General features: G+C 49.3%; 1 pseudogene; it reads right to left on the bottom strand.

Moving 5' to 3' along the window:
* Window positions 1-16747: 16747 nt before the first annotated feature.
* LOC112414397 (cytochrome c-like) lies at window positions 16748-30561 on the bottom strand (annotated as a pseudogene).
* Window positions 30562-64532: the final 33971 nt, after the last annotated feature.

Below are 64532 nucleotides of genomic sequence, written 5' to 3'. Positions count from 1 at the left end.
GCAAGGCCTCAAACTAGGTGTCCTCCATGATTGGCTATTGAATTACATGCACAAGCTACCCCTCTGATGCTGCTCCAGTAGGGCCAGGGATGGGGGCAGCAGTGACTGGAGGCATTGGTCTAACCATTGAGAAGAAGGGACAGTGATGATCAAGTCCCTCCCCCCCACCCCACCCCCACTGTGGAGACTGTCAGAGTCCTGGTAAAGGTGGCCCTAAGTGACACAAAGCATCTGGGTTGGCAAATCAAAGCCAGAGCCCTTTAACCACAGAGGCCATAATTCAGGGCAGAACAGCCACCCAGGCTGCAGCCAGCACAGGAGCTCAGCCCATCCATCCTCAAAACAGCCTGAAGGTGACATAGAGCTTTGGGTTCCTGGTTTCTGGCCACCAGAACCGAGGACAAGTTTGTTCTTGCTCCTCTGTTTTCCCCTTACAGAAGTCAGACTCAGAGGACTCCCCCTGCTCAGGAGTTCAGAACAAGGGCTCTAGAGTCAGTTGTTGACGCCAGGCGCTGCCTAGCTGTGTGACCTTGGACAAGTCCCTTTGCGTCTCTGAGTTACATTGCTCTCAGCTGGAAAACAGAGATAACTAAACTGGCCTCTTGGAGTTGGGGGCAGTTAGGAGGACTAGAGGAGATCTTTGTAGAGGGCTTAGTATAGGGCCAGCACAGGGAAGCATTCAGTACCTGGGAGTCACAGCTGAATAGATGCCATCCTCTGTGCTCAGGGAGGCCAGGAACAAGGAAGGATATGACAGTCCAGCTTCTTAAATAGTTATTTATTTTTTTTACATGTTGGAATGGTTTAGTAGAAAAGTTCAGAGAATAATGAGTACCACAAAAGAGGCAGCCGGTGATACAGCACCACTGTTAAAGCACAGATCTGGGACATGGGAATGACGTCAAACCTTGGTCATGGGAATGCTGTGAGGGTGACATGAGGGGTGACATGCACAGTGCGAGAAGAGGGGCTGGCTCACGGTAAGAGCGCACAGACATCAGTTTTGTAGAACTGCAGTTATTAAATCTTACCTATTTTTATCGATGACCTGGAGGGTGACTAGAGGCATAATGAGGACTGAGGATGGGAAGGGTTGCAGCACCCTGTCTTTAAACCTGAGAAGAGAGGCATCCATGGGCGGAGCCAAGGCCACTTGCAGGTGTCTCTGGCTGTCCCGGAGAGACACACAAATACATCCTGTCCTATGGGGCTCAGGAGAAAAGCTAAAACAAAAGAGGGCAAGCTGGGACAAAGTAAGAGAGTGGCACGGACATATATACACTACCAAATGTAAAATAGATAGCTAACGGGAAGCAGCCGCATAGCACAGGGAGATCAGCTCGGTGCTTTGTGACAGCCTGGAGGGGTGGGATAGGGAGGGTGGGAGGGAGGGAGACGAAAGAGGGAAGAGATATGGGAACATATGTATATGTATAACTGATTCACTGTGTTATAAAGCAGAAACTAACACACAATTGTAAAGCAATTATACTCCAATAAAGATGTTAAAATGTTTTAATTTAATTTAATTTTTAAAATAAATAAATAAATAAAATAAAACAAAAGAGTGGGGCTGAAGGGGGCCAGGTTCAGCCCACCACATGGAAGAGCTTTCTGAAATCCACAAGTTCTCTGACTGCTGAGCCCAAGCTTCCTGGCTTTGCATCCAAGGCCCCGCAGGATCAGGCCTCCTCTCCAGCATCCTCTCCCAGCCAGCCCTTTGCCTCCAGCCCCAGGGACCCACCTGCAAGTCCCTCCCCTCGCCTGCCTTTGCCCCTGCTGTTCACCCAACTGGAACCCCCTCTCCCTTCATGCCTGCCTGGTGAACAGCGCTCAGGGCTCTCCAGGGCCCAGCTCAGAGAGCCCCTCCTCTCCAAGTCCACCTCCCCAGGCACTGGAGGGGCTCCGTAAATGCTCCGTGTTATTATTTTTAATCTGTTAGCTCCAGGCTCTGCCACTTCCTGGCTGTGCATTCTCACGTAAGTGACTCAGCCCCCCTGAAATGCTACTTCATGGGGATGCTGCGGAGAGAGTCAAGTCCACATGTGGAGCTCTTGGGCCAGCGCTTGGAGACACTGGGGTCCACTGAAAGGAAACCTCTCCGCAGCCTCCCAGGGCCTGAGGGGCCTGCAGGGCACGAGGCATTTATTTGCAAGAGAGATGGTTGGTTATTCCAGAAAGGAAGTGGGGGAGGGAAAAAGAAATTACATCCCTCCCGCCCAACTTTGTAAGCATTATTGATTGGAGGCAGAAGTCACCAGCGTTGCAGGTTCATTGATTGACTGGGCTGGGCTGGGCTCTTCAGGGTAATGGGAGCTGCTTACACAATCAGTTCTGTCCCTGCCCTCCTGGCACATTGATTATGGATTAAAGGTGCTGCGCCCCACCCCCTTTTCCAGGAGGGATGCAGGGGCAGAGGCCAGGGGACCCACAGAGGAGGGAGCAGCAGTAAAGAAAAGGAACTCCCTGCCCCCGTAGCTTCCATTCTCTCCATTACAGTGACGTTTTCATATTTCATGAGTGAATTTCCTCTCTCTAGATCTGTTCTTTGAGGCCAAGAAATGGATCCGCTTCCTTGGGACACAGCCTTGTGCCTGGCACAGAGTAGGCCCATATATGTTTCGTAAATAAAGTCTTTGAGCTCCCCTTTGCCTGGAACCTCACACTCCTGGAACATTCAGACTCTAAATACCAGAGTTGATGAAGGAGATGCTGAGACCCAGAGAGAGGGAACAACTCTCCCAAAGCTGCACAAGCTCTCAGCGCATCCAGGACTGATTCTCCGCGCAGGGCCTCTTCCAGCTCCTGTTCACATCCGCTGGGCATGTCTGAGGCTGCAGAACGGTCACTTTACGAGAGTGTAAAGAATTTATTTTCCCCGAAAAACAAGTGACTGAAGAAGATACCCAAATGCTTATAAATGTGCTAAAACCACCTTATCAGCACATCAACTGCAGAAGCATACAGGGGAAGAAGGCCCCCGCCCGCCAGGCAACAACAGGCCCATTCAGTGTGCCCTTGATGGCACCAGCTCTATAGGCACCCACTAAAACCCAGCGGGAAATTCTGTGCACAAGGGCAGCCGGACCCCCAGAAAGTGAGTTTCAGATGGCTTCACTATTCCAACTTCACAGCAGAAAGAGCAGAAGACAAAATCTACATTGTCATATAAAAGTACCAACCAACCTAGCATCTTGCACAGAAAATCACAAACTACTTTTACTTGTCTAAGGGGGAAAGCTGGCTACTTCTCATGGAGAATTCGATGGGTTCTGACAAAGAAAAGAAAATGTGGTATAGAACAAGAAGGAGAAAAAGCATATCATTTATTGCGGTCCTACTGTGTGTGACACAGAGACGGGCACTTTTAACTCATTTTCTAAATTCACCCACAAACCCTGTGGAACGGGTATTATTATTCCCAAAGCCCAGATCTGCACCTGCTCCACAAATATCTGCTGACATCAAACACCCACTGTTGGACCTGTTCAATTCACCTGATGGCAGAACAGAGCCACTCTACCCAGTGGCACCCATCAGCCAAGCATGACAGTGTCTGTTTCAGCAGCTACCTGCTTTCTCAGCTCTGTATCCCAGCATCTGGGGGCAGGCACTGAGGTTTCTCTCTCTCTCTCTCTCTCTCTCTCTCTCTCTCTCTCTCTCTCTCTCTCTCTCCCCCCCTCACTCAGTCTGGACATCTCTTCTCTGCCTCTCACCCTGGCCCTCCTTCACCTCTACGCCCTCCTTTCTCTCCCCCTTCCCTCCTTCCCTTCCTTGCCAATGTTTATTTTCAGAACCTCAAAATCCTTCCCAAGCCTCTGACATTTACTCTTTAGAATTAGAAAAGTTTCCAGTTCTCCTTCCCAGAGCAAAACTGGTGGATAAGGTTTCCCCAGGGATCTTGCCTGCCCTTCTGGAGGTGAAGTTCTGGAGGCAGAGCTGGCTTATGTCAGCCCAGCACCGATTGTGTCAACCAGCAGTTATTAGGCACCCACTGTGCACCAAGCCCTTCTCGTGAACATTCAATCCATTCAATCCATTTAAGAAGCCTGTGGGGCTGGCATTACCATCTGCACGTGCAGGATAAATGAACCGAGGCTTAGAGCAGTTAGATAACAAGTCTAAGGGGCAGGGAGAGGAAGGAGGAGGAAGAAGAAGGGGGGGGAGGGGGAGTAACAGATCACCAGAATGAGCCGGTGGTGAGGGCTCTACACACACTAACTCATTTATCCTCAAAACAACGGCATGAGATACATATTATCATGATCTCCAGTTTATAGATGAAGAAACCGAGGTGCTAAGAAATTAAGTAACTCGTTCAGGGCCACGGCCACGCCAAGATTTTGACCAGGGTAGCCTGGCTTCAAAGTTGGGGTCTTAACCACTGCACGGCACAGCCTCCCTGCAGGACTGTTAATGGGCTCAATCAAGGTCAGCCTCACCTGCAGAGCTGAGTGGCTTCCTTTGGTAGGAGAGGAAGAACCCTGGAATATTCCTAAGCAGGGAGGGGGCTGGCATGGTCAGGGCTGTGCCTGAGACACAGCACATGGCAACTGGGTGACGGTAGGTCTGGGGCAGGGCAGTGGGGAGGACTGGGTAGTGTCCAGGCAGGGCCGGTGAAGACCTGATACAGGCAGGGCAGTGTGGAATGGGGGGAGGGGGGCGGGGCTCTGAGATGCCCATTCATCTCCTCTTGGCCATTTGCCTTTGTGCCTGCGAGCATGGGGTGGGGCCTTGTTGACGGTATACAGCCCGGATCTGAAAGTGTGCCTGCCTGGGTAGGCGTCCTTTCACAGTGCTCCTTGCCTCACAAAGGAAGCAGCCAGTGCCAGACTCTGCAAACCCTCCCCGTTGTTGGGCCACAGGAACAGGCCTGGCTACACGGAAGGCGTCTCAGCCAGCTCTGCTCAAGATGGATGAAAGCACCTCAGCTGCGGCCCTGCCACAATGGGATTCCGTGGGGATCCAGCAGGAGTCAGGGACACAGCCTGTCTCCATTGGGTTGTGTTCTGGGCATTTGGCAGAAAAGCTGGTTGACTCCAGGTAAGATGGATGGAACCATGCCTCACAGGGTAACTGACTTTGCCAGAGAAGGAAACAGGCAAGGAGACAAACCATCCATCACCTGCCTTTCCATTTGAGGGATGGAGGGAAGCAGAGAGCAGAGCCGGGCTCTGGAGAGAGCAGAGGTTACTCTGCTCCGCGGCCAGTGTGGAGGGCGGCAGTGCACTGGCATCCTTCCTCATTGGCACCCACTGGGGAACACCAGGGAGGCTCTGATTTGCTAAGACCAATAGGGACCATCAGACCAGTGATATCCCTTTCCTCGGCCCCCATATGGCCCACTTAGCTGTCTTTCTTTTCAGGCCTTGCCTCAACTCTAAACCCATCATCAAAGGAATGAAAAATAAACCACCCCGGCACTCGAGATCTCCATTCCACGGTCCCAAGAGTCCCGACCTGTCCTCTGGGCTGCAGCCAAATCAGAGACTTTGTTTGTTGATTTTTCCATTCATTCATGACCATTAATTGAGTATCTGCTATGTCCTGGGCTCCGGCTGTTGGTGTTAGGGGTGCAGAAGTGACAAGACAGGCACGGCTGCCCCTGCCTGTGGAGGATACAGATGTTATACAAGTAAAAACTGTCCCCTACTATAAACTTCCCGCCTCTGAGCATTTGCACTTGCTGTGCCCTTTGACTAATTCATCCAGCTATTGATCCATCACCTACGTCTGTAATTCTGGACACAGGACTGCAATTGGGAAAACTGAGGCCAGGGCCAGAACAGAGACACTGTCCAAGTCCTGGATCCCCATATCTCAGCGATGGCACCACCATCCCCAGGCGTGAAACCTACACTCCATCCTTTATCCCTCCCTTTCCCTCACCCTCCCTCGAAATCCATCACCAAGGCCTGTTGACTCTAAATCCTGAATTCCCCTAAAAGCCACTCCCATGTCCTCTGCCTCAGTTCTGCCCCTGCGCTTTCTCCCAGTGCACTGGGCCAGCCTCCCTCCCGGTCTTGCCGCCTTCCATCTTTCCTTCTCCAATCCAGCCCACACTGGGAGCCAGAGGGCCCTTTCAAATGCATGAGTGTGACCATGTGGTCACATGGTCCTTCTGCTAAAAAGCATTCAGTAGCCACCCTGCAGGGACTCAGCAGGCTTCCCAAAGTCCCCCACGTGGCACTGAGCCTACCCAGGACCCAGCTCCCATTCACCTCTCTGCCTTGGGGTCTCCTCTCTCCCCATCACAGGATATACCCTAACCACACAAACTACTGGAGGTCCCCAGGGCTCAGCTTCTCTCCCCTGGGCCTCTGCACATGCTGTCTCCTCTGCCTGGTGCACTTTGCCCCTTCCCACTGGTCATTTACTTTTTCAAGGCCGTGCACATGTATCACCTCCTCTGGGTTAAATCTGCCCCACGTTCTCAGAGCTCTGACACTGCCAGCCAGCAGGCGGCTTTCCTCCCTGCGGTGATTTAGGGCCCAGGCTCCTTCCACCTCATGGTTCCGCCTTCCTCCAAGGCCTCAAATTGCTCTGCTTCCAGCTTGCAGAGGGGAAAGAGAGAGTGGAGAAGACACACCTGCTTCTTAATCACCTCAGCCAGAAGTGACAATCACATCACTTCTTCCAACCCACTGGTGAGAGCTGATCCTATGGCTCCACCTACATGCAGGGGGTGCTGGGAAAGGTAGTCCCAGGCAGCCCCTTCCCAGCAATGTCTCTACACAGCCCCTCACATGCATCGCCACCTTGTCATCATCTCTGCATTAGTTTACTAGGGCTGCTGTAACAAGATACAACAAACTGGGTGGCTTAGAACAACAGAAATTTACTTCTCACAGTTCTGGAGGCCAGAACTCTGTATCAAGGTGTCAGCAGGGCCCTGCTGCCTCAGAAGGCTCTGGAGGAGGACCTGGTCCTGAGGCCTCCGCAGGCTCGGGCGTTCCTTGGCTCACAGCCATCTTCTCCCTGTGCCTCCTGACATCGTCTCCTGTGTCTGTCTCTGTGTCCAAATTTCCCCTTTTTATAAGGACACCAGTCATACTGGACAAGGACCCACCCTAACAATTCCATTTAACTTGATTACCTCTGGCAAGATCCAGTTTCCAAGCAAGGTTACATTCTGAGGAATTGGGGGTAGGACTTGCATGTATCTTTTTGGAGAAACACAATTCAACTTACAGCAATCATCAGCTCGCTTCATCTGCAACACCTGGACCATTTTTACCACCATCATCGTCTACATCTGGGGGCCTGCAGGAGGGTGGAGTAGGCTGTCAAGAGGCTTTGAGGCAGACAGAAGTGGATTCAAGCCCTTCTTTCCAAGGGAGCAACAATCAGCAGGAGACCAGCCCACTGAGGGGCGGGGCGGAGAAGCAGGAAAGTGCTGGGAATGGACCGCTCCAAACGGCATCCCAGCTGGTCTTTAAGGCTGCAGGTTCTGAAACGTGATGCACAGAAAGAAAACAGACTCAACTGAAATGGAAATGCCTTATGATGGGCAAGAGGGGGAGGAAATGGAAACTGTGCTTCCTTTCAGGAAATGTTTTATGTCACTCCTGAAAGGAGATCTCCTAATAAAAGCAGCCCTGATGCTAATTGAGACAATGGAGATGAGAGAGCATGGAGCCCCCGGGGAAAGATGCCAACAGTAACTGTGGTCACAGTAAAGCTTGTCTGCTCTGGACACAGCCCAGAGAAGAGGGTCTGGCGCTGACGATGGGGAGCCTGGAAGGAGCTGGGAGCCCCAGTGGCACTGACTTGCCGAGTGACCCTGGGGAGGTCACATAAGGACTCCTCCCTCCCCACCCACCTCCAGCAGCCACAATGGCCTGCAACCTCCTTCGGGGTCAGAAGGTCAAAGGCCATGGGCAGGCCAAGTACTGTGCAGGGGAAGAAGAGGCTCTGGGTTTAGCTACGCCGCGCGGGAGCCTGGGAGGCATTCAGATACTCCATCTGCACAGGCATGAGTTACAGATTCACCACTTTCCTGCAGGAGCCGGGCCAGAGGGGGGCCCCAGGGCCCAGTGCTCACCCCTGACCTTGCCACCTGGCAGGCAGCTTTCATTCCTCCTGGGCAGAGGTTCAGGGCCCAGGGATGAGGGCAGCCCCCTCCTGCCTCTCAGGAGCTGACCATCCCTGTGCAGGACAGACGGTGGCAAGTCTGTGGGGTCATTCAGAGGTGGATTGGGGGAAGGTGAGGACAGGAGACTCACAGCCCTGCAGGAATCACCCTGGGCTATTTCTTCATGTAGGGCAGCCCATCTAAGCCTCATAGCAAACCACAGTGGCCCCATTTTGCAGATGAGGAAACTGAGGTCGGAGGGATATGCCCAAGTCACACAGCAGGAGAGTGGTAGAGCTGAGGCTTGAACCCAGGCCTCCTGGCTCCAGAGCTGGTGGCTTGCCCAGCCTCACACTGAAGCTCTTTACAAGTGGGCATCTCCCCTCTAGCCCCTGTGCCCCATCACTCATCTCTACGTCCCTGTTGTGCTGATTCCCATACCCCAGACTAAGGAACCCCTTCATCAGCCTCCTCTGGGAAGCTCATTAAAGATGCAGGTTCCTGGACCCCATCCACAGCTGCTGTATCAGCATCTCTGGCGCTAGGGGGCCTGAACCTGCAGTTTCGTAAAAACTTCCCTGGGGAGTTATGTCCAAGGAGTACTGCCCCAAGCCCTAAGTGCCACTCTCTCTGTGCCTTTGGGCCTGGAGGGCAGACACCGTGTTAAATGCTTTACATCTAGTGATTCAGCCAAACCTCACTGCAACCTATGAGGTCTCCACCATTATGTCCCCATTCTATGTCCCTAGAGAGTTGACCTCAGTGCCTGGCATATAGGTGTCACTCAAAACACACCTGTTGACGAACTCGCTTCATATATGTGAACTCATTTAAGGCCCAACAGGAGTATGAAGTGGATTTAGTTCCCATTTCACAGAAAGGGAGACTGAGGCTCAGAGAGGTTAAGCGATTGGAAGAGATAGGGTCAGGATTCAACAGGGCCAGAGCTGGCTGGTTTGCAGAGCACTGTCCAGGGCAAACTGGGCTCTCTCCCTCCCCCCGCGCACTGAGTGGCAGCAAGGGCTGGGCGAAGGGAGAATTGATCCTATGGCCCAGTGGCTTTGCTGAGGCCTGAGGCCAGGAGCCACAGGGTGCCAGCTGGGCAAGGAGTCCAGTTGAACCCAGAGAGGCTATTTTCATGTCTCGTGTGTGCTCAGAAGCTGTAACTGCGCTGTCTGCTTCCATCACTGGTTTATCCCCCAGAACGCCCCCAACCCAAGCTAGAAGCACTGGAGGCAGGGCGGCCTGAGTCCCTGCCACAGGGTCTCCCTCCAGGCCTGACCTGGTTGTGCCTGACCTCTGGGGAGGGGCGCTGTCCACTGCCCTGTGCTGAGCGGCTCACCTGATCAGAACTCCGCCGCCTGGTGACTCCCCTTGAAGATCCCAGCTCCACATCCAGGGACGACACAGAACAAGCGGAATCACCCACCCGACAGCCTTCACACAGCATCAACCACGGCAATAGCGCCGGCAACGAGAGCTATTTACTGAGTGCTCACCACCTACCAGGCGCCACACAAAGGGATTCACTCGGATCATCTCATGACAACCTGTGAGGTGGGGGCAGTTACTGGCCAACTGTGCACATGGGGACTGAGGCTCATTGAGGCAGAAGATCCTGCAACATGAGTGCTCGAGAAATGGTTCGCTCGCCCCCTTTCCCCTCCCTTGCATCCTGCTGAAACCTTGCTGGTGTCCCTTTCTGAACTCTCCTAAAATTCTAGAATAGCCCTCAGGCTGTCAATTCAACCAAATCTGTAACCTCATCCACCCCTGGATTCTCTTCACGTGAAATAATGTATGTCATTATGATGCGAGCCACTTTGATTGGGGTTTTATTGATTTGGAGTCTGAGCAATATTATAGACACAAGTTTCACGATAATGCAAAGGGCTGACATGACTGTTAGAAGAGATTATCAATGAAGTAGACACAGAGCCAGGAGACAGAGACACCGGGGTAATTCTGACCTCTTGCGCCAATGCCCCCTGCTGTCTGCATTCCCTTTCACAGATCTCCGAGCACATTTTGCTCTGGACAACCCCACTCACCCTTTACAGGTGATGCTCAGAGAGGTGAGGTCACCTAAGGTGACTCAGCTAGTGAGGGGCAGAGCCTGGGAGTGGACCCACTTTGGTGACAAATAGGGAGCATTTCCCTGCACCATGGTCCTCAACTGGGCCCATATTGCTGGTCCAATTAGATCGGTTCAGTCTAATTGTGTGGATTACAGAATGACAATGCCAGTTGAATGCACTCATCAGACAAGCCCCTGCTTCTCCCTTAAATAAGAGAAAGTGAGAGGTGGAAACTGAGGCAAATGCTTTTGGACAAGAGGGCAGTGGCTCCTACTTTAAGAGTCAGTAGGAAAATTGGAAGGGGGAGATGGTGATGCCTTCATTACCCCAACTATTAATATTACATCATTCGTGGTCACTGACCACAGGCCATGGTACAGGTGAGGTGGACTAAACTTCTACCCAAGCCCCTAGCCAGCTGTAAGCCCACCCCTTCCCTCTATTCGAGAGAGCATGGGAACACAAGGGAACAGGCAAGGGAGACAGAGTTAATGCTGCTCCCAAGATCACCCACTCAGACCTTCCTGGAATGGGTTGAGCGGTTTCCCCAAATAGGAAGTGCTTTGGCTCTCTGTGTCCTGAAAGGATTGATCTTTCCCCGTTTATGCTGAGGCTCAAAGGGCCAAGTTTAATCCAGAGAAGCCTTTACACTTGGTTATTAGACAAGAGTGAGGTCAACAAGGGCTAATGGGGACTCTTTCCATCCAGGCACATGGTCACTGCAGCCGCCAAGAAAAGGGTGTTCGCAGCCAAGGTCTGTCCGGGACTCGGGCCTCAACACCAGCGGCGGGAACCAGGGGCGTCACCGCAGCCAGTGTTCTGCTCTGGATTCTTTCTTTCCCCCACAGACTGCAGTGAATCTGGCTCTGACATAAGCGAATCCAGATGTGTGGGAACGCAGTTGGTTGAAGACAGCAAAAGAATCGCAGTGGCCTCAGCTCTCTCCGGAAGTGGAGGATGTTTTAGGAGACTGCCTGACTAGGGCTCACACTTCCCTGTTCAAATGCCTCCAAAGGCTTCCTGCAGCCCTGACTGGAGAGACAGCCTGGGCCAGTGTTGCCCCAGCCCCACCTTACCCCGCTCCCCTCACTTTTTCTGCTCCAGCCACATTTGCCTCCTGGTCATGCTAACCTGCCCACCCCAGAGCCTTTGCACATGCTGTTCTTTTTGCCTAGAATGATTTTTTCTTCCCACTTACCTGAGAAACTCGCATTCATCACTTGCTCAAGACAGCCTTCCCTGACCCTTTACTAGAGCTATAACTGTACATAGATGATTTACTTTTTATACTGTCTGCTCCCACTGTAGTCTAAGCTCCAGGAGGGCAGGAACCATATCTGATTCTTCTCTCTCTTGTATCCCCAACCCCTAGCACAGATCCTGTCACAGAGCAAGTAGCCAGTAAATACTGAGTGAGTGAGTGAGTGAGTGTGTGAATAAACAAGGAGTTTCAGCAGTGGTCACCATAGCTGTATAAGGCTCTGTCAATGTAAACGTTACCTAATTATCCAAATGTTCAGGGGGGTCTCCCTAGTTTGAGGGATCCCAGAGCTAAGCGATGATCCAGAAGGCGCTTTGAGAGATCCAAATTAAGGCAACAAAAGAACCACGCGTCAGTGTCAAGTTTGAGAAACATGGAGTGGAAAGCAGGTCTTGGGGGAGGGAAAGAAGGTGGAGAGGACAGAATGGACCCAGCTCCTTCCTCTCCCACTACCAGCTCCACCCCAACTCCCAGAAACACCCCTCACGACATGCCTGAGTGGGACGGGTCTGCCAGTGCCCCCCAGCATATTCTCCCATCTTCCTTTAATAACTGAACCTCAAATTTCGGCTTTGTCCCTGGCTGCTCAGACTACATCCCCCAAGGCTAAGAAAACCTTTGCCTCAGCCCATTACTGCCGCCTTGACTCGGACACAGTCAGCCCACAGAACAAGGGAAAGGGAAGGAAGGAAAATGTATGGCACCACTGATGGGGATGATGGTTATGAATGGGTGGATGTCCAGCCACACACCCATCGCACCCGCCGATTGAAGCCTCGGGCAGGCAGGCTCAGGGGCCGAGTGTCCTCACTGCAGGGCTCGCTCTGGCCCCCACCACCAGGCCTAGTGGAGTCATCAAATAAATCCAACATTAAGAAAAGGGGGGACTCAGCAGACACTTTCCTGAAATTCAATGGTAATAAAAGAGAAAAATGAACCCGCTCGCTCTAGACAACCAGTGCCAGAAAAGTAATTATCCCACTTTCTGGTCTTCTGCGAGGATGCCGGTGGCAGAGGCACCTGCCCAGGTAATTCATCAGCCTCAGGTTTATGGACTCCCCGGGAGCCTAATGTACAAAGACTCCTCTCCAGCTCACTTGAAACCATGCTATGTACATTTTGTCAAGATTATTGCTCTTCTCTGCCATCCCTGAGTGGGGAGGCAGGCACCATAATGGGTGGCACAAGTGAATATCGATTTGCCAGCACCAACCCTGAAGAAAAATCACTACAAATGAGCCAGTTGTTGCCAACTGCCCAAGCCCTCCGCCGTGGAGGGCCGTGGTTTCCCCGTGAGTCACTAAGCTGCCGCTGTCACACCAGGCAGACAGAGAGCCCAGCTGCGTGATCATAGGGGAATAAGGTGTTGTATAGAAAGTACCTCAGTTTCCTCATCTGTGGAATGGGAATCACAGCACGTGCTGATGAGGGCTCTCATCTTCTTTATTGCTTAAAAGAGTTTTTAAGATGAGCATATATTTCTTTTGTATGGAGAAAACTAAGCACAACGAAACATAGATAAAATGAGGGTGTAGTACATACCCCACCGATGTGCAGTGAGAGCTGAATTAGATGATACTCACGGCGCCCACCGCACAGGGCTGGGCAGGTGCTGAGCGCACAATGCCTGGGGCTGCCAGGCCGCTCTGATGACTGTGGCGGATGCTGGATGTGCCTGTCGCAAATCAAGGCTATTGGCAGGGTGCTGCCTTTGACACTGGACAGGGAGGGTGACTTCTCTGATTCATCCATCAAATAAGAAAGACACTGGCTTCCAGCCTAGAGGCAGGGACATGGACTGCAGACCTTCTCATGCCATTTCCAGTCCCTGAAACCCCTGTCTGAGTCAACGAGGGGTTGGTGACCTTTGATGTCAACCCTTCAGGAGAACAAGACATGACCGCCGGGGTCTCTTCACTTTTCCATGGTCCAAAGCCTTCACTCACCTGATCACTCATTCATCCATTCAGGTGCCCAGAAGCACTTATTTAACACTTTATAAGCCATACCCTGGTCCTCCGGGAGCTCTAAGCCTGGTGGGTGAGGAATACAGGAGCAGGAGAGTCTGGTGCAGTCGGGAGGGCTGGCTGCAGGGATGTGTGGGACCTGGGGGAGCTCCGAGCAGGGCTTGTGTGAATCTGCCTGGGGAGGTCGGGCAAGCTTCACAGAGTGACATTGAACTAAGTGGAGGCGGGGAGTTTGTTGGGATGTCATGGTGGGAAGGGCACACCAGACAGAGGGAACAGCATGTGCAGAGGTTCAGAGGCTGGGAAGCATTTGGCCTGTTCAAGGAGGAGCACACGGTCTGGAATGGCTGGAGGATGGGCTGTAACTTTAAGGGGTGGAGCAGAGGTGAGAGATGAGGCTGGAGAGGCTGGTGCCTGGCAGACAGTTATGTCACCTCTCAGAGCCTCAGTTTCCTCATCTGTAAAATAAAGGCAATAACAGCTCCATCCTCATAGAGTTAAATGAGAAGCATAGCATTGTGCGAAGCACACAGTAGGCCCTCATAGTTGGTCCCCATCACTGGTCTGACAGGTATTGAGCTCCCCCTCAGCTCCTCTCAGGTCCTCCCTCTGGCTGCCCTGTCTCCCCATCCTGGAACCCACCCCTGCTTGTGCCCCAGGCCTGATGTCGCCCCAAGGTTCTGAGTAGTTCTAGCCCAGCTCCAGGCTAGGCCACAAGCTCAGCACCTGGCACAGGGCGGGCATTTGTGCACGTGGGTGAGCAGTCCTGTCGGGACAGCGTCCTCCTCCCGCTGCCCAGAGCTGCCCATGCCTCAGCCACTGCCCTTTTCTGTGGCCAACCCCACCCCCTGCCCTCCCACACCACACCCCTCTCCCCACCCAGGGCGCCATCCCAGCCTGCAGCCCTGCTCATGGTTCCTGGGACCCACATATGGGATCTGCTACATCCCAAAGGCCCCTATGAAGGGCACACCCATGAGATCCACTTCCTGTGGCTCTCACCTTTCTAAACTCTCTTGTCTGACAGGACAGCCTTGTCCTCTCTCTGGGGCCTCCAAGATTAACTGTACTCTGAGCTGCAATCAGCTGGTCTGGGCTTGGGGAAACCTGGGTCTTCTGAAGGCAGGCTGGGGGCACAGACATGCCAAAGTGAAGCCCTCCTGATTTCCTGATTCTGCCCGGTCTTAGAATGAGGTCATTTCCAGGAAAAAGAAACTGAGAGAAAGAATTAACAGCCAGACTGGTAAAACTGAAACATAAACATATGGCCATTCACAATAACATCGTAAATAAGAAAATACTTAGGAATGCATTTAACAAATGAAGGGCGAGATTGTGCGCTGAACACTATGAAACATGGCTGAGACCAATTAAAGAACATCTAAATAAGTGGAGAGATAGTTCATGTTCATGGGCTACAAGACTCCATATTGTCAAGTTGGCAATTCTCCCCAAGTGGACCTACATATTAAATGCAATCCTTATAAAAATCTCAGCAAGCTTTTTTTTTTATAGAAATTGACAAACTGACTCTAAAATTTATATGGAAATTCTAAGGACAGAGACTAGACCAAACTATTCGGAAAAAGAACGAAGTTGGAGGACTGATACTACTTGACCTTGAAACATATTATAAAGCCATAATAATCAAGATAGTGTGGCATTGGTGCAAGATAGGCATATAGATCAAAGAAAAGAAACTGAGTCCTAAAGTAAGCCATTAAATTTTTTTTTTTTTCAGTACGCGGGCCTCTCACTGTTGTGGCCTCTCCCACTGCGGAGCACAGGCTCCAGACGTGCAAGCTCAGCGGCCATGGCTCATGGGCCCAGCCGCTCCACAGCATGTGGGATCTTCCCAGACCGGGGCATGAACCCGTGTCCCCCCGCATCAGCAGGCGGACTCTCAACCGCTGCGCCACCAGGGAAGCCCTAGTAAGCCATTAAATTTATGGTGAATTGTTTTTTAACTAAGGTCCAAAGACAATTCAAATGTCTTGTTGAATTGTCAAGGCATGTTTGACCATTTGTTCAAACTTGTCAACTAATGATGCTGGGGCAGTTGGCTACCCACGTGAACTTAAACCCTCACCTCATTCCATACACAAAAATTAACCCCAAATGGATTAAAGACTTAAATATAAGAGCTAAAACCATAAAACTCCCAGAAGAAAACAAAGGAATACATCTTCATGACGTTGTGTTAGGCGAAGAATTTTTCGCCTTTTTGGAAGAGACCAAAAAGAAGATCCATAAAAGAAAAAAAAATCAGCAAATTTACTTTATCAAAATTTTAAAAATTTGTTTCAAAGGACACCATTCAGAAAATGAAAAGACAAGCCCACAGACTGGGAGGAAATATTTGTAAATCGCATACTGATTAAGGTATTGTATCCAAAATATATCAAGAACACTTATAATTCAATAATAATAAGACAAACAACTCAATTTAAAAATAGGCTAAAGACTTGTGTAGACATTTCACCAAAGAAAATATATGGACGGCTAATTAGCTCATAAAAACATGCTTAACATATTCAACTAGTGAGATTAGTCATTAGGTAAATGCAAACTAAAACCAGCAGTGAGATACCAATTCACACCCACTTAAAGAAGTAGAGAAATAGAAACTCTCTCATACTGCAGGTAGAAATGTAAAATAGTATAATTACTCTCGGGAAACAGTATGGCAGTTTCTTAAAAAGCTAAACATAAACTTACCATAATACCCAGCAATTCCATTCCCAGGAATCTCCCTAAAAGAAATAAAAAACCTATGTTCACAAAAAGATTCAGATGCAGACGTTCACAGCAGCATTATTCATGACAACCAAAATGCAGAACAGCCCAAACGTCCATCAAATTTGAGTGGATACATAAATGTGCGTATCCATCCAGTGGATACCACTCAGCAATAAAAAGGAAGAGCTACTGACACATATTACACATGAATGACCTCGAATATATTATGCAAAGAAGCCAGATGCAAAAGACTACATACAGTAAGACTCCCTTTATATGAAGAGTCCACAAAAGGCAAACTTACAGAGACAGAAATCAGACCTCGAATGCCTGGGACATTATGTGTGTTTGGAGGGGAGGGGAAGGTGGGGATTAACTGCAAGCAATCATATCTTTAGAAGGGGAAAACAGTGACAGCCCTTGCTGAACCAGAATTACTATCAAAATTCAAAAAGCTGATCATCGTTTAGCCACAAGCCAATCCTATTTAAATCAGGACTGTCCAACAGAAATATTCTAGCAGCCATTCATCATCTGAATTCTGGTATATGAGATCAGTTTAGATACGGTATGCATAAAAAGGCCATAGACATTTCTGTGCCGTAATAAATAGGGCAGTAGCCATCTGTTACTCATTAGTAGCTTTTCTGAGAGAAGTTACTAAGTCTACGCTTTCTGCCTTCTTAATGCCAGTGAAGATTACTTTTGTTCCAGGGATGTACTACTTAGGATTCTCCAAATAGTCCCCAGTGATGCCTTTGTTCTTTTATTTTTTTTTTGATAATTTCTTCTTTATTTGTTGGCTGTAACTCTTCTACAAGGAAGAAACCTCTGTTCAGCTGTTTGTTTACTCTGAATTACAATTTTCACAGGAAGGGCAGGAGACACACACGATTCTGCTTACTTTAGCAATGTTTAAATCAGAACCTCAACAGATTTCTCTTTTTTTTTTGGTATGCGGGCCTCTCACTGCTGTGGCCTCTCCCGTTGCGGAGCACAGGCTCCGGACGCGCAGGCTCAGCGGCCATGGCTCACGGGCCCAGCCACTCTGCGGCATGTGAGATCTTCCTGGACCGGGGCACGAACCCGCGTCCCCTGCATCGGCAGGCGGACTCTCAACCACTGCGCCACCAGGGAAGCCCCATGCCTTTGTTCTTGATGACATCTGTGTAAGAGAATCCAGGGTCCTGAACTGTTTTTCGCCCAAATAGAGCATGGAGGTTTGGTCCAGTCTTGTGCTTGCCTCCCTTTTCCACGGTAGGGCACTGGACACACTGCTGAAAAATCGTCTTGCCCCTCTCCACATCACCCACTTTGAAATTGTTCCTTTGTCATATGTGATACGAAAGTTCCAATACAAGTTGGATGTCCACTTTCTCCGCAACTCTTGAAGTTTACTAAAAATCACTGAATCATATTCTTAAAATGGGTGAATTTTATTATAACTTATATGTCAATAAAACTATTTAAAAGAAACAACTACATGAGAATGCCCCACAGAGCTGGCTAAATGAGGAAGACAATAGGTGATGAACACAGTTCTCTGCCAGCTCCCATTTCCTTCTGAGAAAAGAAGAGGGAGCTGGAGAGTGGTCTTAGTGTTTTGGACCAGTCTTAGCAGGAACAACTCCCACAACTCTTAGAATAAAGGCCCAACTCCATCCTGGCCAGGCCTTGCCCTCTCCAGCATCAGTTCCCAACACTCTTCAATGCCTTATGTCCTCCCCAAATACACTGGCCTTCTTTCAAGACTTAATATTGATGTAGTCCTTCTCACCTCAGGGCCCCTGCATGTGCTATCACCCCTACAGAAACACATTTCACTTTCTGCCTAGGTACCTTCTACTCAATCTTGAGACCTCAGCTCCATTGTCTCTTCCTTGTGGAAGCCTTCCTTGATTTCCTGAGCTTGGTCAAATTCCTCTATGAATTGGTATCATAGACCCTTTCTCCCTATATAATTTATCCCAGTAGCAACTTTTTATTTATTTGTGATATCATGACTCATGTTAGACCAGTCACCATGAAGATAGGAAACATGTCTAATTTGCTCACCATTGTATCCCAGGGCCCAGCACAGTGCCTGCCACATAGTAGATGCTCAGTTAATTGTTAATGACTTGCTGAAAGTTAAAATTCCAAACTTCTTAAGATCAGGGGGTTGTAGTATTCAAAACTTCTGTCATTTTGAGATATGACAACTCAATACATTATGCAATTATTATGTTCCTGAAACATTTCATGTGCCAGAGAGCAAAAAAATCTACAAAAAACTAGTAAAACCTGACCTTGAAGTTTATGGTTTCATCATTTAAGGAGCTTTTTTCTCTTCTCTAGCCAGGCTGAACAAGAAAACAGGAGAGAATGTACAAATTACCAATATCAGAAATGAAAAAATGGTCATCAGTACTGATCCCATGGACATCAAAAAGATACTAAGGGAATAATAAGGAAACAACTTTATGCACACAAATTTGATAACTTAGCTGAAATGGACCAGCTCCTTGAAAGACACAAACTACCAACGCTCACAGAAAGGCAAATAGATAACCTGCATAGCCCTTCAGCTATTAAAGAAATCAAATCAATAATTCTTTTAAAGTCTTCCAAAAAAGCAAACAACAGATGGTTTTGCAGGTGAATTCTACCAAACATTTAAAGAAGAAATATTGCCAATTCTCTACAAACTTTTCCAAAAAATAGAAACAGAGGGAACACATCTTAATTCATCCTATGAAGTCAATAGTATCCCAATACCTAAAAAAAAGACATTATAACAAAAGAAAAGTACAGATCAATATCTCTTACGAACAGACACAAAAATTATCAAGAAAGTATTAGCGAATCAAATCTGACAACGTATAACAAGGATGAATATGTCAAACAAGTGGATTTTATTCCAGGTTTATGGGCTGGAAGACTCTGTATTGTCAAGAACTGTTAACATTTGAAAATGCAAGGATAGTTCAACATTTGAAAATCAGTCAGTGTAATCCACCATAGCAAAAGGCTAAAGAAGAAAAATCATATCAATTGATGCAGTAAAAGCATTTAACAAAATCTAATACCTATTCATCATCATTCAAAAAAAAACAAACACAGAAACCTCTCAGCAAACTAGGAATAGAGGAAAACTTATTCAACACAATAAAGAACATCTACAAAAAACCTACAGCCAACATCATATCAATACTTAATGGTGAGATTAGGATCAAGAATAAAGTAAGGATATCTTCTTTCTTATCACTCCTATTCAACATCATACTGGAAATCCTAACTAGTGCAATGAGACATGAAAAAAAATTAAAAGCGTATATATCACTGTCTTCATTCATAGTTGGCATGGTTTTTTACAGAAAATCACCAAAATTCTGCAAAAAAAAAAACCTAAAATAAGTATAGCAAGGCCACAGGATACAAGGTTAATATACAAAAGTCTGTTGCTTTTCTACATACCAGCAATGAACAAATGGAATTTGAATTTTTTAAATATCACTTACAATAGCACCAAAAAACCAAAGAACTTAGGTATATATATAACAAAATATGTTCAGGATCTATATACTAAAAAACAGAGATAAAAGAAACTTTTGCAGGTCTAAGTAGAAGAGACAGTCCATATTCATGAACTGAGGTTCAATATTGTTAAGACATCAATTCTTTTCAACTTGACATATAGACTCAATGCAACACCAGTCAAAATCCCAGTAAGTTATTTTGTAGATATCAACAAGCTGATTTATGTGGAAACATAATACTGAAAAAGAACAAAGTTGGAAGACTCACATTATCCAATTTCAAGATTAACTATAAAGCTACAGTTTTCAAGACAATGAAAGTTAGACACTTAGATCAGTGGAACAGAATAGAGAGCCCCAAAATAGACCCACATAAAAATAGTCAACTGGTTTTTTACAAAAGGGCGTGGCAAGTCAATGGAAAAATAATAGTGTTTGCAACAAATGGTGCTGGAATAATTGTATAACTATTTGCAAAAACAAATGAACCCAGGCACAGACCTTAACATCTTTCACAAAAATTAACACAAAATTGATCATAGACCTAAATGTAAAATGCAAACTATAAAATTTCTAGAAGAAAACATAGGAGAAAATCTAGGTGACTTTGGCAGCTGTTCCCCCTGCCATCCCTCAGCTACCCTTCTGTGTATAGTTATACCCCTTCTGGCTGCCCCTCCAGCCTGAGAGATGTTGAAGATAAACACAGCCAGACATTAGTTACAGCAGTGAAAACAGAATTTATTCAATAACTACTGACACTAAGGGCAAGAGCTGAGCTCTACCCCAATCTGTGCAGAGGTGATTGAGTGTTTTAAAGGGAGAATGATGAGGAAGAGAGGCAATGGCAGGGTCTCGAGCAGAGTCAGGAAAGTGAAAAATTACAAAGAGTGGGAAGGAAGATTGGTCCACGTAAAACCCATCTGGGTTTGCTAAGTGGCACTCACTGAGTTAGGCTCCTGCCCTCCCATGAAGGTTGGGAGACAGCAGCCATATCTTCAGGTGTTGGCTGGAAGAAACAAAACTTCTTTGGGCATCCTTGAGCTTCGTCAGGCAGGCTCTTTAAGAGGGGCTAAGGACATCCTAGGGATGTGGCCTTGAGCTGTTAGAAACTGTTAGTGTTTTGTTCAATTCTTTAGAGCTAAGGTTAGGCTTAGTCAAAAGGAGAGTTCAGAGGAACCAGGTTAGTGTCCAATCAAGGAAAGAATTTTTGTCAGAAACCAGGGGCATTTATTCATTGTTTTGTTACATTTCCTGTGGCATCAGCTGCCCAGGTAAGTTCTTCTTAAAAGCCTTCTCTGTAAGAGAGTTGACAGTGTCAGTTTCCCTTGGAACATGGATCTTATTCATCTCTGTCCCCCCACAGTGCCAAGCACAGCACCCAGCTCTTAGTAAGAACATGGGAAAATACTGGTTGAATTGGACAGAACTTGAAACAGAAATTGAGAAGGTTTTTAAGGGTTGCATTGGAGCATAAAAGAAACGGGTTTATAAATCAAAATCATTTTCTGTAGCTCTCTGGAGAGTGTAGCATTTCAAGGAAGGCTCTGGAAATCTTTTTCGTAAAGCGTGGAATTGCTTTCTGTTAGAAATAGTTCTTGCTTGTAAGGGTGTTTCACACACACGCATGAGCTTGCGTGCACAAATTATAGAGATAATATATGATTTTTGGTAGAAAGAAAGAGAGGGAGAAGAAGGAGGTAGGTAGGAAGAAAGAAAGGGAAGAAGGGAGGCTGGAGGCCAGGAAGGTAGGGAGGAAGGAATGAATAGACACCTGGATGTATAAGCTTAGAGTTCAGGGAGAGGTCCAGGTTGAGATGTACATTTGGGAGCCATCAGCATATGAATGGCATGTAAAGGCCACAAGTCTGGTGAAGTCCCCAAGGGGGTGAGGGAGGATAAGGAGAAGAGAACCAACGGCAGAACTCTAGAATAACTCAAGGGTTACAGGTTGAGAAGCCAAGAAAGAACGAGCAAAGGAGATGGAGGAGGAGTAACCAGGGAAGCAGGGAAAACCAAGAGAGGGTGGGATCCCAGAGCAGAGAGGAGGGAAGGTTTGAGAGCCATGAGCAACTATTCCAAATACTGATAGGTCAAATGTCATTGAAAGTTGACCATTGGATTTATCGGTGCATAGGTAATTGATGACCTTGACAAGGGCAGTTATGGTGGAGTATGAAGGGATGAAATCCAATTCGAGTGCAGTGAAAAGAAACTAGGAGGAGGGGAATTAAAGATAGTAATAATCGTGACTTTTGTTTTATTGTAAAGGGAAACAAAAGTAGCAGAAGAGGTTGAATATTGACTTGTTTTTATTTGGGGAGGATTAGAGAATTAATGGTGTGTTTGTACACTAATTGGAATGATCCAGAAGAGATGGGGACATTACTGATGTAGGCAAAAAGGGAAGGGATCTCAGGCACAAATGGCTTGGATAAGGGACATAGAGTTCATGTAATGAGAGGGCCTCAATGCATGAGGAATTTTCCTGAGAGTCTCCCACACAGGCACATATCCTTCCAGATACTCACTTATCTGTATACAAACCAAGATGATTAGAATCTTTATAATGCTATTTGTATTTTTCATCAGTCTACTTTCTTTATTCAAAAACACATCATGGGGCTTCCCTGGTGGCGCAGTGGTTGAGAGTCCGCCTGCCGATGCAGGGGACACGGGTTCGTGTCCCGGTCCGGGAAGATCCCGCGTGCCGTGGAGCGGCTGGGCCCGTGAGCCATGGCCGCTGAGCCTGCAAGTCCGGAGCCTGTGCTCTGCAGCGGGAAAGGCCGCAACAGTGAGAGGCCCGCATACAGCAAAAAACCAAACCAAAACAAAACAAAAACACATCATGGACATTCTCCCAAGTCAGATCATAGAGACCAAATTCAATCATTTTAATGGCTGCTCCATACTCAGTGGTATGGATGTGCCATAATTTAAGTAACCAGTCTCCTACTGATAGACATTTAGATTTCTCCAATTTTGCTATTACAAATAACATTGTAGTGAAGGTCCTTACATAGCTTTGTACTCTAGCGTATTTCAGAATGATCAACTCCTAGCAGTTAAATTGCTGAGACAAAGGACATGTGCATTTTGAATTTTATTTTATTTTTTATTTATTTATTTATTTTCTTTTTTTTTTTTGCGGTACGCGGGCCTCTCACTCTTGTGGCCTCTCCCGTTGCGGAGCACAGGCTCCGGGCGTGCAGGCTCAGCAGCCATGACTCACGGGCCCAGCCGCTCCGCGGCATGTGGGATCCTCCCAGACGGGGGCACGAACCCATGTTCCCTGCATTGGCAGGCGGACTCTCAATCACTGCGCCACCAGGGAAGCCCTGCATTTTGAATTTTGATGGACACTACCCAACTGTCTTCCGCTAAGGTTACCCCAGTGAATATCCCACCAGCAGGGTGTGAGAGAGGGAGTGTAACGCCAGGGGGTTGGTCTGAGTTTGGACTTTCCACAGCAGACCTGCTCAAGGTAGTTCAGGCTGAAAGTATGTCTGTGTCAGAACCAGAAGCGATAAACAATTGGCCTCTCATCTTCAGCCTGCAGGAATGTGCTGACCCCAGCTGGTCTGGGGAGCTGGAGAAGCGGAGAATTGGGATGGCGAGAGAGGAGAGAGCAGACAACGCGGGGCCGGAGGGCAGATCTGGGGAGCTGCAGGGAGCCGCGCTCTAGCCTGTTTCCTCAGGCCACTCCTGTGGGGTCCCAGGCAAGTGGCTCAGCCTCTCACTGCCTGATCACAACAAACATGCTTGTGTGGATCCAGGGAGGTAGCAAACATGAAAATGAGTTTGTAAATGTTGGGGCAGAGACGGCAGGCTGCCCACCAATAGTCACCCTCCTCTTCTTTCCTCCTGACACGATCCCTATTTTGTCCAGGACAACAATTTCCCCTACTTAAAAACATTACATTTCCCATCCTTCTGCAGGCTGTCACGTGACACAGCTCCCGCCAATGAGACGGGGCAGAGGTGGCTGTGGGGCATTCTGGGAAATTCCCTGGAAGGGCAGGGGCCTCTGGCTTCTCCCAGAGGACCGCCAGCTGCCCAGCCTGAAAGGGGGCCCAGGTGGAGCAGCCACGCTGTGACCCCAAGGGCGTCCGCACACCCTGAGGACACTGAGGGGAGATACAGGAGGAAGCTGGCCAGATGGTATCTTGGAGCTGCTGGGCTTTCACCACCTCCCAGCCCAGTGATTCACTGAGTGAATCCCGCCTCACTGAGTGAGAAAAATAACCCCTGACTTGTCTAGAGCTCCACTGATCAGGTTCCAGTTACTCTCAGGAAGGCCAGTCCCAGCTGTACAAGTGGCAGTGTGCAGGGTGACAGGGTACCAGACTGGACTCCAGGCACACGGGCCCAACCCCCATCACCACTGACCAGCTGTGTGAGGGAGCCCAGAGGGCTGGGCCCCTCTGAGCCCCATTATTTCATCTATAACCAGGGCAACAGTTACAGGGACTCCAGCCTTGCAGGGATCAAGGAGGGTAAGTGACACAAACTCTTTAAAGGCTTCTGTCCTGAGACACAGGGGGTTGGCCCTGACCTCTGACTGCTGGCAGCTGACCTTGGACAACCCCCAACTGCTTTCTGGCCCTCATTTGTTTCATGTTTAACACACCTTGCAAAGTGTGATACTGTTTAAGGGAGAGAGGTTGTCCGTGTGTAAATACGTGGCTGGTTGATAGTCCCCATCAGAGGCCACAAGAAGGGCAGCTCAGGGCTCATGCAACCAGCAAGGCCAGCGGGGTGGTGGGAAAGCATCGGACTGGGAGCCAGGAGCCCTTCTACCCGGATCGCTCTGCCTGCCTTGGAATGCCCCTCCTCTTCTGAGCCTAAGTTTGCCTCCTATAAAATGCAGGGTTTTGGCTAGATGACCATGAAGAGTCTCACCATTTTTCATACTCTTGGAGTTAATTTTTCTGCTTTCACAGACCTGCAGGGAGGCAGGGTGAGGTGGCAGAGGTTGGGGTCAGCTACCAATCAGGAGTGTGAAACGTGAAGAGCCCCAGGATCCTCTGAGAGAGTCTCCAGCAGGGCGCAGCTGGGTGTATCTACTGAGACACCGGCCCATGCTGGGGGGTTGGGGGCAGGGAGGTGGTGAGGGACCCGTTTTTCCACTCACCCAAGGCAGGATGTACTCTAGCCCATGTAGGCTGACCTGCCTGGTTTGCGTGAGAGCCAGGCTTGCCTTGCACCGCGTGGCCTTGCACCCCTTGCACCGCGTTCACTGTAATTCAGCAGCACCTCTGAGGAGATGGGCACCGGCTGGACCGACCTGTCTGGGAAGACCTGAGTCTTCTACTAATGAACCATGTGACCCTGAGGGAGTCACTTAACGTTTCTGGGTCTGTTGCCTCATCTCTAAACACAAGGATGTCAGACCAGGTGCTTTTGAAGATCCTTCCAACACTAAAATATAGGATTCTGGATTTAGGATAATAATACTCACACTCTAATTAGACTATTGGGAAGATGAATTAAGATCAGCCATGCTTCAAGGATATTAGGCTTTTCTCCCACTATTCCTCTTGATTTTATGCATTAGCTATTCTTGCCCTCTACCCTAACCCAGTGGAGGATATCTGTAGGCTGTTGCCATCCGGTATCCTGTCACCCTTTTACTAGTAAAGCTGTAATTTCCCCCAGAATTTCCCCCTCCCCTACTCTCAGCCCATCCCAGGCTTTGGCTGGATCAACCCCACCTCCAGATTGCAGGATCTTTCTTGATTGGATTAAGCCAATCACCACATTCCTTCCCACTGACCCAGATCAGTTCAGGGATAGGTGTGTGACCCTTGGAGCCAATGGGAATCGGCCCAGGACTTTTGATTAGTTGTTGAGGAAGCTCTCTCTTCTCTGCTGGACTCCAGTCTGGATGGAAAACCATCTGGCCTCCAAGAAGTGAGATCTGAGCATGGCCTTGCATGGGGGAGAGACGCTAAAAGATGGAGAACATCCTGGTGGCATCATTTGAGCCCCTGCAACAAAGTGGAACTAAAGGTTCATCCCTGAGCTTGTCAGTGGCATAAAACCAATAAATCCCTTCTGAGCTCAAGCCAGGTTTACGCACTGAGGTTCCTGTCACAGGAGATGAAAGAGCCTAATGGCTGCCTCCCCTCCAGCATCTAAGTCTCCAAGCTGAGACCAGCATAAAACTTTGCCATGTCAGCCTCTCCCCCAGGGGTGTGAGTCAGGTTCATCTCCCGCTGCCCCTTCTCCCCGTTCTCTTCCCTCCCAAGGAGGAAGCTGCAGAAACCACCCCGTAATGGCATCTCCAAGGGCGAGGGCACATTATCCCCAGATTTTAATGAACCGAGCAGCTTTGTCACTGCCAGACCTGCATCACGCAGCGACCGTGAGGGCTGCTGACTCACCCTGTGGGTTCCTGGTGCTGACTGGCCTTCTGGCAGGAGGCAGGTTTGAGCTGGGAAGCCACGGGTCATATTTAAGGTGGGGGTTGGACGGGAGCATTCACATAGAACTCTTTAGAGTCAAGGCTCTGGGAGGGCTCTTAGAAGCGCCTTGTTCTGCAGATGTGCAGAGAGGTCATGTGACTTGCCTCAGGTCACACAGTGATCTGGAGACTGAGTTGGGCCCAGAACCCAGATCTCGCTGTTCTGAGTCCAGTTGCTCCTTTCACTCTGCCATGGCTTCTTCCCAGGATGAGATCTGTTTCCTCCCCGGGTCCTAAGCAGCCCCTCTCATAGAATCCTTGCTATCTCCCAGAGCCTACACTACACTGAACACCCCCAGTTATTCTATCAGCGGTCCCTGCGTCGGTGGGTACAGAGGGGATATGGATGGGTACCGCAGGGTCTGCTGCACTCATTCCCAGGGCCTGAGCTGAGCTCTGGGCTCAGGCACTGCCCCTCTTCTCAGATCTTATGCATGTCCTTCTTCACCCCGAGTCAGGATCTCCCCTCACCACCGGCTCCTGGGCCCCACAGCGGGTGGAGCTCCACCTGCCTGCAGGACACACCCTTGCTCTGTTTTGTTGCTGGAAGGCCTGGGCTGACCTTGCTGGCCATCTCTAACCTGCCCCAGTTTCTCTAAATGCTGTCTGGCCTCCTATCAGCCATGGCTGGGGCTGCCTCCAAAATGCTGCTGTCTCTTTGAGCAGGAAAGTCTATTGCCCACATCCCTGAGTCTCCATGTCTGGTCGGCCTCCATGTAGACCCACTCTCCCACTGCCCAGTGGTGCCCAGAGCCTCCGCAGACCATCAGTGGTGGGACGGGGAGGGCTGGAGGCCAGGGCTCCCCATCACCACTCACCCAGCTCAGCAAGTCATCTGGCACCCAATTCAAGTCAACAGCCACTTATCTGAGCAGCTACTGTGTGCAGACAGCGTGCTCAGAGCTTCCCACAGCCCCTCCTGTGACCCCCGCAAGTGCCCTGTGGAGGAGGGTTCATCAGCTCCACCTGCCAAGTGGGGAAACTGAGGACCTGCCCCAAGGTCACCTGCCTAACCCTAAGACACCCTGAAGGGGATGCACACACATTCCTTCCCTCCCACTGCCCCTGCAGGGATGTGGTTTTCTGTAACCTCCAGGTACAACCCACTCTGCAGTCTCCCTTCTTACATCCTTGGCCATTGTTTACCTGGACTCATCCCATGGATCTCGCTGGGTAAATGTCAGAGACTGTCTCCTGGAACCAGAGGCCAGGACCAAGTGACCAGCAGACCCCACAGCCCTGCTCTGGCGAGGGCCTTCTTCAACCACAGTCACCAGGGTGCTGCATCTGCCGACAGTCACAAGAGGGCTTGTCGTCAGAACTGATTTGTGAGGGTTGGAAGGCTTCAGATGAAGATCTCTGCTGTGGGACCGCTGGACTCGGGCAAAACTCCAAGGCCATCATCAGCTGTTTGGGTGAAACATGATGACTGTCGTGAAATTTTAATTAAACTCTTACTGGCATGAATAATTGAGCATGACGGTCAGGTGCACTGACTTCCTCAGGCCCGCTCTGGAAGGAGAGCAGGGGCAACCTCGGTGTCAGGTGCAGGGCTCTGGGGGAATCTGCAGATGCCCCAGGTGCTGAGGGGGCAGCGAGCGACAGGACTTTCACCCTCACCGGCCCCAGGAGCTGCCCCCATTATCTCTCACCTCAGGGGAGTCATTTTTCCCTGTTTCCTGCTCTGCTTGGCCCAGCAGGAAGCAGCAGGTGAGAGGAGCAGATGGGAGGAAGAGACGGAAAAGCCAGAGGTGTTGAGGGTTGCGGTCTGGATTGCAGCTGAACCTCAGGTATAAATCGCGATTACCCAGCTTGCTAGCTGTGCTATCTTTAGCAACTCACTGTACCTCTCTGAGCTTCAATTTCCTTATCTGAAAAATAAGGACCGTAACTCCGATCATTTTAGAAATACTGATTCTTTTCTCCTGACCCACTCCTCCCTGCTCAGCCCACAGCCCCGAAGCCCTTCTCCTGCTCCCACACCAGCAACCCTCAGCTGACTAACAGTATTGAGATGGACACCTGGTCCACACTGGCCAAGTCAGCAGATCTCCCCTCTTGGGAATCTCAATTTGGAACATGGAGACGGAGTCATTAAACTGTGGCAGCCGGCTGGAAGAGGGGTAGCTCAGGGCAGGTAGGGGCCACCATTTTGGTGTGGCCACAGTGGGTCAGAGTGGGCAGAGGAGGCCCCACCCCCGGCCGTACCACATAAACACACATACTCATGAATGAGTACAAGTGAAAAGTGGGGAAATCTGAGTAAGGTGGGTGGGTTGTATCAATGTCAGTCTCCTGATTGTGATATAGTCCTGCAGTTTTAGAGGATGTTACCATTGGGGGGAACTGGACAAAGGGTACACAAGATCTCTCTCATTCCTTTCTTTTTTTAAAATTCAGCTAAATATCAATTCCCCTATAGGATGATGAATGCTTGCCCAGCTGGGGGCTGTGGTAGGATCCATCTGGCCAGTGTCACCTGATAGTGTGGGCAGGGCTCCCGTTAGATCCAGTGAGGAAGGAGCTTACCTGGGTTGCCTTCTGTGGCCAGGTTGGGGCTAATAGAGAAACTGAGCCTGGGTCTCCTTCTTCTGTGGGTGGGTGGGATCTGAGACATCCTGCCGCCGTGTTATTCCTCCAGTCCTGGGGCCCTTAACCCGTCTGCCTTCCTCTGTCCACTTTACAGAGTGCTCCTTTGGTCCTCTTGTCATTTCCAGCAACGATAGTTATGCTTAGTGGGGAAGAACAGGGAAAGACCTCTGTATTATTTCTTATAACTTCACAGGGCTCTTCAATTACCTCTCCCCACAAAAAGGTTAACTTTGGAAACAACCTAAGCGCCCATCATCGGATGAATGGATAAAGAAGATGTGGCACATATACACAATGGAATATTACTCAGCCTTAAAAAGAAATGAAATTGAGCTATTTGTAATGAGATGGATAGACCTAGAGTCTGTCATACAGAGTGAAGTAAGTCAGAAAGAAAAAGACAAATACCGTATGCTAACACATATATATGGAATTTAAGGGAAAAAAATGTCATGAAGAACCTAGGGGTAAGACAGGAATAAAGATGCAGACCTACTGGAGAACGGACTTGAGGATATGGGGAGGGGGAAGGGTGAGTTTTGACAGGGCGAGAGAGAGATGGACATATACACACTAACAAACGTAGTAAGGTAGATAGCTGGGGGGAAGCAGCCGCAAGGCACAGGGATATTAGCTCGGGGCTTTGTGACAGCCTGGAGGGGTGGGATGGGGAGAGTGGGAGGGAGGGAGACGCAAGAGGGAAGACATATGGGAACATATGTATATGTATAGCTGATTCACTTTGTTATAAAGCAGAAACTAACACACCATTGTAAAGCAATTATACCCCAATAAAGATGTTTAAAAAAAAAAAAAAAAGAAAAGAAATTATATGCCAGAAAAAATAAATAAATAAATAAGACTAATACCACCAATCTCATTGCATCATTGTGAAAATTAAGTAAATTAGCATATGCAAAGAAGTTAGACCATGCCTGGCATGCAGGGGTGCAAGACAGATATTCATTCTTCTCCAAGAATTTAGGAATGTTATGTTTCTAAAGTTTTTTTGAAGTTCAAAATATAATTTTCCCTAAAACTCTGTTATAGACTGGGGTTGGACCAAAAGTCCTAACAGCTTCTACCACTACTAACCATGAAAACAAGGCTTCTTTGGGGAAATGTAGTGCAAACGCCAGACACCAACAACACATTCTCCCTCCCCTGGGCCATTCCCAAGAAATGGGGGAAAAAATTGTATGGGTACCCTAAGCAGAGAGAGCAAAGCAGAGTGAGACCAGGCTCTGTAGACATAAGAAGTCAGAGTCAGGGTCGACGGAGACCAGGAGCATGAATGTGCCTCCGATTCACGTCCCTTTAGAACACGAGTGATACCGCCCACGGTCGGTTGGGGGCTTACTGTGCGCCAGGCTGTGCGCGCCACCTCATTAATTCTCACCACCACTCTCCAAGGAAGGGACTGTGTTAACCTGTTTCACAGCTGAGGAAACTGACACTGAGAAGTTAAGGAATGGAACTTCCCAAGGTCATAGCTTGTATCTAAATCCCAGACGTGTGGCGACTCCACCCCTGGCCCCTGACCACTGCCCTCACTGCCCCTCTACTCCTGGGTGTCCATTTGTATGGCTTTTAGGGCTCATGTCCTCAACCCCCCTGTGAGGGAAGAGCTGTTTAAATCACTGTCCCCCATCTACAGATGAGGAAACTGAGGCCCAGAGAGGGAAGGCAACTTGCCCAAGGTCACACAGCAGGGAGTTGGGGGATCCCCATGTACCTAACTCCTCCTCTAGGGCTACCTTGCCTACCCCCCCCCGCCCTCCCCACAACAATCCTCAGAGGAAAGCATAGACTGAGGCCCCTTCTCCCTGGGACGGGGGTGTCGTGGGCTCACCGAAAAGCCTCCATTCGCGGTATCTCCTGTCCTGGTGACCAAACCCCTCTTTCTAAGTCTGCACCACATCCACCTTATCCTCCCCTCCCCCGAGCCCATGACACAATAAAGATGTTTAAAAAAATAAAACCAAAAAAAAAATTTAATGACATCAGCTTCCAGCCACTGGGAAATTGTGCCTGACCCTTTTAGTGTTCTACATGTGTTACTTCAGTTTAGTCTCGTAATACTTTAGTGAAGTATAATATAATTGACATAAACTGCATGTATTTAAAACATACAATTTGGTAAGGTTTTTTGTTTATTTTTTTTCGGTACGGGGGCCTCTCACTGTTGTGGCCTCTCCCGTTGCGGAGCACAGGCTCCGGACGCGCAGGCTCAGCGGCCATGGCTCACGGGCCCAGCCACTCCGCAGCATGTGGGATCTTCCTGGACCGGGGCACGAACCCGTGTCCCCTGCATCGGCAAGCGGACTCTCAGTCACTGCGCCACCAGGGAAGCCCAGTAAGTTTTTTTATATACATCCTTGAAACCATCACTGCAATCAAGATAATCAAAGTACCCATCACCCCCAAAAATCTCCATGTGCTCCTTTATAATCCCTCTCTCCTGTCCGTCTCTGCTCTCCCCCGCCCCCATCCCTGGACAGCCATGGATCCGCTTTTTGTCACTATCAATGAATTGGCATTTTCTAGAATTTTATGTAAATAGAATCATACAGCAATGTGATCCTTTATATCTGGCAACAGTGTAATTATTTTGAGATCCACTCATGTTGCATGTATCGATAGTTATTTTATTGCTAAGTAGTATCACATTATATAAATATGCTGAATTTGTCCATCCATTGACCTGTCAATGGACATTTGGGTTGTTTCTAGTTTGAGGCTATTACATTTAAAGTTGCTATGGACTTTCACGTTCCCCTTTGGTGAATAACTGGGAGTGGAAGAGCTAGATCATATGGTAGGTGTTTAACTTTGTAAGAAACTATCGAACTGTTCTCCAAATTGGCTGTATGATTTTACATTCCCACCAGCAATGTATGAGCATTCCAGTTCTTCCATACCCTGGGCAAAACTTGATATGGTCCATCTTTTAAATTTTAGCCATTGTGATACCCCAGGTCTATAGAGGCATTTCACTGTGGTTCTAATTCGTGCTTTCCTAATCACTAGTGATGTTTGGCATCTTTTCATGTGTTATTTATTTGCCATTCACAGATCTTCTTTGATTATGTGCTCAACTCCTTTGTCTACTGTTTATTAGTTGTTTGTTTTGAGGGTTCTTTATATACTCTGGATATAAATCTTTTATCAGATATATGCTTTGCAAATATTTTCTCTGAGTCCATGGCTTGTATTTTAATTCTCTGACTATCTTTCAAAGAGTAAATTTTTTTTTAACTTTCATTAACTTCAATTTATCAGTGTTTTCTTTTACAGATCATGCTCTTGGTGTCATCTAAGAAAGTTTGCCTAACCCAAGGTCACAAAGATTTTTTCCTCTGTTTTCTTCTAGAAGTTATACCATTTTAGGATGTATATTTAGATCTGTAATCAATTTTAAATTAAGTTTTTGTGTGATGTAAGGTATGAACTGAAGCTCACTTTTTTGCATAGGGACATCCAATAGTGCCAGGACCATTTGATGAAAAAACAATTTCTCTACTGAATTTCCTTTTCACCTTTGGCAAAATTCAGTTGTGCATATATCTATGGATCTCTTTCTGGGCCCTCTATCTTGCTCTATTGATCTTCTGACAAATATGTCAATATGACACTGTTTTGATTCCTTGAGCCTTATAAGTCTTGAAGTTAAGTAGCATTAATCCTCCAAATATATCCTTTTTCACAGTGTTTTGACTATTCTAGGTCTTTTGCATTTCCCTATGAATTTTAAAAACAGCTTGTACATTTCCAAAAAAAACAAATGCCTGTTGGACTTTCAATTGGATTGAGTTGACCAAGAGAACTGACGCATCAATATTAGGTCCCCTGACCTTGAACGGTATATGTCTCTTCATATATTCGGATCCTGTTTAATTTCTCACACCGATGCTTTTTTTTAGTCCAGAGTGTATAGGTCTCATGCATCTTTTTTCAGAGTTATCCCTGAGCATTTAAAAATTTTTGATGCTGTTGTAAATGGTAGTTTTTATTTCAATCTCTAATTGTTCGTTACTAGTAAATATACAGTTGATTTTTCTATATTGACCTTGCATCCTGAAACCTTGCTAAGCTCATTTATTAGTTCTAATAACTTAGATTCCTTTGGGTTTTCTACGTAGCTGATCACGTTGTCTGCAACTAAAGTTTTACTTATTCCCTTCCTGTGTGGATGCATTTCATTTCTTTTTCACACCTCATTGTACTGGCTAGACCCTTAAGTACAGTGTTGAACAGAGCAGATTTTGAAAAAGGACATCCTTCTCTTGTTCCCGATCTTAGCGGTAGAATATTCACTCTTTCACCATTAAGTATGTTAGCTGTTGGCTTTCACAGGTTCTCTTTATCAGTTTGCAAAAGTTCCTTTTTACTCCTAGTTTGCTGAGAATTTTCATAAGGAATATAAATGGCGAATAATGAAATGTTAAAACGTGTAAAAACAGATTGGAAAGTGGCCACCATACTTCTTCTCTGTCTGCATCTGTCTCCTGATCTTTGAAATATGACTTTGCTTCTCTTCCCATCAAGAGATGAGGTCTTTTTCCCCAGCTCTTGAATCTGGGATGACCCTGTGACTTGCTTTGGCCCATAGAATGTGGTAGAAGTGATGTGCCAGTTCCCAGCTGTCCTAAAATATGCCCAGGGTTGTTGTCTTTTTGTGTTTTTTTAAACTTTTTATTTTATACTGGAATATAGTGGATTAACTATATGTGTGTTAGTTTCAGGTGTACAGCAAAGTGATTCAGTTATACATATACACGTACCTATTCTTTTTCAAATCCTTTTCCCATTTTAGGTTGTTACATAATATTGAGCAGAGTTCCCTGTGCTACACAGTAGGTCCTTGTTGGTTATCCTGGTTTTTTTTTTTTTTTTGGAGTACAATTAGAGGATGGATGTGTGAACACAGAGGGGGAAGGGGAGGGTGGGATGAATTAGGAGATTAGATTTGACATAAATACACTACCATGGGTAAAATAGATAGCTAGTGGGAACCTGCTGTATAGCACAGGGAGATCAACTCAGTGCTCTGTGATGACACAGATGGGTGGGATGGGGGGTGGGAGGAGGGAGGTCCAAGAGGGAGGGGATATATGTATACATATAGCTGATTCACTTCACTGTACAGCAGAAGCTAACACAACATTGTAAAGGGCTGTTGTTTTTTTAACATCAGGTATGGTAAGACACGCAGACACAGAAATGATTGTCATTAAGGAAGAAGTTTATCCTCACAGATCCCTAGAAGAAGCAGGGCACACTGCACAGGGCCATCTGGGGAAGCACTAGGGTGGGTTAGGAGGCAGAAGGAGAGTAAGGGAGAGCATGGCCCAAAGTCTTTATTAGGGTTTTTGTGAGAAAGAATGGGTGGGGCAAGGTAGGTATGCTGAGTAACCTTAGAATTGGACAGTCTGAATAATTTTTGCAGACTATGGACTATTGGAGTCACCCCGAGGTGCCTGGTAACTGGCTCTGGGGTCATTTAGGGCAGGGGAAATATTGGCATGGTGTGTGAGAGTTTGATAAAGAAGAAGAGTGTGGTATGGGCTCTGGCTTGTATCTCTAGGTGAGTAACTTCTTTTCCTTTTTTTTTTTTTTCATGTCTGTCTTTGACCATAGTTTTCTTTTTTTCCTTTTTCTTTAGGGTGCTTACTAGCTGGACTCTGAGTGGTCCCCAGTGGCCTCTGCTGTGAGCGGTGGCCTCCCTTTCTAGGGCATCCCACTCAAGCTCAGAGGGGCTGGGGTTTACATCTGAGACAGCACCAGTGCTATCAGCTTTCTTTTTCAAGTTTTTTTCTTTTGAGTGTGGAATTCCCTGGTACTGACACGCAGTACTTCAGAGAGCCCTTGCACACTGATTAGATGTTTTACATTTTTTTATTAATTGAACCATATCCTCGGGGAGTGAGGGGTCTGAAGGGAACCAGGACTGGGATGTTCCTTTCCTTTCCCCCTTTTTTTTTTTGTTTTTTGTTTATTTGTTTGTTTATTTTGCGGTACGCAGACCTCTCACTGTTGTGGCGTCTCCCTTCGAGGAGCACAGGCTCCGGACGTGCAGGCCCAACGGCCATGGCTCACGGGCCCAGCCGCTCCGCGGCATGTGGGATCCTCCCGGACCAGGGCACAAACTCATGTCCCCTGCATCGGCGGCAGGTGGACTCTCAACCACTGCGCCACCAGGGAAGCCCTCCTTTCCCCTTTTTTATTAAACATTGAGCCTCTGGTGTCCGGGGTGGGGGGGGCCCTTCTATATCCCACTGGGTGGGGAAACAAATCGCAACAGCAGCAAGCAGATGACAGCAGAGAAGCTTGCAGCCTGAACCACAAGGTTTGCAGGGCATCGCACTCCCCGGAGGAGGAGAAACTCGCACTGACCCCGCAAATGGGACCCTCGACACATGGCAAAGGTTCAGGTGGCGCACTTCCCGACTACTCTACAGAACAGGCGCAAATGTGACTCCGCAAAGCTCCAAGTGGAAAGGGGAGGTGGTGACCGTCACCAGGAGTATATAACGTCCCAGGTACTAAGCACGTTCATCGAAATGACCCAGATGGCCCCAAGGCTTGTAGGTCCTGCCCAGTCAGCTGGTCAGACTTGTCCCACAGCACCAGAAGTGTAGTCATTCCTTGTCCCCTGCAGAGGGGTCTCTTGGGGAAACTGAAGTAGCTAATCACCTCCACACCCCTGGATGCTCTGTCCTGAACACCTGAAACTCTAGACCACCAACAGCTCCGGGAGGACTCAGCTTTTCGAGCTCCACAATTTGCGGTTGGGAGATCACAGCACCACCTGACAGAAACAGCACAATGCCGTCACCATCAAGCAGCATGCGCCCCAACACCTGGCTGTGCCTCTCAGGGCAGTGGCCGCTGTCTGTGGGGTCCGGTTAGTAAGCAGAGGGCAGTCTGAAGACATAGCATCTCCACCTAGTGTCAAACCACCCCGCTTTGCTGTACCAGTTGTGTTAAAATGTACCCAGTGTTGAGCATCTTTTCATTTGCCTGTTGGCTAGTAAAATAGTACAAAAGAATCTCTATACAAAACAGAAACAGACTCACAGGCATAGAAAACAAGCTTATGGTTATCAAAGGGGAAAGGGAGGGGGAGGGGATAAATTAGGGGTGTGGGATTAACAGATACAAACTACTATACATAAAATAGACAAGCAACAAGGATCGACTGTATAGCACAGGGAACTACATTCAATATATTATAACAACTTATAATGAAAAATAATCTAAATATATATATAATGGCATCTCTTTGCTGTGCACCTGAAACTAACACAATATTGTAAATCAACTATACTTCAAGTTTTAAAAATATACTCAGGGTTATTTTAACCAGGTATGGTAAGACGTGAAGACATGTTATAAGGGAGGAAGTTTAAATGCATAGATCCCTAGAAAAATGAGGCATAGCACTGCATGCAGGGCCACATGGGGAAGCACCGAGGTGGGTCAGGAAGCAGAAGGGGAAGAAGGGAAGGCATGGCCCAGAGCTTTTTTCCGGCCTTCTGTGGGAAGAAATGGGCAAGGCAAGGTAGGAATGCTGAGTAAGCTTATGATTAGATAATCTGAGTAATTTTGGCAGCTCTGGGCTATAGGGGTGGTCCCTGGTTGACAGCACCTAGCTTGGGGTGATTTAGGGCAGCAAGAATATTGACTTGGTATGTGAGAGTTAGATAGGGGTGATCAGGGCTGGAGGCTCTGGATTGGTTGGTTTGTACATCAAAGGCATTCTCACAGGGGAGTCACTTGCTATCTCTAGGAACTAACTAGCCCTTCCTGGAGAGAACCAGCCTCTAACACAGAGCATCAAGAATATGGAAAATAAGAATATGTGGTCAATCCGCCAACCCATGTCTCAAAACTACTTTGTGCGCTTTCACTCCCTCTTTTGTACCTTTATCTTCACCATGAAGATAGGAACAGGCCCACTGTCAGAGGAGGCCACATGAAAGAGAAATGAGCCATCCCAGCTGAGGCCATGCTAAACCAGGGACTGCCCCCGCCCTGAGCCAGTCCACAGCTGACTGCAGGTGCATGAGTGAACCCAACCGAGATCAAGAAGACCCACCCCATCAGCAGAAGCACCCAGCTTACGTACACACTCCTGAGCTAAATAAATGCTTATATCTTAAGCCAATAAGTTTCCGGGTAGTTTGTTATGCAGTATTAGCTAACTGATACACCACATCTCTCTCACTGCAGAGCTGCGGGACTCAATAGCTTTGCAGTGTTTCTTCCAGTGCCTTGGCTCTTCTCAATCGTCTCTTCACCATTATCTTTGTTCCTAAGATTCCACAGGTATTTCACCCTGCCTAAAGAAACTGAGCTGGTAGAACTCACATCCCCCTTTCAGCGCATCCTTTATTCAACCACCCAGCAGATACTTAAAATGTGCCTACTGTATGTGCCAGGCACCAAAGAATAGAAAATGACGAAGATAGTGATAGAACCTGCCACCAAAGAACTTACAGGAGATATGAAAATTAAATAAATAATTGCAGAAATAATTACAGTGGAGTTAAACATAGCATTTCACGCAGAATTTGTTCCATTCAGCATATAAAGTAGCCCAATGTGCAATTACGTTGCAGCCACAACACTCAGCCAGAGCTGTCAGAGCTGACCTTGCGAGAGAGCAGGTGCCCATAGTGATCGGAACTCACGCCCCTCCGTGAACAGCGGGACTCCCTCTGCGAGGGGGTACACCAGCTCCAGACCAGAGGAGTCCCGCACAGCTGTAATGAAGGAATTACAGGGTCCTGGAGAAGGAGTCTGGACGGCTTTGAAGACAGACCATCAGGAGGGAGAGGCCGGGTAGGTTGGAAGAGGAAGCCTCCACCAGGGTCAGCTAGGCTGGGTCTCGGTCTCAGATCTCCCACCCACTCACTGGTGACATTGGGCAAGCCCCTTGACTCCTCTGAGCCTCAGTTTCCCTGGGATCCTGTGAGGGTTGCATGAATACAATGCATGTGAATATGCCCAGCACAGCGCTCGGCTCCGAAAAGATGGGCTGGAATGAAATTTCGTCCACTGTGATGAGGAGACCTGGGACCAGGACCCAGTGTTCTGATGTCTGAACTCTGAGCCTTCTGCTTTCCCTCCTGTTCTAGAAGCTAAACCCAGTGTCCCTCCCTTTGGACCCAACAACGAGTCACTTTACACTTGGTGCCTCCCTTGGCCATGCGCCCCTCACAGCATTCAAAGATGCAGGGATTCATCAGGGCACCGCTCCCCGGGATGACCGCAGCTCCACACCAGCTCCTTTCCCATCTCCCTCCCTCCCTCCCTCGAGATTCCACATCCTTGGGACAATAGCTGAGTGCATTTGCAGAGGGTTTCTAATGGCCGGTTGGGTCCCTCGAGGACTACTGTGCATTCCCTATAATGACATTCATTAGTCTGTCTGACATCAGTGCTGTTCTCAGGTTAATATGTTTAACTTAATGAGGCATTATTTTCAGTTAGAAAACTCCTGAAGCAGCGTCATTTCTCCTGGTGAACGAAGCTGATGAATAGATTAATACCAGGCTTGAAAAGCTGACCAAGAAATTGAGTCTAACCAGCTCCCTTTTCTTCTTCAGGTATGAACTGAGCTTGAATTAATTTGCGGTAAACTTGTCATTTCTTAAAGTAAGAAACAGGAGGAAGATCCCCACTTTGGCTCTGTGATTTGTCTTCCATGTGCTTGCTGTTTCCCTCCTCCCATCCCCAGCCCCAGCTCTAAGACCAAGGACCAGCAAATGATGCGGGGGGGAGGGGGACATAGCATCTGAAATTGGGCAGCAGGAGGGGGCAGAGTGTGAAAGGGGAGCCCCCACGTGGCTACAGAGGCCACCAGCACAGTGCGCACAGCGGGATTCCGGCTGGCCGGTCTCTGTCATCGCCCACTTTGTGGGGTTCACTGTGCCCAGAACCTAGTAGGCACTCAATAGACATTTGCTGAATGAGTTCAGTAGATGATCAACAAACGGCTCTTATGTATTCAAGGAATCACATGATACCAAGAGAGAGAAAGTACTCAATGTCCCAGATACGTCTGGTGGGTGAGTCAGTGTTTATGACTCCTGGCCTAAGGGCCAAGTATGACCCAAAGGCCAATCTCCTTTGATTAATCGACCAGTGGATATTCCCACATCACTTTTCCCATGGGCACTTAGAGACACTGTCAGCCATAAGATGCCAGCTTCTCCCAGAAACAGGCTTCCAAGTCATACCAATTCAATGTGCTGTGTTTGCACAAAAGTCAGGTGGCAGGAAGGGACTCAGCACCCTTGCTGTACCCACCCTCCCCACTCACTCCAGACAAGTCCAGCCCTGTTTCCATTGCGTTCAGAGTCAGGGGTGGGAGTGTTTGCTCTGGAATGAATGAGGGTTTTACAGGCAGACAGAGTTTATTCCAAACGCACTTCTGTCCCCTCCCCAACCTGAGAGAGCTTGGGCAAGTCCCTCCACCACTCTGAGGCTACGTTTACTTAGTTGTAAAGTGGCAATAATGCTGTATTCTTTATTGTGTCACTAAAACGAACTAAATGAAACCACACGTGTAACACAGGGAGTGCTCGGTGAATGTAAAACTAAATTGGAAGGAGATGATTACATCAGGCACTTCCCAGGATTTTACCTTCTGGCCTCCTCAAATCTACCTTCCCTCCTGCAGTTCTCCAGCCCAACTGATTCCAAGTTGTGAGTCTGACCATGGGATCTCCTGCCCTTCCTGGCCCATCTTTTCCACATCCCTGGTCTCCCACTCTGTTGGCTGTAGCTGCTCCTACAGGGTCTTGACAGCCAGCCCATCTAAGGTCTTAGATAATAACCTGACCACAGCTTGTGCGTGTGCCCTTTAGTATATCCGAGAGTGCCCCTCCTCCATCATATGGTATCATGGCTGATGGAGAGAGCTTAGCTTTGGCGTTCTTTTTTCTGGACCACCCAAACCTAGGACAGAGTTTCAGTGTCTCATCAGTGAGAAAACAAAGCTAACATACCATTCACCACTGCTGTTTTCTCTCCAAAGGCCCCTGTCATATACGGTTTCCAAGGCTTAGCTGGGGAGGGCACCGAGAGCCTGGCACGTGGGGGAGCCATGAGATAGTAGAAATAATGATTCTAGGGTGGATGGAATGAGGTTCTGAAGCCAAGTGTGCCCTCCTCCCCTTGGCTGTGGGGGCCTGGTTGTAGGGACAGGCCCTCACTCTCCTTTAGAACCTTGGACAGTGGCCATGCTGGCCTAGGTTCTAACCCCAGCTTCCATATGTCTTTCATGACTCAAGGAACAGTAAATTAATATAGTGAGAAGGAATCTTGGAGAGAGAGTTTAACAATCTCTCTCTTCATTTTACAGGTGAAGAAATGCCAGGAGTGTTGGAGTAGTGATGTAAATTGATAAAATGGTCACTGGACTGAAAGGTCAGTGACTTGGATCAGCTTTATAGCCCCTTGGGCAAAATAAATTCCCTCCATGAGCCACAATCCTCTGATTCTAGGATGCCTGGTTTGAGGTACAATGCAGGTGCTATCTCTGAGTTCCACAGCCCTAATTCTGTCCCCATATGGGGAAAACCACCCAACAGGCTGTGAGTCTGCTGATTGCCCACCATATTTTTGTTCTCTAAGTGTTTTATCCCTTCTGTTCTCCTATACAGAAGATTCTTGACGAATGGCTAATAAATGTGGCCATATTCATCAACACCAAACTAATTCGATTTTTTAGAAGCTTCTTTAGCAGACACCTCATGAGACGTTGAAATGTTTTTCAACAGGTCAAGAAAGCAACTCCCAGATTCAGAGAATGTTCTAGCTGGAAGTGTTTTGGCAATTGTTCTATCCAAACTTCTGTATTTTATAGATGAGAAAACTGAGGCCCAGGGAGAGAAGAAGTCCTACCGAGGGTCCCTCTGTGAGTTAGTGGCAGAGCTGGAACCGGAACCAAGATCAGCTCCTGGCCCCAGACAACATCCCTGTCTACTTCCCTCTGCAAGTGCTGCAGAAATCCACCCAAAATATTTCAGTCATGTCCCTGGGCTGAAGACCCTAAAAATCAGCCCTGCTATGATGATAGCTAGCAATAGCAATGATGTCACTGCGTGCTGGCTGCTTTGCACTCATTGTTCCATTGTTCACAGGAGCTCTATGAAGTAATCCCCAATGTTAGTGGCATTTTAAAGATGAGGACATTGGGGATAAAGATACTTGGCTGGTTGGTGTGAAATAGGAGGTACGTGCTCTTAACCACATGGCTCTTTACTTCTCAAAGGCCCTCTAAGCCAACTGGAGCTTCAGCTTACTCTACCTACTCCAAGACCTCACCCTACCTCTCTACTGCCAAATCTCTGCTTCTCCAGTTGGTGGAGTCCCAGGCACAGCACCTTTTTGAATGATAAGCCAACCCTCCTAAAGCATCAATACTACTCAAAGATTTAGTGGAAGATTTTTTTTTAATTCAAGAAAATACAAATATATAATGGAATACAGTGAAAATTAACATGACTTTTTTCAAGATCAGTGCGCAGTCCTCAAAATGTTCTGTTCCGTGGTGGCTCATTTCTGTCAATGCCCTCAGATGCACAGAGAGCATTCACTACCCCCTGCCCTAAGAGGGTTTTGTAAGAAAAGTTTCAGGAGCATTGCCCTTAGTAATAACTGGCATCCTAAAGATCATCTAAGCCCTCGGTAACCTTAATCCCTAAAGGTCAACTGGATCATAAAAGGTGTGACACATGAGCGTACATGGGGAGAGCACTCCAGGCCACAGGAACCACAATTGTGAGACAGGAGGTGGGAGTGTGCCTGGCATACTCGAGGGTCATCAAGGAGGGTTGGTCCCCATGTGACTGGGGCAGAGAGGGGAGGGAGGGTTAGGGGAGGGGGGAGAGAGAGGTCCCAGGCACCTTGGGTGCCCGTGAAGGACTCTTTAATCCGAAGAAGATGGGAGCCATGGAGGGTGTAAGCAGAAAGGACCTGGTTACACTGGCACTTTCAAAGGCTCTATTCTTCTGCTCCATGGAGACAAGACCGTAGAAGGCAAAAATGGAACCAGGGAGGACGTTGAACAGCTCCCGCAATAATCCAGACAGATGTAGCTGTGATAAAGCTGGGAGCTTAAATAAACGTATTTTCCAGGTTTACAGTAAGGATCATGAATAACGAACAATAACTAAACAAACAAGCACCCAACACGGTGCATGGCACATTGTAGGCCCTCTGGAGATGGTAGCTATTATCATCAGTAAATGGAAAGGGCTGATAAATCTGAAATCAAGTCTTGTCGCTGCCTGTCTTCATCTGAGTCGAGTAGGTCCATCTGGTCTCTTGGAGGGAACTAAAGAAACAAACCCTCAGGCTGCAAAGAGAAATTGTTGATGACGCAGTGCAGCAGGGAGTCCCTGGCCTAGGTCTTCCCATCACCGGGGAAAAGCTTAGATAAGTGATAAAACACTCACATTTCACACATTCAACATGTGCTCAAGCGACGTCATCTGGGGTGTTTTCAAGGTGAAGGTAACCTTTTAAAATAATTTGCTGTCTCCTGACTTAAAAATTAAAGTAAAAGTTTGAAAGCAACTTGAGTACCCCCAAATCAAAGCCCTTCACTTGTCATAAACTTTTTTGATGGCATTTTTAATTACATCAATAGCATGCTATGTTCACATAGGCAATAGATCAAGCATGCTTGCTTTGGAGTGAACCTGACAGCCAGTTCAGATCAGAAAACGTGGTTTTGGGTGAGTCAAAAAGGAAAATAGGGCCCCAAGACAAATTAGCTTCCAGCTTTTCAAAGGCAGCGTTCATGCTTGTTGGCTTTGTTCTTTCTGAGAATATCAGTCAGAAAATTCCCAGACGAGGTTGAACATCTCCCTGGAACATAGAGTAGGAGCCACACTGAGCAAAGACATTGATCCTGAGTGGAGCTGGGAGCTGGACCACAGCTGGCTGGGTGACCTCGAGCCCGTTGCTCTACTTCTCCGGGCCTCAGTTTCCCCAAGGTGTAAAGCAAGGGGTTGGGCCAGTTGGTCTCTAACAATCTTTTTGAGTCTAAAATTAAAATAAGTCAAAGAAAAACTGATACAAAGGAAAGTAAGTGAGCAGGGAGTGGAAAGAAGGAGGGAAGTGGAATCCTGCGGGGTGCTGCATAGGACCAAAGTGAGGGAAACACCACCCTCCGAGAGAATGTGATGACCAACCCAGGATGGATTAGGCGGCAGGGTTTGTTAACCCCTTCACCTCCACCGTCTCACTCAATCTCCTGCATAGTCCCAGGAGGCCAGTCTTTTTATCCCCATTTCATGATTGTGGCACCTGAGACACAAACAGGTGAAAGGACTTTCCCAAGGTCACACTGCTGGAGAATCAGAGAAGGAAACAGAAGGAAAAGTGGGTTTGGCTGACTGCAGTCCCTAGAGAGGGTCACAGAGGTGAGACTCTCCAGATCTTCCAGCTCCAACTCCAGGGCCCTTGCCCTCAGTCTCTGGATTCCTAACAGCCCACTGGACATCTCCTCCTGGATGCACTGATGGCACCTCCACATGTTCTAATCACCAAAATTGGTGCTATCACCTTCCAGTCACACAGCTAGACATGAATGCATTGGAATTTGAGCCCAGATCGAACTCATTTTAAAGTTCAGGTACTTTCTAGCCTATGACATCCCCACCCCCACCCCACCCCCAGTAAATCAGATGCCAAGTTCTATGATTCTCTCCATGTGAAATTTCCTCTGTCAACTTCTTCCTTTCAAATCTGACTACCCATCTTTGAGTCACAACAAGAGAAACCCCGGCAATATCTCAGACACTACTCTGTGAACTGTGCAAGGGCAAGACCTACACCTGGTTTATCAAAGACCCCCAGTGCCCAGCAGAAGGCCTCAGCCATGGGCCAGTTACCCCAGGAGGTAGGTCAGGATGCCTGGGTACCTCATCCCCCAACAAAGTCCCTAGGGTGGGAAAGGCAGCCAGGCTGGGCCAGGTCCAGATGACCTGGCCTCAAGCCACTCACCCAGAGTGGCTTGAGAACGTGTGCCCAGGACCAGGGCTGGAAGGAACCAACAACAGAATGAGGGAAGAGGAAGACCTTCACTGCAGCCCCAAGGAGGGGCAAGACTGGGAAGGAGAACTGAGCCCCTGGGCCAGGTGTGGTGAGGTGAGGTGAGGTGAGGTCATGGGGAAAGCGAGTGATTCAGGGGCATGTCTGTGGGGGAAGGATGGGCTTCACACACTGCTGGTGGGAATACAAATTGCAATAACCACTTTGGAACACTGTGTGATGGTATCTTTTATGGCTGAACATACGTATAGTCATATGTACATATACTCTGTGTATATATATATATATATCTCAGTGTATGTGTAGATTGCTATACATATGTTCATGAAATAGTCCATGAAATCCAGAAATTCCACTCCGAGGTGTCCATCTAGCAGAAATTCATCCATATGTTCCCCAAAAGACACACACAAGAATTCCACAACAGCACTGTTCACAGTAGTCCCAAAGTGGACAGTACTCAATTTCACCTGGAGTTAGATGGGTAAATAAATAGTTGCATATTCAAACAATGTACACATATCAACACGAGCGAACAATGTACAATCAACGCAGAAACTTGGATAAACCACACAAACATAATGTTGAACAAAGTGGAAACAAGGCCCGCCAGAGCACAAAATAGTTCAAATCCGCTTGTGTGACGCTCTGGACCAGGCACAGGCAGTATGCAGTGTTAGACATCACGGTACCGATTACCAGTCTAGGCTCGGAAGGATAGAGACAGGCTGGGCTACCGGTAACTTTCTCTTGCTTATCCTGGTGTTTGTCCTACACGTATATTTCGTTTCAGAAAATTCTTCTAGCCATACACTTATGATTTGTGTACTTTGCTCTATGTATATTTTACATTCCATTATCCTATAATAAAAAGTTGGCTTTAAAAAAAGAGAAGCCCCAAGGCCCCTTCTACTGAAATGCCTAGAAAATGCCAGAGAGGTGGCATGGCCGCAGTCACACCAGACAGATGCAACCCTCACATTGCATATGAACAAACCGTTCACAGTCAAATGATGAATGAATGAAGGGGTGGACAACTACATGAACCGTTGAATAAATGAGTGAACCAGGGAATAACAAATAAATGAAAGAATGAAGTGACGAATGAAAGAGCACATCCTCGAGTGGTGGAGCGAATGACCCAATGAAGTGTGAAGGAATGAAGAAGTCGCTGGTTGACTGAGTGAGGAACTGGGTACATAAATAAACAAGGGAAGAAAGAGTGAATGAAAGTACAATCAATGGAAGGAGGAATGAATAGCAAGGAATAAATGAACACAGGATAAGTGTGTGAATAAATGAATGAAAGAAGCAATAAATGTATGAAAGATAAAACTAGTACTAGAGGTGAAGGAGTGCATATAAAAACAATAAGCAAATGCATAGTGGTACAAAGGTGTAAATGGAGCAATGGTTTGATGTGTTCTGGCTGGATGTGAAGGGGAAGTGTCAATAACCTTGAGGAAGCATCTCCGCTCAATTGAGACGTAATAAGAATATAATTGCAAATGTCACTGGTGCCACTGAGTACGCCGCTCGCTCCCCAGGATTAACTCTGGTTTCAGTGGGAAGAGCTAAATAGCATTCACTACATTATTTTCCCAGTTATGTTCCAGATAATTACCTATTATGTAGCAACCCCCCAGCATGATTTTAATAATCACTATTTAAATAACGTACTTTCATTGTCTCCTTGCAAGTCAAACTCTGGTTAGTATAATTACTGTCAGCGTGGGAAAGTTTGCTGTGTGGCCTGGGAATGAGGAAGGGGGTCGCGTCATCACCATGATTGTCCCATAAGCCCCCCGAAGCCAGGTGATGCTGGGAACGGAGCTCAGGTTTGGGGAAACCTGGATCCAGGACATAAGGCAAGTCCCTCCTCCATCTGGGCCATCTCTGTCAGCTCCCCTCAGAAGTGAAGATGGTCTCCAAATGCCCAAACTCCCCAGGTTATCGGGGAGCTCTCACTCTAGACCCCAGTCAGGGTCAGAGTTAGTCACCCCCCAACTGTTTCCCCACAGCTCAGGCACATCCTCATCAAGGGGTAACAGCGTCTCCATTTCTCTCCAGCTGACTGAGTGTGGGACCCATCTGGTCCTCAGCACGCGCTCAGCTCCCAGTGCAGGGCCTGCACATAGTAGGTGCTCAGCGAACGCTCGAGAAGAACACATGAATCTTGCTGCGCAGTGTGGGTTTGAGAAGCCACTTCAGTCCCTTTCAGAACCACGAGGTTTGATGAGCAGACGGCCACTCACCGCGTGCTCACGGAGCTTCTCACGGTGGCCCTGTCACTGACGCTCTCCCAGGTGTCACTCCTTCCCTGGACTCCGCCTGCATCTGCCCGTCTCGTCCACTCCCCCACTCCCTGTGCGCTGCCTCTAGTATGTATGGAAACCGGTGCGATTGTACACAGAGTATCAACAGGCTCTGATGTGGGGCCGGGGCTCCGCTCTGATCAAAGTGCATGAGGGTTAACGTGTCTCCGTGTCCCCACACTGACCCTGACCCGGCCCAGGTATTGATGAGAGGTCAGCATGGGGAACGGAGGATGGTAAAATTCTTCTAGCCATACACTTATGATTTGTGTACTTTGCTCTATGTATATTTTACATTCCATTATCCTATAATAAAAAGTTGGCTTTAAAAAAAGAGAAGCCCCAAGGCCCCTTCTACTGAAATGCCTAGAAAATGCCAGAGAGGTGGCATGGCCGCAGTCACACCAGACAGATGCAACCCTCACATTGCATATGAACAAACCGTTCACAGTCAAATGATGAATGAATGAAGGGGTGGACAACTACATGAACCGTTGAATAAATGAGTGAACCAGGGAATAACAAATAAATGAAAGAATGAAGTGACGAATGAAAGAGCACATCCTCGAGTGGTGGAGCGAATGACCCAATGAAGTGTGAAGGAATGAAGAAGTCGCTGGTTGACTGAGTGAGGAACTGGGTACATAAATAAACAAGGGAAGAAAGAGTGAATGAAAGTACAATCAATGGAAGGAGGAATGAATAGCAAGGAATAAATGAACACAGGATAAGTGTGTGAATAAATGAATGAAAGAAGCAATAAATGTATGAAAGATAAAACTAGTACTAGAGGTGAAGGAGTGCATATAAAAACAATAAGCAAATGCATAGTGGTACAAAGGTGTAAATGGAGCAATGGTTTGATGTGTTCTGGCTGGATGTGAAGGGGAAGTGTCAATAACCTTGAGGAAGCATCTCCGCTCAATTGAGACGTAATAAGAATATAATTGCAAATGTCACTGGTGCCACTGAGTACGCCGCTCGCTCCCCAGGATTAACTCTGGTTTCAGTGGGAAGAGCTAAATAGCATTCACTACATTATTTTCCCAGTTATGTTCCAGATAATTACCTATTATGTAGCAACCCCCCAGCATGATTTTAATAATCACTATTTAAATAACGTACTTTCATTGTCTCCTTGCAAGTCAAACTCTGGTTAGTATAATTACTGTCAGCGTGGGAAAGTTTGCTGTGTGGCCTGGGAATGAGGAAGGGGGTCGCGTCATCACCATGATTGTCCCATAAGCCCCCCGAAGCCAGGTGATGCTGGGAACGGAGCTCAGGTTTGGGGAAACCTGGATCCAGGACATAAGGCAAGTCCCTCCTCCATCTGGGCCATCTCTGTCAGCTCCCCTCAGAAGTGAAGATGGTCTCCAAATGCCCAAACTCCCCAGGTTATCGGGGAGCTCTCACTCTAGACCCCAGTCAGGGTCAGAGTTAGTCACCCCCCAACTGTTTCCCCACAGCTCAGGCACATCCTCATCAAGGGGTAACAGCGTCTCCATTTCTCTCCAGCTGACTGAGTGTGGGACCCATCTGGTCCTCAGCACGCGCTCAGCTCCCAGTGCAGGGCCTGCACATAGTAGGTGCTCAGCGAACGCTCGAGAAGAACACATGAATCTTGCTGCGCAGTGTGGGTTTGAGAAGCCACTTCAGTCCCTTTCAGAACCACGAGGTTTGATGAGCAGACGGCCACTCACCGCGTGCTCACGGAGCTTCTCACGGTGGCCCTGTCACTGACGCTCTCCCAGGTGTCACTCCTTCCCTGGACTCCGCCTGCATCTGCCCGTCTCGTCCACTCCCCCACTCCCTGTGCGCTGCCTCTAGTATGTATGGAAACCGGTGCGATTGTACACAGAGTATCAACAGGCTCTGATGTGGGGCCGGGGCTCCGCTCTGATCAAAGTGCATGAGGGTTAACGTGTCTCCGTGTCCCCACACTGACCCTGACCCGGCCCAGGTATTGATGAGAGGTCAGCATGGGGAACGGAGGATGGGGGACGGGGAACGGAGGATGGGGGACGGACAACTGTGGAGTCCCTCATGAGTGCCTGGAGGAGCTGACTCCCTGACAATGACCTGGATGCCACCCCTGCCGTCTGTCGTGTGGATTGAATGCTGTGTCTCCAGTCTGTATCTGTGATTCTAGAATTTCTACCTCCTTCCAGAGTGAGGGAGAGTTGGAGAAGGGCTGTCCAAGAGGGGGACCAGGCTCCTCTTCTTAAGTTTGCTACATTTTTCAAATTGTCCTTGATCATGACAGATTGCTCCTAAGAGAGAAGAGAAATAGACAGAGGTGACCCCTTTGAAATGAAGTCAAGTTTCCTTCTACACAATCGGACGTGGGCATTTAAAATTCCCTTTCACATGGTTAGCGTAGATTCTTCAGTAACTGTGTGACTGGAGAGTTTGGATCTTTTAGTGGTATAGGGATCTTGGATTCTCAGCTCAGAAGAGTCTGCCCCTTCACAGGCCAGGAAACAATGTTTGCCCTCGTCTCTAGGTCACAGGGTCCCTTTCTGGTTTCCCTCTTAAGTGAGTAAGGGAAATCAGGATGAACTTCCCAGGGGGATACAGAGATGATTAAGGGGGAAGAGCCAACTTGTCCCACTGGGGGAAGGAATGAAGATGGCATCATGATATTTTTAATTATCTGAATTAATTAATAATAAGTATTATCACTCACGTGGATCGAGAGATTTCCATGTACCAAGCACTGTTCTATGTGTTAACTTATTTAATCCTCATGACAAGCTCACGAGGCTAAGTACCACTGTCATTCCCATTTTACACATGAGAAAACCGAAGCACAGAGGAGTTGAGCGGATCACAGGAAAGGCAGGTAGGTGGGGTGAGAGCCACAGACTTGGGAGTCAGGCAGGTCAGAGATCACACCTCTCCCCGTTTTGCCACCCGTCACCTGTGCGGCCTCGAATAAGTGACTCCAAGTCTCTGAGCCTCAGTTTCCTCCTCTGTGAAATGGGGAGATAGGGTATGACACCTGCAGAACCTAGAGTGTGGAAGGGGCTGCAGAGATGAGATGCCCCTCTCCTCTCTTGAAGCTGGAGTCAGCACCAAGCCCCCACCCGCTGGATTTGAGCACATTCAGGCCTGGGCATGATCAGAGGAGGACGCTGGTCCCTCAGCAAGAGATGGATTGTCTGAGCCAGGACTGCCACCAGGTCTGTGGGGCAGAGAAGATTTAGGGACACATAATCCCAGTGCCGTTTCTTGGCGGAGCCCCATCCCAGCAGAGGGCCTGTGGACACTCAACATCTATTCTGAAAAGCTTTCCAGCGGAAGAGCGGAGTTCCCACAGCCAAGCCCAGAGTTTTGGGTAAATGGAGTGGAACAGCTGGATTGTGGGGTGGATGCAGTCAAGTTTTTAAGAAACCACCAGACTGTTCTCCATTGTCATTGTAACATTTCGTATTCCCCCCAGCAATGCATAAGGGCTCCGTTCTTCCACATCCTCACCAATACTTGTTATTTTCAGTCTTTTTAACTTTAGCCACTCTAGTAGGTGTGTAATGCCCTCTCCTTGTGGCTTTAATTGGCATTTCCTTGATGACTAGCAATGTTGAGCATCTCTTCTTGTGTTTATTGGCCATTCACAGATCTTCTTTGATTACTTTTTAATGAAAAACACATTTGCATCCAAACTGAAATTATATTGTCAGCAGTTAATTATCGCTTGTCAAGCAAGTGTGTGCCCAGATTGTGGATTTAATTTTCATACAGGTTTGCAAAAGCCTCGTTCCTCATGTTTGACGAGGCCTCTGTGAGCGGGAGACATTCATTGCTGGACATGGTGCTTTTTTTAAAGCAGTTTTAAAAGTAAATAGGTCTTCTTGGTGTCCAAGTTAGGGCTCTTTGCAAAAAACAGAAAACCAGTCTAGCTTAGGCAAGAGGGAATTGTGTGTGGATAGAGTACCAGGCTTGGGGTGGGGGGGAGCGTCTCATGGAAGACCCTGCCTCACTACAGCCTGAAACCAGGGCCTGCAGCCCCTGCTGGGACGCTAGACCGCGGCCCACTGCCCACTCCACCCTGGGGGCTCATCTCAGCTTCTCTCTGGGCACCTGTTCATCCTTCTCTCTACAGCTGGTTTCCCTGCTCCTCTCCTCTCATTGCCAGAATCACCTCCCTCCTCCCCTGAAACCACACATCCTCAGGTCAAGGGCCAGCAGAGACGGACATGACTGGTGTGTCTCATCCTGCCGGCGCCCTGAGAATCCTCAGCCTCTCGGATCTGTAAGTGTCACCAGGTTGACCTGTATCGTGTGTGTTGCTTGTCATCACGCAAGTAGAGCTCTTTCCTCAGCCGGGCAAGGAGCCAGAGCAGGAGGTGTCTCTGCCTGGCAGTGGTGGGGCCGGGGGCCCGAGGAAGGGGGCTCAGGGTAGGGGGCTCATCAGAGCTGGGAGCAGAATCTATTCCTGACTCCTGAGAGGGTGAGGGTCACCACCCACTCCACCCTCTTCATCCTCTCCCTCCTAAGGGGAGTTGGGTGGAGCGTGGGGGATGGGAATGACACTCACAGCCCCCCCTCCCCTCTGCCTTGGGGGCTCACCTTCCCCTGCCTCTGACCTTGGCCAAACGAACACCTCTGTGTGTCACGTGAATGGGTGAGAGTGTGTGCGTGGGGGTTGTGTGTATGTGTATCCGGGGGGGAATACATGCCTGTGTCTACCTGTATCTGCCTCTGTCTCTGCCTGTGTGTATCTGTGTCTCCGTGTATGTCCATGTGTGTGCTGAGCATATCTGCACACCCGTCTACACATACAGAGGTTCTGGATGGAGCCCACGGGGGTCTGACTCCAGGCCCCCGGGACTCCCAGTCCAGTGCTATCTCCACTTCCCACGCTGCCCCCCCATTACTGAGGAGAGCGTAATGCACCCCAACCCCACCTCCACACAGACCACCTTTCTCTCCATCCCCAGCTGTAACTGACATAAATGCCGTTCTAATTTCTAATAATTTTGTGCAATTTGTAAAATGGTTTCTTTGGTTCCTGCAAAAAGGGCTACACAGTCGGCTCTGCTGTGCTTCTCCCTGGAGGATTTTGATGAAAATGACGTGGCAAAAAGTGTTGTCTTATAGTTAAGCAAAAGGAAGGAAAAAATAATAGAGCATCCTGAGGGGGAGGGAGTGCGGAGAGAAGACAGGTGGTCAGGGAGCATGCGGTGATCACAGGAAGAAGATGGGAAGCCTGTTATTTCAACAAATCATTTCTTAACTAAGGGTTAGTTCCATTCATGAACTAACAGGCCAGCCTCGCTATCTCCTGTGATGGGAGTTTTTTTCCTTCCTTTCCTCCATCCAGCCCCACGGCCCTCAGCCCTCACCACTCCCTCCCAGGAACATGGGGCTGACACCAGTGGAAAACTCAGGGATGGTTTAGCATAAAAACAGATGTGTTCAGAAGAATCTTCCATACAGGCTGGGAGCAGAGATGCAGGTGTGGGCCATGCAGGTGGGAGAGACTGAGGTCAGATATCTGACCCTGGGCCGCCCACTTCCCTGCTCCGCCCTCCTGCCCCTGGACACTGGCAGCTCCCACAGTGTTTCTCTCAGGAAAGAGGGTAGATGGCCTTTCTTGCTTTTATTTTTATTTTCAGAGTAGCATTTTCACATAGATAACTATCACAACTTTCATTCCAATTTGATAAACGTCTGGGAATCTGGTAAGAACTCTTTCCTCCGCTGCTGCGAAGCAGCCGGCTCCCTCCACGTGTCCCTGAGATGCCAGGAGTGAGCAGTGAGGCACGTGAGCGAGGAGAGGCCTGAGCAGGACCGGGAGACTCGCCCTGCCCCGCCCCTGCCCTCTGCCTTCTCCCGCCCTGAATGAGGGTCCTACTGGTAACAGGTAACCCGGACAACCTCTGCATTGTCCCAGGCCCCTCACAGACCTGGTTGCCGAAGAGTGAGTAGAACAGAGCATCACAGCCCCATTCTGCCCAAGAGGCGAGCTGCCCAGCCCGCGTCACGGCCAGCGCACGCACGAGCAGTGACGTTCCTGACCCCAGGGCAGAGACGCCCCTCGCTAGGCCAGCGGAGCTTCTGTGAGAGACGTTCCTGGTGGCTCCAGTGGCCTTGCCCAGTAAGGAAAGCAGGTGACCTGACTACCCACCGCCACCCGCTAACCTGTCCAGGTGCCAGGCCTCGTCTGCAGGGGGCCGTGGTTCTGGTTCCGTCCTCATGGTTCAGGCAGCTGCGAGCAGAGCAGGCAGACCCTGTCCGCATCCTGTAGCACCTGCGGGGCTTGTCCCACACCGGCCCACGCCCCCTGTCCGGTCATTCCCTCTGGCCTCCCTGGTGAGGATGCTCCAGGCAGAGGGAACAACACGTGCCAAGGCTCAGACGTTTGGGTGGCAGAAGTAAGACCAGTGTGCCTGGACCATCTTGAATGGGGGGATCAGAGGCGGACAGAGTCAGACTTCCCTGGGCCTTGGCGGCTGCATCAGGGATTCAGAACTTGAGCTTAAATGCCACAGTAAGTCACTGAAGTATATTAAAGTTGTATTTCTAAAGCTGCCTCTGGCTCCTTTTGCTTAGAGGCGATGGGGATGAGACCTCAGGGCCCAGGGCCACTATCAGCGTGGACGGTGCCCCCATGAGGCAGGAGCCCTGGGGTGTAGAGCAGAGCAGGGACGGGTCTGCCCCGAGTCTTACAGGGTCACCCAGCTCCTGCGGGGAGAGTGACGGGAGCATGGCCAGGGCAGAAGCCCACTGCACCAGTCCAGGCATGATGGTGGTAGGACCAGGGCGAGAGCCTGGACAGTGGGAGACGATCTCGGTTCTGGGGTTAAGTGACAGTCAAGCAAATAAAAATTATTCGCTCCCTATATATTAGGCAGTATCAGCTCTTAAAACTTCATACTACTTTATCTAACATCTCCTTCCTTATAGAAAGCTATTCTAACAAAACAGAAGCTTAGAGGAAGATTGAAGAATGAAAATATTAATCGCAGTGTTACTCATAATAGTGAAAAATGAAGCAATCTAAACTACCTAAATAGCATGTTAAATAAATTATGAAATATTAGTCAAATGGACTATTTCCAAGAACATATGAGATGGAAAACTGGTCAGAGGCGAGTGTCAGGCAAGAAGGACCCAAATCGGTGTGTGCAGAGTGGAGGGCACAGCTGGGGTTCTCCAAGACCCAGTTCTCCTGAGCCGCCCGCCCTCACAGTGGGGGAGTGGCACACCCCCATCACCCTCATGTCAGTCTTCATGCCCATGGACTTGCTTTGGCCAAGGAAACATGAATGGAGGTGGGGAGTGTCCCTTCCAGGAGGGAGCACCTAAGGGTCAGAGCTCAACATTCCAATATTCCTTGTCACAGTTGAGAGACACACGTGGAGATGCTGACATCCTGAAACAGTGGCGCCTCCATCAATGAGGGTCCCTGGTGATGAGCAAAGCCCTCCCCGCTGACTGCAGTGGGCACATGACAGGAGCGAGGATAATCTCGGTTGTTTTGGAGGGTTGTTCATTATTGCATCATATCTGAGCTTATCCTGACAGTCACATAAAAATGAAAATGTGCACGGACAAACAGAAGAATAAAGATATCAATAATTTACCGGCCACTATCTTTGGGAGATGCGGCATCAGGTGATTTACGTACCCTCATATTTACCATTTTACACTCCAAACGCTTCACCGGAAGTAGGCATCACTTACTTTAAGGGGAAAGGTCAGTGTTATTAACAAGAGTGCTGGGCCCTGGCGAGGCTGTCCCCATCTCAGGCTGCATCTCAGGCTCCGGGCGCACCGCGCGGCTGTCCGGCCCAATTAGCCCTTTATTACAGATGGTTTTGTTCTCTAATTGTCTGCCCTGCATAACTTAGCAGGTCATCTACTGTCTTGTTCTCAAATGTTTAATTTAGTGTCTCTTGGCCTCGGTTTCTCATCTCTGAGTGCAGCAGTGGCAGAAAGGGACATCTTTTTTTTTTAATTAATTTTTATTAGAGTCTAGTTGCTTTACAACGTTGTGTTATTTTCTGCTGTACAGCAAAGTGAATCAGCTATACGTATACATACATCCCCTCTTTTTTGGATTTCCTTCCCATTTAGATCACCACAGAGCACTGAGTTCCCTATGCTATACAGTAGGTTCTCATTAGTTACCTATTTTATACATAGTGTATATATGTCAATCCCAATCTCCCAATCATCCCACCCCTCCCCTTCCCACCTTGGTATCCATATGTTTGTTCTCTACATCTGTGTCTCTATTTCTGCTTTGCAAATAAGTTCATCCATATCATTTCTCTAGATTCCGTGTATAAGCGATATTATACAATATTTGTTTTTCTCTTTCTGACTTATTTCACTCTGTATGACAATCTCTAGGTCCATCCACGACTCTACAAATGACCCAGTTTCGTTCCTTTTTATGGCTGAGTCATATTCCATTGTATATGTGTACCACATCTTCTTTATCCATTCATCTGTTGATGGACATTTAAGTTGCTTCCATGTCCTGGCTATTGTAAATAGTGCTGCAATGAACATTGTGGTACATGACTCTTTTTGAATTATGGTTTTCTCTGGGTATATGTCCAGTAATGGGATTGCTGGGTCGTATGGTAGTTCTAATTTTAGTTTTTTAAGGATCCTCCATACTGTTTCCATAGTGGCTGTATCAATTTACATTCCCACCACCAGTGCAAGAGGGTTACCTTTTCCACACAGAAAGGGAGATCTTTAGAGGCCCCTCAATGCCAACACTCCCTCGGGGCCTGGAATAATAAAGGCTGACTCTATGCCAGGCCTGGTGCTCAGCCCTTCATGTGCATTAGTTCACTTAATCGTTTCAACAGTCCTATGAGGGAGGCACTGTTGCTATGCTCCCATTTTAAAGCTGAAGATACTGAAGCACAGAGAGGTTTAGGAACTCATCCAAGGTCACACAGCTCAGAAGTGCTGGAGCTGGACCTTGAACCCCAGCAGTCTGCTCCCCAGTCCCTGCTCTCCCTGCTGTACTGAGCGTCGACCTCTACTGTGCCCAGACCCTGTGCCGGGGCTGGGCTTGATGCCCATTGTCAAGATGGCGGCATCCACCTGCAAGCTGATCAATGATCGTCATCATAATAATGGTGACCATGCCGGTGAACATGCATTCGGGGCTCATCGTGTACCGGGCATTTAACACACATCAGTGGGTGGAGTCTCCACAACATCCTTCCCACCAGAGACCGTCACAATCACTGTGTTACAGATGAGAATCCGAGGCACAGAGAGGCCCTGGGTTTGCCCAGAGTCCCACCTCCAAGTGCTGCCTGGAAGTGCCATGTCAGCCCAGGAATCTGCCTCCCGCTGAGGTAGCCTCATCAAATCCTCACAGTAACCATATGTGGTCAGTATTACTGTGCCTATTTTACAGAGGGGAAAAGCGATGAGGCTCATAGAGGTTAAGCCACTTGTCCAAGTCACACAGCGAGTGAGCACTGGAGACTGAATCTGAAGCCAGGTCTGTAGGATCCAAGGCCAGTCTCTTCTCACTGCGTCAATGGTGAGAGGCCCAGGTGGAGCCAGCATCCTCCAGGTGCAGGGGGAGCTGCCCACCTCGGGGGGCTTGGGGCCAAAGAGATCACCAGCCATGACACAACACAGGAGTCATACTAACAGAGTCTGTCACTGAGTGTGTCACATGTGTTAGCACATCTAAGTCTGGCCCCACCCATAAGGCAGATGCTTTTATTATCTTCAACTCACACATGAGGGGGCTGAGCTCAGAAAGGTTAAGTAATTTTCCTGAGGTCCCACAGCAAGCAAGTGGCTAGAAACCAGTGTTGGCCAGAGCTTGTGCTCTAACAAGTAGGCCACACTGCCTCCCTCTACCACAGGGACCATTAACCGAGACTGACTCTCCACTATTGGTGTTTGGAATCATAATATAAAACCCTTCAGGAGAGGCCCCCAAGGGTCTATATTCAGATGCTGTCCTAAGAACAGGGAGGGGGAAAGTCCCTGGTGACCCAGGGCAGCTGGAGAGGGGCAGGGGCTTAAAGGAAAGAGCTTCAGAAGAGATCCAAATTCAGGCCTTTCTATCCCCCTAGCCATCTAAATAGCTACCATCTATTTACTCAGGGCTGGAAGGACGTCTGGAAGACCACCCAGACCAAGGGTCTCGTTCCAGGACCATTAGAGTCACCGGCTTTAAAACAAGCCTGATGCCCACACACCCTCACCCACCCATTGTACAGACAGGGAAACAGAGGCTCTGGGAGCTGAAGAAGAAAGTGTCGGTGTGAGGACTGAGCTCAGGCCTGTCCGGGTCCACCCTCTGCTTCTCTCATCTCCTGAGACATCCCCCGGCTCTGTGCCCTGAACACTATGGACTGTCGTCATTTATCTAAATCCCCCTCCATCCCTGAGAACAGGGACCCTTCCTTGCTTCTCTCTGCTCCCTTCGCCCTCAGCATGGGGCGCCCACCGGTGACCCAGAGACATACACATTTGCAGAACCCACAAGTGGGTGGAGGGCCATCCTCCCTGGGTGAGCTCGGTCCCCCGCCGGCCAAGCCCATGCACATTTTATCCCTCAGGGGCTAGAACAGCTCCGCCCTCACTTCCTTCAGTCCTCCGCTCAAGGTCACCCGCTCAGCGAGTTCTTCTGGGACCCCCACCAACCACTTCAGTTCTCTGCACGTGGCCCGTTACCACCCGGCACTGTCGTGTCTCCCCGCACAGGGACACCAGCACAATCCCGGTGCCCAGAACAGAGCCCGGCACGTCGTGGGCACTCAGCAAACTGTTGGGTGAGAGAGTGAAGGGTGAAGCCTCAGTTTCCCCGTCTAGAAAAAGGGAAGTTCACTCTCGGTGGTCTTCAGGGTCTCTCCCACACCCATCCCCCACAAGGTCTGTCTCTCTGGGAGCTGAGAGGACCAGGAAGGCTGGAAACGGTGGGGATGGGCACAGGTCCGAGTGGCGGGCCGGCAGGGGAGACAGCCAAGGCATCCCACAGGGCTGGGCTGCAGTCTCATTTCACACTTGGTGTCCAAGTTTGCATCACGGTGCTGGCCAGGATCTTCAAGTGCAATTATTAAATGTGATGTGCCATAGGTGTATAATTGTCAGAATGGTTTTGCATATTTTGATAGATCTATATATATGTGTTGTAATTATCCATCATTAGCATATGCTTATGTTCTCATAAGTGTACATTTTTTCCCCAAGGATGCAAGTTGCCAATTCACGACCAAGACACGGGGACCCCAGCTTGGTGCTCATGTGTCCCCATCACGCAGGACATGGAACGTGTCCATTCATCCTCCTGCGGACGAGGGGCAGTAGGGAAGGCGGACAAATCTCCCCACACCACAGGCAGGTCTTGGGGTCCTGGAGCTCCGGAAGGACAGAGAGCAGGGTCAGGAGAGAGGTCAGCCCCAGCCACCAGCCAGGACCACGTGACAGTCGGTGGGGGGAGGGGTTACCTGAGCACCTGCCTGTGGCTCCACCCAGGGCCCTGCAGGGGGTCAGAGCTGGAGCCCCGGCTGCCCTCACTCACCTGGCGACACCCCTGAGCCTCAGTTTCCTTGGCTGTAAAATGGGGATGAAAGCAGCTCCCTCCTCCCAGGGTGGCTGTGAGGATTAAGGGAGTGTGTGCAAATGGGCGCCCAGCAGACGCAGGAAGTGCTCACTTGGATGAAATGCTGCTCCAGCTGTTGTCACCCCAGGACTGAGACAGAGGAGGCACCCGGGCCCATTTCACAGATGGGGATAATGGCTGCGATGGTTCCCAGCTGCTGACACCCCCTTGGGCCAGGCGCCTGCTCCCATGACCCCACATCCCCTTCACAAGCGCCCTAAGGGGGGAGGTTATGCCCCGGGCCTGTCAAGTACCTCCGGAATCACACAGCCCACATGGGGCAGAGGCTCAGAGCAGGGCTTTCTGCCCCCAGGGCCCAGGCTGGGCCACCACCCAGACCCCACACTGACCAGGACACTCAGTCACAAGCACTGATGAGAAGGTGGCAGACGCTCGTGGCTGCCCGCCCAGCTGCCCACCCCTCCTTCCTCACTCACAGAGCCCTGGGTTTGTTCTGCAGCAATGGGCTCAGGCCTGGTGGGCCCCCCCAGCCCGGGGGAGAAGCCAAGCCTGGCAGCCCACTTCCCTTCTCCAGACATTGTTTTAGGGGTGAGAGTGCCACCCAGAGCTGGCCATTGAGATATAAGGGAAAATCTGGTAGAGGGACTTCTGGGAATTACTTTTTCTGCCTCACTCCACTCCCTCCCTTCTTCTCAACTTGAATGTTTTAGTGTGGGACAAGATGTTTGGAGCTGCAGTAGCCATCATGCAACCATGGGGCAACAAGCAAGGAAAAAGGCCAGTATGGTCAAGGATGATAATCAGGAAAGAGGGAAAGACCTTGGCTTTTTGGCATCACTGAGTGTCTGACCAACCCCAGAACCACCTCCCTCCAGACATCTTTTTATGCCCGATCATTACATGTCTCAATAACTTGAGCCACTGTTGTTGGATTTTCTGTTACTTGATACCCAACACATCCCAACTGATGGAACCACTTACCATGTGCCCAGTCCATGTCTCTCATAACCTTCAACACGCAGAGTCAGGGCTACTTGTCTACACCGCTGACTCCCGTATCAGACCCTAGACCACGACGGCCAAGGATGGTAAAGAAGAGAGAGAGAAAGTGTCTGGGTTTGCTGACACCTCTGAGCTTCTGACCAGCCTGGGAGCCCCTCCAGACATCTGTTTATGCGAGATCATTTCACATCTCAATGGCATGAGCTACTGTTGTTGAATTTTTTTATTAGTTGCTGCTCAGAAAATCTGAACTGATGTCAGCACCCCACTACGTGCCAAGCACCCAGCTATTTGTTTACAACTTCGTCTCCCTCACCAATTCTTGACCTATGAGAGGGCAGAAGTTGTGTCTTGCTGAACTCTGTACCTTCCCTGCCCTAAGGGCAAACAGGGCATGACACACAGTCTACCCAACTCCACAAGTAGTGTAACAGGGTAAATGATGAGCAAATGAATGGATGAATAAAGCAATGAGTGAATGGGTGAGCATAATGGATGTGCAAATGCTTTGCAAACTGTAAAGTGCTGAGCCCAAATGCAGGATTAAGATCTGGAAGGTGGACAGAGATGTGGGATGGAAGAGGGGCAGGGCGCAGAGCAGGGATTAGAGGAGAAGCAGCAGTCCCTTCGCTCCAGCAGGAATGAGGCACCGCTGTCTTCCCAGGCGTCCCCCTGCCTCTCCATCCTGCTGGCACAGAGGTCAGGTCTAAAATCCCTACCCCACGTGCAGCCACTCCCCTGGGCTGCGGGAGCCTTTGACAGCCAGCGCCTGCTTCCCCAAGCCGGAGAGACAGGCTTTGTGCTCTGCAATTTTCTCCCTAAAAAATTGTTTCAAGAAACCAAATGGCTATCATTACACCAGGTGCAATTCTTTGCTGCATTATTTTGTAAGAGACGGAGGACAGGGCACTGGGAGAGGAGGTGGCGGGAGAAGTGAGGAAAACCATTTAGGGTGAACAGGCTCTAAAATTTCAGCTCCTGGTTCTGCAGGGAATCTGGATTAAAGAATCAAATCAAATGAATTTTGCCATCAGAGTAAGAGATCTGTCTCCCCTAAAATGCTTTAATTTGACAGTTGGCTTCAAGGGGGTTGGCAGAATTCGTTTTGTGAGCAGACAAGATCAAAGAAGGAAGCAAAACACAGCCCGCCATGAGAACTTTGTTAACTACTTGACATCACTGTGTTTCACTCAGAGTTGGATTTTTGGCAAAACTGAGAAGTCATTTTCTTTCCACTGACGTCTGATTTTGTGGTGCCTGGAAAAGGTCCTGTGGGCGGGGGGAGTCAGCAGACGGGGGGTGGGGGGCCTCCCTGCTCTGCCCTCCCGACCTCAGAGTTGCCCAGGGAAAGGTGGCAAAGGAGAGCCCTGAATAGTAACGGGCTCTGGGCCTTGACCTGTCTCTCCACGTCGGAGCTTCCCCAGGGCTTTCAGCCCATGCCCCCGCCCTCACTGTCTCTCTGCCAGAGGATGGATTTGGAGCTGGACATTGACCCCCTGACCCCATCCTGGCTGCTCAGATCAACACCCTTCCCCACCCATGATATATGCACATCCAGCATCACCCTGGCCGCTGGTGGTCCCAAGTGGGGCCTGAGCCCTTCCCCCACCTTCTCATCACGGCACCTCCAGGCCCATTAAATGGGCGATTTACAGGCCTGACACATAGATTTGTATTAGCTGCACCAAGATCAATTTTAATGCCTCCTCTAAGATTATGCCCTTGAACGTCTCCTTCCCCTCGGAGAGATCTGTGTGCTCTCCCCTCCCCAATTACCTGGCAGCCACCTCCTCCTATCAGCCTGCCCACCTCCCTGCCAACATACAGAGTGACTGTACATTCATTCATTCACTCACCAGTTACCATGGACGTACCAAGACGAATAAAACTCCCTTGCCCTCTGAAGGTTTATAATCTGTTTCTTACTCTACCATAGCCGGTCAGGGTGGAGGAGCTGGGTTGGACCTCAAGAAGCACGTCTTGTGGGGAGGGGCAGTGCAGTGCAGTGGTTACAGGCACAGACTCTGAGGGTGACAGACCTGGGACTGCATCCCAGTTCCATGGCTCACCAGCTGTGTGTCCTCAGGCAAGTAACTTAACCTCCCTGAGCATCATGGTCCTCACCTGGAAAGTGAAGGTAACAGTGTGTGCCTTGCAGGCCCTCGGGGCTGACTGAGACATGGCGAGGGAGGAGCCTGGCACAAGGTGAGCGCTCACTTCAGAGCAGCCTTTATCCTCTTGGAGGGAGTCGCGCTTTGGGGGAAGAACCAGGCAAATCCCAACTCCACTCCTTCTGCCTCATTTGACCTCCCTGAGCCTCGGTTTCCTCATCAGTGAAATGAGGAAAACACAGCCTGACTCTTAGGAGGGGATTGGGGGAGGAGCTGGAGGTGGGGGAGGTGAATCGATCTGGACCCTGAAGGTCCAAACCCAACACTACCCTCCGCCACGGGAGCCGTCAGCTCCTCCTCCCGCCTTCTTCGTCTCCACCTCGGTGTTGGGGTCGCGTGAAGGGCGGGGTGGGGGAACCGCGCAGAGATGAAGTCCCAGTCATGCCCTGAGCCAGCGTTTGGTGCCTCAGTTCCCTGCCAAGTGTTGCCCAGGCTCTGGGGACCCCTCCAGTGATGGGGAGCTCACCACCCCCTGGACTGGGTGGCAAGAATCCCAGGGCACCAGAGGGGATGCGGCAAGGAGCCCTGAGCTGCTGCAGCCTCCAGGCACCAGCCCTGCAGGGCGCAGCCGGCCCAGGGCCACATCCTGAGAGGTATCCCCAGCGTTGCAGGAGCAGTTTTCTTCCTTTCTCTATGAAAGAGAGGAAATAAAAGAACCTATACTGTAAACACATTTGGCCCCTGATGTGGCCAGATGTGTTTACAGCACAGATTCCAGGGGTGGGGCAGCATCTTGGCCACTCAGCAGTCATGTTCAGGAAACACAGTGTGGTGGGAAGAGCCCTGCTCTGGGATCCCCATCCATCTTGCTGTGTGCTCTTGGGAAATCAAGCTCCCTCTCTGGGCCATTAAAAGGTGCGATCAGTGGGCAACACATAATTGTATAGGGAGGGGTAGAAAAGACACTGGACAAAAACGGAAGAGGTAACTTCTTATACCTAGAAAGTGAGGAAAAGAAAGACCAAAAAGGGGTGACCCCAGTGACCACGACCTTCCCTCAAACCTGGCTCCCAGGTCCTGACTGCACTGGAGCCTCCACCAGGAACCCTGGGGCATCTTGACCCTTCCCACTCCCTCCCTGCAGCCCACATCAAACCCACCTCCAGTTTCATCTCCCTAGACCGCTGCCATCATTCTATCTCTCCAACTCCATGGCCTCTTCCCACCCCATCATCTCCTGTCATCTTCCATCTGGACCTTTTCTTAGCCTCCTGTCCACCGTCCTCTCCTGACCAGAGACTGCAATGAGCGATTCACCACGGTAATCCACTCAGGCCTCCTGAGTTCTGGAAGTCCCCCCGTGCTCTCAGGAGGAGGACAGAGCTGCTCCCCGTGGCCAACCTGGTCCAGCAGGGCCCAGTCCAGCTCCCCACCTCCAGCCTTACCTCCTTCCTCCTTTCCCATCACACCTCCACCCAGCCTGAAGCACCACCACTCAGGCCCTGAATTCACCACCCCCACCACCACCACAGGGCCTTTGCACACACTGTTCCCACAGCCTGGAGCACACCTCCTCCCCATCTCCCCAGAGTTTCCCGTCCTCGCCCCTCAGATCTCAGTGCAAGTGTCCCCTCCTCAAGGAAGCCCTCCTTGACATTCCAGTCAAGGTCAAACCCTGGCACAGGCTCCCAAGCCCTGGGAACCTCGTCCTGGGCACACTGGTCACAGGGCAGGTTCCAGGTTATTTGGGAACCGTCTGTGCCCCCACTGGGCTGTGAGCTCAGGGCCAGGGAGTGTCATTGTTTCATTCACTGCCATAGCCCCTAGAACAGGGCCTGGCACATCACAGGGGCTCAGTAAATACTGTTGAGAGGAAGGCACGGAGGGAGAAGAATCGGTGGAGTTCGCTCTGTTCAGAGAAGGTGCCTGGAAAACAGAACAGAGACACAGGACTGAAGGATGGAGGACCAGGGGCTCCCGAGCCACAGCTGAGGACTCAGGGGACATCGTCTCCAGCCAGGAGCCCCTGACACCGAGTCGGGGGACAGAGGATGAGAATCACTCTGGGAAGCCCCAGATGGAGGCCAGAGAGGCAGGAGGGCCAGGAGGGACGTGGTCTCCCCAGAGGAACATGGTCTCCGCTCAAGGCTCCCAACTGTGGGAGGACCCGCCACTCTGACCACATCCCTCCCCTGCTCCTGAACCATCGTTGGCTCCCAGCGCTGCCTGCTCAACCCACCTTCCCCGCCTCGCCTCCCTCCATTTGTCCCCACAGGCCCTGGTCCTGGTCCCTAATCTGCCACTTTCTTCAGCTCAAGTGTCACCTCTTCCAGGAGGCCTTCTCTGATTCCCTTTGGTGCTTGTCCCTCCTCTGTTCCCAGAAAACCCAGCAGATGTCCCTCCTACAGAGCTTGTCTCAGTCTCACCACTAGATCGTGAGCTATTGGAGGTGACAGGAGGTTTTATTCTTCTCTCCCTCACCCTGGCACACAGCCCAGCACGCAGTGGCTCTCAAACTGGGCGGGACAAATGAATGAATGAGTGAATGAATGAGTGAATGGATGGACGAACATTACTAGCCTCCATTTATTCAGGACCTGCTGTGTCCCAGGCACCGTGCTGACATATTACAAGCATCGTTTCATTTAATCCTCCCTACAACTCCTTTGTAGAGTGTACTGATATATGCCCATAGTACAGTCGGGGAGACTGAGGATTGGGGGGTTGGGTCACTCACCAGGGTCACACAGCGAGTAAGCTGAGGCAGTAGAACCTCCCTGCTCAGCTCCATCCGATGCCTCTAGCTCTCCTCCTAAGCTGAGTACACAGCTCACGGTCGTGTCCGGGGCTTCCCTGCTGATCCCTTCACTCACTGAGGACCCACGATGGCTGCTTTGACTGGAAGTCATGATCACAGACATCCAGCCTCAGTTCTAGAGCAACAGAGAAGGACCCACCAAGAGTGTGTCTGCAAGAGTGTTTCAAAGAGAGTCTCTGCATCCACAGGAAACCCTCCCAGTCCCATCCACAGCTCCTCAACTGTCCCCAGCAACAGTGGAAACCCCTCCCAAGCCCACACAGACTCTGGGAGTTCCCTCTTCTCAGCCCTGGGGTGACCTATGGATCACGGGAACACAGGCTGTAAAATCAAGATCTTGTGTGTGTCCGCATTGAGCAGGGGCCACAGAGCCATTCAAATCCCAGAGATTCTGCAGAGGGGAGGAAATAGAGAAGAAGCAAAGAGAGCAAAGAGGAAACAGAGATGTGTCAGGGAGATTAATCCAGCACTCAGACATGAAAGAAACATGTTCAGTTATATTCTGTTGCATTTCATTGAAATGTACATGTCGTATTTAGCAGCCTGCAAGCCTCAGATTGCCCAGAGAGAAAGCACAAGAAAGACAAGAGAATAAAAACGCACACAGAAAATGATCCTGAAATTGGAGAACCACTAAGAGAAAAAAAAAAGCCAGACTTGAGACGAAAACTGCTGCTTGGCACCGAGGCCTCTCATCAGGTCCCTGTGGCCGTGCAGTCCAGGACCAACCCAGATGCCCTGCTCACTGGCACCAAGGAACGTCCCAGGCAGGAGTCAGGAGGCTCCACTTGCCGTGTGAGAAGCCTGAAGTCTTCAGAGGCCGTCAGAGGGGCGGAAGGATGGAGAAAAGAGCAAGAAGAGATCACACTGGACCCAGCCCAGGACAAAAGGAAACCCCAGTGACCCCTGCTGGGAACTGTGCCCTCCTCCACAGGCCTGCTGATGAACCTGGG

Source organism: Neophocaena asiaeorientalis, unplaced genomic scaffold (assembly GCF_003031525.2).
Source record: "Neophocaena asiaeorientalis asiaeorientalis breed wild unplaced genomic scaffold, Neophocaena_asiaeorientalis_V1.1 scaffold79, whole genome shotgun sequence".
Classification (NCBI taxonomy): domain Eukaryota; kingdom Metazoa; phylum Chordata; class Mammalia; order Artiodactyla; family Phocoenidae; genus Neophocaena; species Neophocaena asiaeorientalis.
Note: the sequence above shows the minus strand (reverse complement) of the source record. Positions and strands in the feature narration are given on the sequence as shown.